The sequence below is a fragment of the Chelon labrosus genome (assembly GCF_963514085.1).
Source record: "Chelon labrosus genome assembly, chromosome: 12".
In the NCBI taxonomy this organism is placed as follows: Eukaryota; Metazoa; Chordata; class Actinopteri; order Mugiliformes; family Mugilidae; genus Chelon; species Chelon labrosus.
Window position 1 is genome coordinate 932,161 of NC_140345.1, and position 62,326 is coordinate 994,486.

Sequence of the window (62,326 nt, forward strand, 5' to 3'; positions counted from 1 at the left end):
ACTGTAAAGCTGTAAAGTTACTATTTTCTCTTAATAAAGATTTTGTGATTATTAGTGCGTGAATCTTTGAATGTTGACCAAAAATGTGTTCATTTTCAATGGAAGTAATGCCCAACCTTTGTCACGATGAGCGTGAGGTTCTACATATCAAAGTTTTCATATCAAAATTTTTTTCACCGAGCCAGTGACACAGTGACACTTCAACTAATTGTAAGCATTTCTTTCTCTGGTTAACGGGTGATAACCAATGACAACAAGCACTGGAGCAACACTTCCATGACAACTCAGACAATATAGCTGGCCACACTTGGGTGTTTTGTAACCTTTGTAATATATACATATACATACTAAATTTCATACACCCCAAAATCACCATTAGTTTTAAATTATCTTGCAAATTTATTTAATAGGGCGGTTGTTTGGTTTTGGTTTTATCATCTTGTTTTCATTTGTACCTGTGCCTTATGGGTTTAAAATGGGTTGTAGCATAGACTTAACTAATACAGAAGGTGTTAATGTGCATGGACTGAGTGCAAATATGCACATTGGAAATGTATGTACATGAAATGTATGTACATTTCCAATGTTCTGCCTGAAAAAATAAATAACCAAAAATGAAATAATAATTCATAAAATGAAAAAGAACATATAAAATAACACGAGTGTTATACTTTGTGTAGCTGTGTGAAGGTAACCTCCTGTTAGGGCCTAGTCTCTTTGACATGCAACAGCAGCAGAGCAACAGGTGTATCTGTTGACAGTGCAGCTAAATAAACTACGGGCTCAGAGGATTCAGTGTGTCACGTCAATGCTAATGCTGAAAACAGTCAGCAAACCCCACACTTCCATTTCCACATGTCTGCAACTGACTTTTCTTTTTTCATCATGTTTGGTATGTGTATGCATCATTTCCTATGAGTGCCTTATGCAAGGGAATAACATTTGAATCATCCATGACAAAAGTAAACTCTAACAGTAACAATAAAATCTACAAAACCAAGAGGCAATTACAGAACTCAAGTAAAACACAATAAAAAGTCAAGAAGCAGCATTAAGGCAAGGGGTGGACACGTCAAAGCTGAGCCCTTAATAAAAGTAAAATCTCTCAACCTAATTGATAAAAAAAGAAAAATCCTGAGAGCAGAATATGTTTGTGTCAAAACACATTTGTTTTCTGACTATTTTAAATTTTCAAATCCTTTCTGCTTCTAAAGTGTTTTTGTCCAAAATGTATTTTGTTACTTTAGTCTCTTCCAGGCTGCATTTCAAAACTGGGGCAAATTAGCTTGTTGTGTGCCACTTATAAAGTCATCCAGGATTTATTGGGTGTAGCGGTTTTCCCCCAAAACACTGAGGAATATACGAGTCCTTCTGTAAGAATTCCCTGAGTCGTCTGACCTGGTTTTGCCTTGGTTCCAAAACGATAAGTAATTAGGCCTGAGAGCTTCATAATGAAACTGCAAACTCTCTTTGGAAGGATATAAAAAACAAAATCATACATGCTCTCTCATTCACGGGGTTTCCCAAGATCCTGAACTACCAAACCAAACCACCCCACATCCCATCTCCTCCCCAACCCTATAGGTACATCAGCCTGCTGCTCTGCTTCTTCTTGCAAAGCTGAAACACGTTCAGCCCTGTCTTTCCTTCACCAACAGATATCAACCTACAGCCACCTACATAAAGCCTTTCAAGATATTTCATTTAAATTCCAGCTCTGTCCGCGTTTAGAATTGCCCCGCTGGGTTTAAAAGGCCAATTTAATTGGAAAGCAAAGGGCTTTTTTTTTTTGTTCTTTACAAGTGTGAAGAGTAAGGGAACTAAATATGTGACACCATCAGCATTATTTCAAAGCTAACCACTGGGACATTCTGCTGGAGCCTGTATTTCTTTCTGCATGTACACACACACACACACATTTACACTCCAGTTGCGTGCAGTTTTGATTCTGTAGACTGTTTAAAGACACTGAGACTGAACTTATTGTGCTGCCTCTACAAAGGGTTTGCAGCTTTTATTTGATGTGGTAGTTTCTTGTAAAACTAGTAGAATATATGAACCCTTCAATAAGGAATGCTCTGAGTCTTTTAGGCCTGTGTTTTGCATGTGTCAAAATGATGGGTAATGAAGCCTGAGGGCATGTTTTCTTCAGGAATGATGCAAACCTTGGGATTGTCGACGTGGTCACCCAGCCAAGCTTTACCGGGTTTCCAACTTGGACCCTTGACAAAAGTTGACAATTTGTTGCTGATAGTTTTGTAAGTGTTGGACCTTCTCCACAAATATAAATAGTAGTGTAACTAAAAGAGAAACAAAAACACAAGTCAGACATCAACATACAAATCATACACTACATTTACAGTAACTGATGAATGTTAACGAAGCAGTAGCTGCGATAATTAGTCCTGAGTAGGAATGTTTCTGCTTTGATTGGGCAGGACATTTCTCACGCTGAGCCCTGCCAACGGCGAGGGCAGCAAAAATAATCACAATATCCACCTGGCATTTCATTTTATTGGCCTCTTTCACCTCAGCTGGGCAGTTTGTTTAGAGTAGTGTAATAATGTTATGGTTACAAAATGGCCACTCAGACATTGAGGGAAACATGAGCTCACACCTCATCTGCTGAAGTGTTTACACTCAGATGGAGATCTGCTCCACCGATGGCCGACTTGTGGCAGCCACATCAAGGAGAAGATGAGACAAACCTGAATATAGAGGATTTCAAATGTGTTGATAGGGAACACCAGGCCATACACCACTTTATCTGTCTCTGGAGCAAAGGTACCTGAGGAGGACCAAACAAATTCATATGAATGGATACCTAGAACTAGAACTGTTTTTCCCGATCCTTGTCATTTGTGGCAGTGCAGCCTCACAGAGGAGGAGGAGAAAAGAATGCAAGACAACGGTAAGTGAATTTGATAAAGGTCATAATAATAATTCTATAACTAACTGAATGCTTCTAGTCAAGCCTATTCATTTTAGAAAAATAACCGTATACCCCTAGCACATGATTTAATTCTTTCTTTGACACATAAAATATGTTAACTTAGGTATCGAAGCAGTGTATTCAGCTCTGTTGTCCCTAACCAAGTAATAACCAGTAAATGTGGGTACCGTGGCCAAAATACACATGCCCATTTCCTGAGTTTTATGTGACGTTTAATACATCACTAGAGATGGAAAATAAGCTAATTTGGACAATTTGTATCTGTAATGTCCGTCAACCATGTATTTACAAATGTAGTACATTAGTATGGTGTTTCTGGCCACCTGATGAAGTCCATTATTCCTTTTCCTTTTAGATCGGTTTTGTTCTCTTAAGAAAAATATCTGGTTAATCAGCTTGCAATTGTGTTGTGTTTAGTGTTATTTCCAGTAGAAATTTTCATCAAAAACAGCTGCTTGTCTCACATTGTTTGTGTCTGGGCCATAAAGTTGCACTTTAACACACCTCAAAGATGACATCAAGGAGCCTACTATGTGTGTACATTCTGCACCACCGTGAGAAGAAAAACGTCTCCACACCAGCAGGTGTCAGTAGTCGGTAGTGGTCTTTCAAGAGGGGAAATTGGAAGAGCTGGGAAACGAGGAAGCGCTACAAACCCTCATACAGAGTGGACCTCTTGTGACTCATGCATTTAGATGAGAGGTATCCCCTGTTTGTACACTTTGGATTTCATTTTTGCTTACTGTTGCTTTCACATTTTAATTTAATTAGCAGTTAAGTTTATTAAAGATAATGCTCCATTAGGCAGAATTTAAAAGCAAAAATGGTCCAGGTTCAGGCACCAGGTGACCTTAATTCAATACATACATTTGCCAAATTATGTAGTGAAACAAATACTCCTAAGACAAATAATGGAAATATAGAATCGGCTGTCCAACAAGACAAGACGGTATAATTTGGGATCACCAGTATTTAAAACAAACTGCAGCTGCAGAGAATCAGGTACTTTGCACAGATGCTTTGAGAAAAAAAAAAAACTGCTCATCACCTTCGGTGTGTTTTAAAGTAATGGGTAAATCCATCACTTTTTCATTTAATATTAAGTAATGAAAAACCAGTCATCACAGACACCATTACAAATCTATCCTAGACACTTGTAAAGCTACACTTGTAAAGGTAAATCAACACATACATCTCTGTGTGTTGGCATATTCTTCCTAAAAGTTAAACATCTGGCAACAGTGAATACAGTTGGATGTTTGATCTCCAGACAGAAAAAAACACAAGACTGTATTTGTTAAAAACAAATTTGTATGTAGTCCAGATTTTGTATTCGTATATCCAAATTTGTACTGCATGAATATTCCCATTTTGGAATAGCTGCAGATGTCGATAACACTTGTGCATCACAAGAACCTAAAGCCAAGCAGAGAACACTATAACAAGCTAAAACTCACAAAGAACTACATGGGGGTGTTCAGTGACAGTTAGGAATAGAAGCATATAAATTACTTATGCTTACCGAATAGTCTGTCCCAAATGATCAGAATTCCTCCATAGTTTTTGTCAAGGCAGAAAATGTTTCGCCCTGTTGAGATAACAGCAAAAATAATGAACACCTGAGCACATATCTAATATTTTTATTTCATTAAGGCTGTGATATACTTTCCACTCTTGAGTTGGTACTGTACTGTCAGAATTACTTTATTAGACCAGACTAAAGATGACCACAATCTGGCATGAATAATCATCAGCGTCTCACCGTGATGAACTCTGTGATGCTTTGGGGTGTTGAAAACCCACTCCAAAGGTCCAAGGTCTCTAATCAGCTGAAAGACAATAAATACATTTAATAAATAAATAAAATAAAACTCAATTATTATGAGGGTATGTCAAGAGTCATTGAACAGAGTAAATAAGCCTCAGTAGCTCTATGTACGATAATATTACTCCACCTCACCACACATATTTGAGACAATCATATTTTCTTCTTGTTTTTCCAAAATCAAAACTAAAAGTCAAAACAGCAACCGGCAAAACTCGAAAGTACTGCTGAAATATGATGAACACATTCATGCCCCCAATACGACAAACATTATGTGTACAATATTTGCATTTTAGCACCATAGGTCAAGTCAAACATTTCGTCGTCTGCAGAAAGTGATTTTCATCTGAAGATTTTATGGCAATCTGGCTATTCTGATGAGATTTAAATGTCTTGTTTTGCATGTGGTAAATCTAGACTGACAGTGGCAGTAATGTAGTCACCCCACATGGAAAGAACCTATATAAACATATAGGTTTTAATATAGGTTTTGAATATATGTGACATACATAAAATTGGCTATGTATAATATGCTATATATATGCAGCATACACTCACCGGCCACTTTATTAGGTACACCTGTCCAACTGCTCGTTAACTTAAATTTCTAATCAGCCAATCACATGGCAGCAACTCAATGCATTTAGGCATGTAGACATGGTCAAGACGATCTGCTGCAGTTCAAACCGAGCATCAGAATGGGGAAGAAAGGTGATTTAAGTGACTTTGAACGTGGCATGGTTGTTGGTGCCAGACGGGCTGGTCTGAGTATTTCAGAAACTGCTGATCTACTGGGATTTTCACGCACAACCATCTCTAGGGTTTACAGAGAATGGTCCGAAAAAGAGAAAATATCCAGTGAGCGGCAGTTCTGTGGGCGCAAATTCCTTGTTGATGCCAGAGGTCAGAGGAGAATGGCCAGACTGGTTCGAGCTGATAGAAAGGCAACAGTAACTCAAATAACCACTCGTTACAACCGAGGTATGCAGAAGAGCATCTCTGAACGCACAACACGTCGAACCTTGAGGCGGATGGGCTACAGCAGCAGAAGACCACACCGGGTGCCACTCCTGTCAGCTAAGAACAGGAAACTGAGGCTACAATTCGCACAGGCTCACCAAAATTGGACAATAGAAGATTGGAAAAACGTTGCCTGGTCTGATGAGTCTCGATTTCTGCTGCGAGATTCGGATGGTGGGGTCAGAATTTGGCGTCAACAACATGAAAGCATGGATCCATCCTGCCTTGTATCAACGGTTCAGGCTGGTGGTGGTGGTGTAATGGTGTGGGGGATATTTTCTTGGCACACTTTGGGCCCATTAGTACCAATTGAGCATCGTGTCAACGCCACAGCCTACCTGAGTATTGTTGCTGACCATGTCCATCCCTTTATGACCACAGTGTACCCATCTTCTGATGGCTACTTCCAGCAGGATAACGCGCCATGTCATAAAGCGCGAATCATCTCAGACTGGTTTCTTGAACATGACAATGAGTTCACTGTACTCAAATGGCCTCCACAGTCACCAGATCTCAATCCAATAGAGCACCTTTGGGATGTGGTGGAACGGGAGAGTCGCATCATGGATGTGCAGCCGACAAATCTGCAGCAACTGCGTGATGCTATCATGTCAATATGGACCAAACTCTCTGAGGAATGTTTCCAGTACCTTGTTGAATCTATGCCACGAAGGATTAAAGCAGTTCTGAAGGCAAAAGGGGGTCCAACCCGGTACTAGCAAGGTGTACCTAATAAAGTGGCCGGTGAGTGTATATGTTATCATATATGCTGCATATATAACGTATATATGCAGCATATATGCACAGATAAACTGCATATAGGTTTCATATATGCGCATATATCCTCATATAGGTTCTTTCCATGTGGGACCAAACAAAAGGGAAGAGTATCACCAAAAACATTAGAGATCATCCAGTGGGTGCAGTTTAGGGTAAAATCTAACTTCATGGCAATTAAATCTTTCATTCATTCATTCATCTTCTGTACCCGCTTATTCCTGTTAAGGGTCGCGGGGGTCTGCTGGAGCCTACCCCAGCTGTCATCGGGCGAGAGGCGGGGGTACACCCTGGACAGGTCACCAGTCTATTGCAGGGCTAACACAGAGAGACAGACAACCATTCACACTCACACTCACACCTATGGCCAATTTAGAATCACCAATTAACCTAATGAGCATGTCTTTGGATGGTGGGAGGAAGCTGGAGTTCCCGGAGAGAACCCACGCAGACACAGGGAGAACATGCAAACTCCACACAGAAAGGCCCTGTCGGCCCATGGATTCGAACCTGGGACCTTCTCGCTGTGAGGCATCAGTGCTAACCACCTCGCCACTGTTCCGCCCGCAATTAAATAAAAATGTTATTTCAAATAAAAAAGAACAGTTTTCTGACAAATTTGGACCATCTTTAGATCTACAGGCAAAAAAGTTTTCTGTCAAGCCAGATCTATGGCTCTGTTCAGATCGACATGCACCTATGTAGAAATGTAACCATATGATTTTTACCTGGAAGACATCAAACAGATACATCAGTGAGCTGGTACAGATTACAGAGGTCAAACAGAGAATATTTCATATTTCGTAATATTTCAGAGAATAGTTCATGTTCTCTTTTGGTTCCAACTCAGATATTTTGATGGCTCACATCAGTATGACAGACCTCTGAGTCTACAGAAAAGTGCATGGCTGGACAGAATTTCTCAGTGATTCATTATTTCCATGTAATGGCTGTGTCTGGCAGCCGAGCATAAGAGTTTTATCTTGAATGAGAGAGGTCTACACCACTTCAGTCCAGCTCTGAAGCTGCAGTGAATAGCGTGCCAGTAAATTACATGACTTCAAAAAAAGCCTATAAAGGAGGCATAAATTACATCCCCTCAGAAAATTGTGACTATTACGACTGTTTTTACTAATAGTGCACTAAAAGATGGGAGGCGTTCCAAATCCATTCATTCCCTCTAATGATCGTGGGGACTGTAAAACTGATACTCTCAGTCACTTTAAAGGTAGACAGAGTGGTCATGCTTCTGTTTGGAATATTTTATAAAATCTCATTATTTTTTATTGAATACAGGTTCCATTGCAACACTGGGCCCACAAAAGCTTGACTTAACAGATGGATTAGTCTTGGCACTGAGAGAAAGATAACTTTACAGACTTTCTGTCAATTCATACAGAGCTTGTGGTGCTTGCTGGCTGGAGTTAATTTGATCACGGTATGACATAACAATACTGATGTTTCCTGTATACAATATATTGTATAGAGGAAGAATAAATATTGGACTCAGACAGATCTGAAAACTATTGATTTCTTCTGTTCAGAATACTTCTTTAAACCTCATTATTTTTTATTGACTACTGGTTCCACTGCAACACTGGGTCAAAAACTTGAAACTGCTTTATTATATGTCTTTCAAAAAAAACCTAGACATATTCTGATTGGAATGATAAGAAATGAATCCTAAATCAGTTGCTAATTAATCTCTTAGACATTTTAATAAAAAGTACATTATATGCATACAACGGTGAAATACAATTTGAGACCTTGCACTTTTGGATAATGATACTTGCTACAATTATAGGACAAAATGTGGATTGAATACTTACCTCTGTGTGAATCCAGAACTGATAGAGCAAATTTAGCTGTATATGAACAGCGAAGATGGATGGAGGTACAGCCAGAGCCATGGGCAAGTAGAAAATCTGAGGAAGAGAAATCAGTAGCAGTTTAATAAAAACTCCAACAAAACAAAACTTCACTGGGTGATGGTTTCACTGTAAACACACATAGTAAGATTCTGTTTCTGCTCTTTTATTGCCATATTGCAACACTGGTGCCTAAACTTTATCAAAAGTCACTGACTTACATTTTAATATTTTCCCATTAATCTTACTAAAGATTAGGAAGGAGAGGCTATCGATTTGGTTGCAGATGACACCACTGAAAAGTTGGATATTGTGAGGAAAGGCCACACAATCCTGGCGCTAGCAAGCCTGGCCCAACCGAGAAAACTTTCAGGACAGCAACTATGAGCGCAATCCTTGGTTGACAGGCTCCAAGGAATACGCCATTTTATCGTGTCGACATTGATGTTTCCGCTGGATTTGATGTATGTGGCGTTGGTGTGCAGCTTTAGCGCAGCGATGGCTCCAGAGAGTAAGAGGAGACTTTTTGTATTGTTCTAAGTGAGTTTCTTGCTTTAGTAATGACATTCATCTTGCTATATGAGATACGATGCAACGTCCTGTTTTATTGTGTATCTGTATGTTGTTTATATAGCAGTGGCATCACAACGATCGTATGTGTTTTGAATAAGGTTGGAGGGCATTCACCCTTGAGGTCAACTGAATGCTTGTTCCAAATTTAAAGCAATTTCCCCAAGGTGTATTCAAACGAATGGTGCAGACAAACTCAAAAATCAATTTATAGACACCAGGAGACTTCTGTAAATGTGATCACCCTCTAGTGAAAGTTAAAATTTACCTACAGTGGTTTAACTTTTCATCTTGCAGTTACAGGTGCAACAAAGTCTATTCTATTCACTGTTATTTTCAACAAATTTGAGTCATAAATCATTTCTACTGATGATGTAAGTGTTTAAAAATAAGTTACAACCATAGTATATATTATCATTCTTAAGACAAATCTAAAGTAAAACATCTGTCTGCTGCAGTTTTTAGCAAACATTACTCAAACAGAAGTTAACAGTGCATTTGCTGGAGACTTTTATTGCCAGCAGATTTGGTGCTCTAGTGAGTATTTACAGCAGTAGGGCTGTGTATAAAGGACTGCCTCGTGTGTGACAACGGTAATAACGGAACATGTCGCTCATTGCAACAGTGTGACTCACTGATGTGTTTTTAATTGTTTTTGGACAACAATAGAGCTCTATGGCACAGAGGAATAAGGATTTGGCTACAAAGACAAACCTTTCTGGTTTTGTTCATTAATCACTCTCATTAATTAATGGGATTTGTTGGCATACCCTTTAAAAGAATATATCTTACCCATGAGGTAAACTGTTGGGTGAGGGACTGTCTGAGGGCAGTGGTGAGGTTGTAGTACTCTGAACTGTGGTGGACCTGGTGAGCAGCCCAAAGGAAGGCCACCTCTGGAGAAAATTACACAAACATAGAACGAGACTATTACTTCATTCTGCTACCCAGGATTTTTCGTGAGCATGTAACTTTTGACACAAGAGTCTCAAACACTCAAATCACTTCTGGATACAAGTAACTAGACACTTTCATCCCCAGAAGGAGTCGTTTCGATCCTGTTCCCGGCCAGTCGCGATGAAAACTTTTGGGGGGGGCGGGGGGGTTTATGACTACGGTGGTATTCGGCTGCAGCTGGTTAGCGTCCAGCCTGATGTCCCAGTGCTCCAGTTTACATTCCTCTGCTGTGTTGTGATACTTGCTACATTAATATCTGTGTTACACTTCATTTTAACATCCAAAAGGAACATGCTTGTTAAGTTTCCCTGGATCTCCAGGCCTCCAGACCACCCCGCATGGTCTGTGCTTTTTGGCTTCTGCTGCCGTACGACAAAAAACAGTAACCCTTAAATATTGCAGAACCTCAAAGTCCTACATACAGGAGACTATGTATAGTAACGTATTCGAATAAAAACAGACCTTGTTGTTACATAAGGTTTTATATGGCAGCCTTGATGTGTTATTTGTGATTAAGGGATGGAGAATCATACCATTAAACTTGAACTTAAGTTTATTAGGGATGAGTGAATGTGGTCATGTTTGGTAAAAAAAGATTAACAAAAACTTCACCCAGCATTAGACAGCTCTGGTCCTAAATGCATGAATGGGGTTAGTGTCAAAGCAGTGTACAAACATGCATAGACGTCTTCCTATTATAAGATCATCATTCAAAAGCCACATGTCCTCCTTTTTTCCCGTGCAATGAACTTGTGAGTTGTAAAACCCAATGGGTTAAAGGTCCGCTGCACCTGAACAAACACACCGCACAGAACTGAAAGTGAGTGTTGTGAGAGCGGAGGAGGACCCCAATCTGCCCGTTTCTAATCAAAGAAACTGACTGAACAATGAAAGGTGGAATTCCTCAAGTGTTTGGGAAACCCTGAGTGAAAGCTACCACTCCTGAGCAATACTCCACACCTCACTTATTTAACTGGGTTATTGCCGGATTTCAGCAGGTGTGAGAAAATAATGTCCCAGAGAATGTTTTTGGAAGCGTCACATACAGTGTTAAATGGTGTATTTTGGATTGAGTCGAAATGGAAGCAACAGGGTTGGATTTTATTTCAAACTTTATTAGCCCTCTCATTGCAGCTGACAAGTCTGCAGACAAGGCGAGAGTGTGGAGGTGTGTGTGTGTGTGTGTGTGTGTGTGGGGGGGGGGGGGGGGTTAGAGTACAGCCAAGCACAAAAATGATGACGTTTCTTCCGCTCTGAACCATGGGGGATTCAAAGATGAACTACTTTGCTAAGAGACATATTTGGAGGATAATCCAGCCTTTGTTTAATTCCAGCAGCCTGAGGGTTTTACTTTTTTTTCCTTCTTCTCAATGGAGTCATGCTTGGCAGGGTCCAGCACTGAGGGCAGCTAAGATTGATGCTTGTTGTCACTGATAGGAAGTTAGAACTGCTCGGCTTCACTGCAAGCCCATGTCCTCATCTCTGGACTCGGCAGGACACTGCATAGTTTGGCAGGGCCTATTCAGGAGGGAAGCCCTGTTAACGGTGAGAACCAATGCCACAAAGCCCACATTCCCGGCAAGAGCAGAGAAATGCTGAGGACGGCACTTACATCTGGCTTCAACTCAGGATTTCTCAAGAATAACAAGGATGGGTGCACGCTAAACAGGTGATAGACATTTATGGTACTACAGAAAATACCAGTTTTGTTTTCGATACTCCACGAAACTCAGAACACCTCAACCGCATCCTCATTTAAGGTCAGTTGTTATATACAGTTGAAACCAGATGTTTACATACACTGTGTTAAAAGACACACAAACCTTTTTTCCTCACTGTCTGAAGTTAAATCGGACTAAACCTCTCCTGTTTTAGGTCAGTTAGGATTACTACAATTATTTCTATTTGCTAAATGCCACAATAATGAGAGAGAGAATTTCTTACTAGGTTTACATACACAAAGATTACTATGTCTTTAAACAATGAAGGAAAGCCCTGATGATGATGTCATGGCTTTGGAAGCTTCTGATAGGTTAACAGACAACATTTGAGTTAATTGGAGGCACACCTGTGGATGTATTTTAAGGCTACACCTCAAATACACTGCTTCCTTGTTTGACATCATGGGAAAATCAAAAGAAATCAGCCAAGATATCAGGAAGAGAATTGTGGAGCTCCACAAGTCTGGTTCATGTTTGGGTACAATTTCCAGATGCTTGAAGGTGCCACGTTCATCTGTTCAAACAGTTATACGCAAGTATAGACACCATTGGAATGTCCAGCCATCATGCCGCTCAGGAAGGAGATGGGTTCTATGTCCCAGAGATGAACGTGTTTTGGTCCGAAACGTGCGAATCAACCCCAGAACAAAAGCTAAAGACCTTGTCAAGATGATGGCTGAAGCTGGTAAGAGAGTGTCATTATTCACAGTGAAACGAGTCCTGTACCGACATGAGCTGAAAGGCCACTCAGCGAGGAAGAAGCCATTACTCCAAAAGCAACATAAAAAAGTCAGATTACAGTTTGCAAATACACACAGGGACAAAGACCTTAATTTTTGGAGACATGTCCTGTGGTCTGATGAAACTAAAGTGGAGCTGTTTGGCCATAATGACTATCGTTACATTCGGAGGAAAAAGGGGGAAGCTTGTAAGCCTGAGAACACTATCCCAACTGTGAAGTATGGGGGTGGTAGCATCATGTTGTGGGGCTGTTTTGCCGCAGGAGGAACTGGTGCACTTCATAAAATAGATGGCAACATGAGGAAAGAACATTATGTGGAAATATTGAAGCAACATCTCAAGACATCAGCCAGAAAGTTAAAGCTTGGGCGCAAATGGGTCTTCCAAATGGACAATGACCCTAAGCATACTGCCAAAGTAGTTACAAAGTGGCTTAAGGACAACAAAATCAATGTTTTGGAGTGGCCATCACAAAGCCCCGATCTCAAGCCCATAGAAAATTTGTGGGCAGATCTCAAAAGGCGTGTGTGAGCGAGGTGGCCTACAACCCTGACTCAGTTACACAAGTTCTGTCAGGAGGAATGGACGAGAATTTCAGCAGACTATTGTGAGAAGCTTGTGGAAGGATATCCAAAGCGTTTGACCCAAGTCATACAGTTTAAAGGCAATGCTACCAAATACTAAGGAAATGTATGTAAACTTCTGACTTTGAAGAAAGTAATAAAAAATTCTCTAAGAAATTCTCTCTCTCATTATTGTGGCATTTAGCAAATAGAAATAATTTTGGTAATCCTAACTGACCTAAAACAGGAGAGCTTTAGTCTTAACTTCAGACAGTGAGGAAAAAAGGTTTATGTGTCTTTTAACACAGTGTATGTAAACATCTGGTTTCAACTGTATATGTGCACATGACGTCTCCATTACTGCCTTTTGTCAAGGACACAAAATGCTTAACATTCAAGTGGTAAAATAGGACGTAGTTGATTCCTACATTCATATGAACGCTTTCTCATGAAAACGGTAAACATGAGCACATTATAAGGCAGCACAATTGCAGGTATCGGTAGCAACCATACTTGCAGAAAGTGCTACTTGCTAGCAGTGAGGCTACTGGTAGATCTCTAGCTAATGGAAAATGTAATTTAAGAAAGAAACTAAAGAGTAGGTAGCCATGCAAGTGGTTCTTTGAGGCTGCACTTTGGGGATGTGGTGTATTTAAGCTAAGTGAAGTAAATAATTTTTATCATGGTCATCATCTTAATGTGTCATGTTAGAACTAAGAAGAAAGTAATTCATTTTGCAGGTACAAGCTCACCAAAGTTATAAGGATCTGCGCACCATTGAACAAATTTTAAGCAAGTCATCCTCCACATTTGTTTTCACTTGGTATCAGCAATCTCAGAGATATTTCAAGGGGTAAGAGGTTTGTGAAAGTTTTGGTTGATTAGACAGTTTTTCATATATTTTTTTTATATTTTTTACCCCATTTTTCCCCCACAAATTTAAATGTCTTTAAATACACATTAATGTGAAACCAACATATTGTAATGAATGAATAAATGGAGGGTATCGGTTGACAAGGTATGTTCATAACTGGCAGTGGCATGGTCACCCTACTCACTGTACCTTGCACATGTTGAAAATAAAAACATGAATATCTGAACCTGTGTATTATTTGAATAGCTTAGTATTGAATGCGCATGCAACCAGATATGTTTATACATGGCAACAGGCCCAGTTTTATATAAAACACAATTTTATACTTATACCAATTTTATGCAATATATATATACAGTTGTGCTCACAAGTTTACATACCCTGGCAAAATGTATGAATTCTTGGTAATTTTTCAGAGAATATGAATGATAACACCAAAACATTTCTTTCACTTATGGTTAGTGATTGAGTGAAGCCATTTATTATCAAACAACTGTGTTTACTCTTTTTAAATCATCATTTAAATCAAACAATATACCTCAGTGTTGCCATATTTTGTGAACAACAGCACAGGTCTGGCAGCAGGATGACGTAACATTTTACTTCTTAATTAAAGCTGCATTGTTGAATTATATTGTGACAAATAATAAAGGCCTGTAAGTCATAATCAGTCATGTAACGTGGCTGAGTTTGACTTTGACATAGCCTGTTTACATCCTGCTGAACCCAGTCCAGAGCAGTGCTCACATAACCAGTTGTATAAACGCAAGACATAAAGTCCTATTGAGCACCATATATTTCGTTACAGCAGAGTCTGCACTATGTGCCAGTGACTGCCAATCTGTACCTTGAATAATGCTGCCATAAAAAGAAAGTATGACTAAACAAAGAAAAATAAACAGCATAGAAGGAGATTCACTCAAACCTTATAAACCGCTTTTACTGTAAAATAAATCAGCTGCCTAAATCGTCACCCTCAGCGACAAAGTCCTGGCACCAACACGAAATGTCGTTCAAGTGCAGCCCTGTGAGTGGTGGGCTGCTCTGTCTGTCACAGGACTAATGGGCTGTGAACAGCCCTCCAGTGTTTGGATTGGAAGGCTCTTGGATAGGTTGCCAACCCAAACAGCAAGCGCAGGACTCTATGGGACGGTCAGCCAACTCCCTTCTGACGCTGCCATACTTCATGCTGTCCACACAACTCAGTCACACACTCTAAACTAAACACGCTAACCCTGGTCAGGCCCACTTAAAGCTCCCACAAACCCGCCGTTAAAAACTACGTATAGAAAGTGACAGGTGAAGTAAAATGACTTTTCTGTTCTATTTTATTATATTAACATTCTCTCTAAATGTTCATATTTGTAGATTAATCCATTCTGTCTACTAAAATTCAAAACACTTATTACTTGCCCTCTTTTACCATTCTGTTGCAAACTCAGTGACTGTAAACCAGGGATTATAGAGTTATAGAAATGTCTAAATCACAAGTACAAACCAGACATATGTTACAAAAAGCCAAAGCAGAACACTTTTATATGCATTTCATTTTTCTGTATGCAACTCGTGTAAAATAATTGTTGTTGTTTTTTTAAGAATTATTTCATTGTGACATACATTTTCATGCCACTTCCACTGCCATCAAATCACAACACAAAGAGTAAGACAAGCTTAACATTTAGGTGTTGCCCAGTAAAGGGCTGCTTAAAGGACCAGTGTATTAGATAAAAAATCAATCAACGATCAATTAGATAAAAAAAGGAATACTAAATTCATATTTATTTTATTATTATATCTATTATATCATTATATCATCTGTTGTTAGTTTAGAATGTTCTAAATAGTAAGGTATCTTCAACAAAGCCCACCATGATGTGATTCCATTCTTTTACACTTGCTCAAAACAGACAAACCAAGCTTTTGCATTTTTACACCAAGTGGTGGCCTGCATTTGTTCTCCTGTAGGTATAGTTGCAATCTGCAACTCCACCACCAGATGCTCCTTCACACTGGCCCTTTAAACTTGTCGGTATTAAAAGCATTGGCTTTCATGAGGTACGAGTACGAGGTACGAGTTTAGTTTCATTTCTAACACCTGAAACATCTGCAATAATTCTGCATATCTACCCATACCTTATACCAGGATGCACAGTGTTTAAAAATTGACTTGATTTTTTGCATTTACCTCTCTCACCACAAAATCCAACAATTAACTATATAAATGATAATCACCCAGAAACTTCTAAAAATCTGCCCTTGTGTTCACATTTAACCCCTCAAATCACTGAAAAGGTGTCCTCAGCTGTGTCTGCAGTCATAATCACCTTTTCTGTCAACACTGCTGACAGAGGGAAGTCTGTCTGTGCAGCGGAGCACATGAGGGCAGCAGACAGCTGGACTGGAATGGCCTCTGCTGAGCTCAGCGACCCTCTCAATGATCATAACCAGCTCGTCTTTGTCTTTGCCTTGTCACTTTGTTCAAATACTGTGCATACACGCGCTGTGAATATCATATCTTTATGGTGTCTAGGTTTAATTAGACCAGTTTCTTTTTACATTCCCTCCTTTTCAACACACACAGCAGAAGGAGAGTATGAGCAAAGAGACCTATAGATCACTGTTGATGTTATCTTTACTTCCCATGAGGCCTTTCATGTCCTCTCTTCTGCTGTGGCGAGTCAGACCCCCACATCCTGACAAAACCATACCAGCAGAACCAGCAAACTAAGCAGGGGCCCAGATTCTTATGTCAGCCCTGCAACCTGCACCAGGCCAGGAACTTGCCATCAGAGTGAAGATTTATGGAGACCTCGACACCTGGGGGCATTTTAAGCCCCTCCACCCTGCCCCACAGCCAGGAGGAGCTTCTCTTTGAACAATAACATCCACACTGGCTGTGGCTCCTTAGGGACGAAGGACAGTGGAGGAGTGCTGAGCACATCTGTTTGTCTTAACAACTGCTGCTGTCTGGAGGGCTGAATGAAGGGGAGGGGGAGGGTGTTGATACACCAGTAAACAGATGCAGAGGATGCAGTAAGGTGCTAGCAAAGCAAAAATACTTAAAATAATGACTGATCATTCCAGGGAGCAGTGATTCATTAAATATGTTGAATACATATATGTCATAGTTACTTTAGGTCACCTTTAGCATGTCGTACAAAAATCCCATAGTATGTTAGAACATGTTGTGATATATTATTAACCATTTGTATATAACATTGTATGTGCACTCATACATTTTGAAAAGCTTGGAAAGGAGATTGCATTTAAACACATGAAACACATTTTTATTTATTTTTTTTTATTTGAGCTAAATATGTTTTTAGCTATATTTGTTGCACACATGGGTCATCCCTGCAGCAGCCACTCTGAGCAGGTGAATGCTGCTTGACACAAAAATTGTTCAAAAACCGCTCAAAAAGAAAATGAAAAATAGCCCAAAATGTGTTTCAGCCTCCAAATTGATCAAGTATCTGGGGGATGCACTGTGACAGAGGCCCCTCCCCTCAACTCACAGGACCCAAAGGATCCCACTACTAATGTCCTGGTGCCATACGCCACAGGACACCCTATGAAGGCCTATTCCCCAATGAGTCAGAACTGTTTTTTGGGGGCACAATGGGAGACTTACACAATATTGGGCAGGTGGTTTTAATGTTGTGGCTGATCAGCGTTCATCAGTAATGATACCATTTCACGAGACCTTCGACTGATTCTCTGATGTTTCTGAGCTATAAGTGTAACACAGCTCAGCAGCAGCAGTCAGTGTGGTGAGACAACTGCAGCGTAACTCCATTACCTCACATATAATCAGAGTACAGACAGCTGACTGGCTGATTAATGGCTTCACCCTTGCTGGCATGCCTGGATATAGATGCTGCCCGAGAGCAGAGCTACTATTAGTGGTGTTTGCGATATGAGGTTAGAATAAACAGAATCAACAGGCCTGTCAACAACATGGCCGCATCTGAACCGAGTCAGCCTACTGCTCACCCGAGACCATCTGGTTCCATGCTGGTTCAGAATAGAACGGTTTAGAACATATATAGTCTGTCTGCTGCTGAAAGAGAAATGTAAGGGGGGGAAAAGTGGGGGGTGAACTGGACTTTGTTTTATATTCTTGTCAGTCATCACATTATTAAACCAATGTGTTTAGAAAAAGGCATTTTGATGGCTGTTAATGCCTAAACTAGCAGTTAAAAGTTTATCAAAGGTTATTGTGGAGAGGAGTTAGCTTACTGGAAATCTGTCAGCATTTAACAACATCTTGGTTTCTTTGAAAGCAAAATGTAAACATGAAAACTGCAATGAGAATACTTAATTATGATAGTACTAAGCACTAAAGCTACAGCGCTGATCCTGAGCTATGCACCAGTGATAACAGTTAAAGCAAATATTGGTGTCCGAAGTCAGAATAAAGCACTTCATTTGAATCCATGTGTGGACAAAGGCTATTCAGATGTTTAAACTTTAACTCGGCTTTTAACCATGGTCGATGCTTGTCTACACAGATTCCAACAAAATTCCAAGCATTGAGCATGAATATGGTCTCATCACAAGGCTTTGCTATTACTTCTGTGAATAGAGAATCCTGAAATTCATCCAGGCCTGAATTAAAAAAAAAAGGCATGCAGATTAGGTGGTTTGCTTTTCAGTCTCTCTCGTTATCTCCAGAATTGCAGCGTCTAGTAAGAGCAAACCCAAGTCAGTTAAGATGGCATCAGCACAGACGACTGACGCCTTTCCACTACTTTCCACTTAATTATCTTTGAGCTGTCCTTTCATGTGGAAGTCACGAGTGGGGAAACTATGAAAATAGCTATAAAACTGCTCAAGCTGAAAATTATATTTTACACTGAGGCCAACAGGGGCACACATTTCCCAGCAGAGAATGACACTTTCGCTTCTTCCTGCACTTTTCTTTTGTTATCTTTCCCTTATTATTCAGTATTGAGATTTATAGCTCACATCACTTCCTAAAAGAAGAGGTTCTCAGCTTGGTCGAGGACAAACTTGATCCACTTCAATTTGCCTATCAGAGGAATAAAGGAGTGGATGACGCTAAGCTTTTTATCTTGGACAAAATTTATAAGCATCTGGAGAAACCCAAATCTCATGCCAGGCTTTTATTTGCTGACTTCTCATCAGCTTTTAACAAAATGCAGCCTTACATTTTGATTGAGAGGCTTGCTTCTCATTTTAATCTGCCCGACCAGCTTTTAGCCTTGTTCTTAAACTTTCTGACTGATAGGACACAGAGGGTTTTAGTAAATGGGGTTACATCAAAAACCCAAGTCTCCAACACAGGTTCCCCACAAGGCTGTGTACTTTCCCCGCTCCTGTTCATTTTATACACGGATAGCTGCAGGTCTCTTAAAGAGGACAGCTTTTTCGTTAAATTCTCTGATGATACTGCTCTGATGTCACTCCTCCATGGCGCAGAGTCAGACCACGGACGTGCGCTTCCTGATTTTGTAAAGTGGTGTGACGACAGCCTTCTCGACCTTAATCTTCTTAAAACTAAGGAACTCATCATCGATTTTAGAAAAAAAGGGACAAATACCTCAGTATGCAGGATCCATGGTGAGGATGTGGAGATCGTAAATTCTTATAAATATCTGGGTACGGTTTTTGATTCTCAGCTGAAGTTTGAAATTAACTCTGATTCAGTGGTCAAACGTGCCCAGCAGAGAGTCCATTTATTGCGCAGGATTAATTCCTTCGGGGTCTCCAGTTCTATACTGTGCACTGTGTATTTGTCATATATTGAGAGCCTTCTTACCTTTTCTTTCATTTGTTGGTTTGGTAACATTACAGTGAAGGACCGAAACTGTTTAAATAATATTGTGAAAGTCTGCTCCAAAATTATTGGAATTCAAATGTGCGACCTGAATTCTCTTTGGGAGAAACGTGTCCTCCAAAAAGCAAAAAGTCTGATGAACCAACATCATATTCTGGAAGATGAATTTGTTCTTATGCCATCAGGTCGGCGTTACTTGCAGCCCCCCAGAAAGACAAACCGTTACGCAAGATCATTTATTCCTTCAGCAATTACACTACTAAATACTGAGCTGAGGAAATAATTATTGACTGATCTGTTCTTGGCACAATGCACTTTAGGAGCTACGGATATGTGCAATTCATCTTCCATTTATTTATTTATTTATTACTGTGTTTTTATTAAGCACACATTATCTTTTATTCTGGGCTGCTATTTTTATTTTTATTTTTATCTTATTTTTATTTTTCTCTATCAGGACAAGCAGTTATTTGTATTCTTTTTATCATTATCTATTCTGCTTCTGATGTCTTTTTATTTATAAATTGTATTTGGACCCAGACCTCATCGCGTTACTCCTGCTATATACTATTGCTGTGTGAATGGTTGTATGTCTAGATGGTGGATTGTAGAAACTGAATTGCTCTTCGGGGATTAATAAAGCTTTCTGTATCTGTATCTGTATCTGTATCTCTTGACAAAATAGGATTATAGATGCAGCGTCCATTCTGTTTTTGAGGCAAAAACCAATGAGATTGTAAAAAGTTCAATAAAGCAAGACAGGGCTCCTAAAGCATTGTTACATGACAGTTTGATACTTGTTAAATGGCTGGTCTATTCCTTAGTGCTTCTTTGCAGTCATCAGGCATCCCTCACACTGGAGTATTTTCCTCTGGATGGAGCTGGAGGTCAGAATTTGGTTGACCAAGATGACCTTGGCTGACCAGAGTGAGGAGTGAGGATCATGTGGGCCCTGTCCTGCGGTCGGGGACAGCCACTTCCCTTTGGTAACAAGGGGAAAAGCTTATATATCCTGAGCAAGTACTAACGACTATCTGTAACCCCACAATGTTCCATAATAACAACCCCAACAGGCTAGAAGAAGAGGAAATGAACGTAAGTGGAAAGTTTTTTGAGACATAAAAATGATTCTGCCGTTCAAAAATAGAACAATTCCAACCGAATAAACCGAGCAGATATGTGATACTGGAGGCGGCATTCCTCTGCCTCGTCAGACAATGAGAGAGGAAAACAGCGCATGTTGCTTGACATGTTTTCCAGGTTTGTCCAAAAATCTGGACCTCTTTGCGTCCATGCTTTTCAGGCCTTGAATTTTTCCAAATCCAAAGAGTACACAAAACCTGCCCGTTTGATCCAGATGAGATATTTTGTTAGTTCTACTCCTACACACTTGTCCACATATTGACCATGATAACAAATAAAAGAGAAAGACCTGACCTGACGTATGCAGTGTTTGGTTACAAGTATGCCAATACTATTTGCTGCACCAGAATGCTATTTGATAACATAAGACGTTATTTAAACATCAGACATTCAAAACACATGATCTCTTTGTACGGGCTGACTGCCTTTCAAAATGTGCGTCCTTGTCATTGATTGGATAAGGGGTGTTGTGATCTGATCTCAAGCAGTTGACGGTAGCCTATCAAAATGAACAAGCCGCCGCAAGCCCTGTGGCTACAAATTAGGTGGGAAGAATAGGGCATTTGAAGGCGCATCATGCAGCCTCCATCCCTGTAAGTAAGCTAACTATGAAGTTAAATAAGTCTCATCTACTTTTTAAGTTGCTGTTTTGCACTACATGAACTACATTTCCCTCTGCTGATTTTTCACTGACACATATTTAACAGCAATGTGTTCCCCTAGTGCACCCTGCATTCCCAAAGGGACCCCGCTCTTGAAGCTCAAGTTAATTTCATTTCATTTTATTTTCTATATAGCGCCAGATCAGCCTTTTCAATAGAAAAGGTCTATATCTTGTTCTATTATGAAACAAACTAAATAGCCTTATCTTATTTACCTTATTTACATGACAGCATGTCATCTCTGTCTCTACATGGTTGAAATTCTTCTCTGCTCTCTGTATAGGCTGACAGTAGGGAACAAAGAGCGTGCGTTGGAATATATGTTACGTCCAGACAACAAACAACTTGGATTTACTGTTAACTCAGTAATTATCAGTGGCGGGCCATGCATTTTCCACCACCACTAGTGCCACATAAATCAAATCCAGCAGACGCATTAATATCGACCCAATAAAATGGCAAAAATATACAAGATGTAAATATAATAAATTTTACTCCCCAGAACTTAAGAAACAATTTAGAGTTCTCCTCAGAGCCTGTCAACGAAGTTTTCTCAGCTGGGCCAGGCGAGCTAGCTCGCCAGCTTGGCTTAAACGGAGCGACTCTCTAACCGTCCAATCAGAGGACACGAAAAAGGCTGGCGCTACCGTAGGCCACAGAGAAGGCCTAGGAATACGAACTTGAAATGTGATTGGTTAAAGGAACAGCGCCATTAAAATGTATTCCAAGCTTTAGCCGCCTGCAGTTTTAATTGTGAACGCCCAGACAGATTTCCTTGACTCTGGCAACACAAGATGGCTGAAATATTATTGGATAAAAGCGCTAATGCAAAGTTACACTGCCAAAAGCTGAGAGACGGACAAGCCATAAAATAAAAAAAAATAGGCTATTGGGAATAATTTATTTAACTTACTCTGTAAATTGGATTAAAACAATTAACAAATTGTTGTAAGAAATCCATATTACTGCGAGAGACTGCTTTGAACATGCTAAAAAAACAGAAAAACTGGTCTATCTCACTGTCATCTGACTGATGTAAATGGGAGGTTAAACAATCCACTACCATATGTGGGAGTAAAGTGGAGACTGAGCAGAGCAGATGGCCAAATGGCCCTTTGACAAAAAAAAAAAAAAAAACATTAGTTGGATAACAGCAGTTACAAAGACATTTTCTGGTTGCAATTTCTCCAGTGTGATGCTTAGGTTCTTCCATCCATTTTAAACGATTATTAAGTTGTACATTTTTGGGTTTTTGACTCCCGGTTAGCCAAAATAGGTCTAACAAAAACGTCAGCTTGGATCCTGAGAAATTGGGGTGGAATTGAATAGATTTTTCTGACACTTTAAAGACAAACTGTTTTTCAGTTATGGAAGAAAACAATAAGCAGATTAACGGAAGAGGAAAATGGTGGTTCGTGACAGCTCTAGAAGCATGTTTTGTAAGACACTGTCATTATTTAAAAAAGTTAATCCACTTGTAATTATTTAGTCTATCTCTGACATGAATTTCCCAAATGTTATGTCAAGAGACGAATAAGCCCCATACAAATCCACTATCTCTTAACTGTTTCATGATTCTTGATTATATTTATGTTGACTGATGCTCCAAAGTACTCCCCATTCAAATCACCTTGGCTTCTGAATAAAGTGTTTTTTTTTGTTTGTTTTTTTAACACTGCTTAAATAGATTAAAGAAACACTATGAAGACACGAGATCTCAATTGGAAAAAAAAAATCATGCTGGATATACACATGGATATACTGATATGAACTCTGTAATGTGTTAAGAACAAAAGTCTGCCACATCGTTTGATGGAGATGAAAATTGTTAACCTAAAGAGGGCTGAAGACGCACCAAAAATCAAAGTGAAATAAATTAGCTGATTTTTTTTAACCAAAATTATTAAATTTTGCCCAAATTTCATTGCAGTAACTCAAAATGGTACTCAGTAGTTTGTATGGTCCCCACGTCCCCATGCCCCTAATGAGACGACAGATGGCGTCCCAGATCTTGACCAGGGTATCACTGAGCTCCTGGACAGTATGAGGTGCAACCAGGCACTGTCGGACAGACCAAAAATTATGTCCCGGGGGTGTTCTATTGGATTAAGTCCAGGCAAGCATGGGGGCCAGTCAATGGTATCAATTCCTTCATCCTCCAGGAACTGCCTGCATACTCTCGCCATATGAGGCTGGGCATTGTCACGCACTAGGAGGAACCCACTGCACCAGCGTAGGGTCTGACAATCCAAGGATCCAAAGTCCAAGGATTTCATCATGATACCGAACCACCGAAACTGGTCATCTGAACCAAACCCTTTCACATCTGTCACATGTGCTCAGGGTGCACCTGCTTTCATCTGTGAAAAGCACAGGGCACCAGTGGTGGACCTGCCAATTCTGGTGTTCTATGGCAAATATTAAGATCCAAGATGGCAGCGTGCACACATGCTACGGCTTCTGCCTGTCCCGACAAAACTGTGTTTTTGTGTTTTTTGTCTTTTGAGTCTCGCGTCAACCTGCCTTTAGCCGACGACACAGACATGGGTTTCTGTGAGAGAGTGCTGTGTCTTCGTATTTGTGGAAACATGGGTGAACAACATGGCTCAACACATCCCGGACTGTCCCATTCAGCTCGACTGGCTACCATGCTGGCACCATAATCCCTGTGCACAAATCACCTTCCACACCACTCTCAGAGATATTGAAAGACCCCAAACGTACATCAGGATGTTTGTTGACTTGAGCTCGGTATTTAACTCCATCAGCCCCAGCCGATTGATCAACAAACTGCACCGCAACATGGAACCTCCCTCTGTCTGTGGATCAAGGACTTCCTGACTAACAGACCCCAGCATGTCAGGATGGGCACCTCTGCATCCTCCACCATCGTCCTTAAAGGGGAACTACCGTTTTTTTACAACCAGGACCTTATTTGTGGCATATAATACGATCGTTTACTCACCCATATAACTTTGGTGTCATTTTTAGTCCTTCGGAAAATATTTAACACCAGCGGAGCGCCACGTATATCCATATAGTGGGAGTGACTGGGGCACCGCAACGCAGCCTCTAAATAACGCATTATCTGCCACAAAACTCGGTCATTTCACCAATATTTTGTTATGATATGCTAGTGCTATTCCCCGTTGAGTCCGGAGTTACCCGTTATCTATTCGCGGACATTGTTAACAGCAGGTTTGTTGTTCTTTGGCCAGCTGTTCCTCTCTCTGCCTCCGCATCCTCCTTTCAACGAGCTCCTCATCCGTATACTCTGGCTCAAAGCGGTAAGGATGTCGATCATGAACAAAGCCGTCGTCCACAACCTCAGAATCGGAAAAATATTCAGCCATGTTGCAAAAAACTAGCAGTAGCAAATTACAGGTAAACAAGGTGTGCACAGTGCTCAGTGATGACATCATCCAGGTCAGAGGTTAGTAGGTCAATCTACAGACCCCGGATGATGATAACAGGTAACTCCGGACTCAACGGGGAATAGCACTAGCGTATCATAACAAAATATTGGTGAAATGAACGAGTTTTGTGGCAGATAATGCGTTATTTAGAGGCTGCGTTGCGGTGCCCCAGTCACTCCCACTAAGTGGATACACGCGGCGCTCCGCTGGAGCTAAATATCTTCCGAAGGACTAAAAATGACACCCTCATGCAGTCTGTTTCTGATTATTTGGTCAGAGATCTTCACACCAGTGGCCTGCTGAGGGTCATTTTGTAGGGTTCTGATATCCTGTTCCTTCTTGCACAAAGAAGCAGATACCAGTCCTGCTAATGGATTGAGGACCTTGTACAGTCCTGTCCAGCTCTCCTAGAGTAACTGTCTGTCTCTTGAGACTGTGCTGGGAGACACTGCAAACCTTCTGGCAATAACACATACTAATGTACCATCTTGGAAGAGTTAGGCTGCCCGTGCAACCTCTGTAGGATTCAGGTAACAACTCATGCTACTAGCAATGACACTGGCCAAAACTAGTGTCAGAAAAAATGAGGAGGGAAAAAAAAGTCAGAGGCCTCTACCTGTCAAACCATTCCTGTTTTGGGGGTTGTTCCATTGTTGCCCCTCTAGTGCACCTGCTTTTAATTTCATTAACAACAAAGCAGCTAAAACAATAAAAACCCACTTTGCTACTTAACTGACCAGATCAATATCCTAGACTTTAACTGACTTGATATCATACTCTGATTAAATAGTGAGCAGTGTATATTATGTTGCCGAAACTGAGATGTACATACACAGAGAGACATCACCATGACAGTAATAATGCCCATCATGCTCTCTGCCATGGTTGGATGCTAAAACCACCTTCCCTGCATGTTCAAAGTCAAAAAACAACCTCCAGCATACCGAGGCGCTCAGTCACCTCAAAGGATGGCGGCCAGTTTTTGGCCAGCTGCGGCAAACCGTTTAAAAACAGCTTCTGTTGAGCCCGATTCTAACATCAACACAGGAGCAGCGGAGGAATTCCATCCAACACTCTGTGGACTAGACGGCAAACAGCCTGATGTGCCACTGACACAAATAAACATCAGCGCAGGCCACAAATAAATACCTCTCTTCCGGTGTGCTGAGTGGTAGTCGAGCATCTGGCATGTGCATCAGCGAGCCAACACACATGGAAGGTTTTCCAGGAAGCCACTACTGAAGGAATACTTTATCCGGTATATATTTTATATCTGTATGTTTTTATAGCGATGCTGCCGGACATCGCTGTTTCGGCTGTACAGCCCGTTGCTGTGACAGCTCCAGGTTAAGACCACAGTCTTCTGGGAACCAAGGCCTCTCACATCTGCACAGCTCTAAAGCAGCTGGACGTAACTCAAAACTAATTGCTTCCTCCACAACATCCAGGAAAGCATGATGTGTGTGCTATCTTCAAGACTTCTCCCTGCAACTAAATCAACATTTTACAGTCATTTATCATCAACTCACTTTGTAGTCTTTGTTAGTACTATCTGAGGAGCAATATGAAAGATGAAGATAGTTAGTGTGATGCTGATATGTAGGGGAGACATATTCGCAAAGAGCACTGAGTGCACAAATACAAAACTGGAAACTCCACCGTCCCCTTTGAAGCACGAGATATTCAGCCATATTTTGATGGAAATGATGGAAAAGTTTCAAAACACTTTTTCCAGTAGGAGAAGCAGTCACTGTTCAAATCCATAGTAAACAACATGAATCCAAGCCAACAACAGCCACCACGCTCTGCAAATGACCAAAGCTGATTTAACTTATATAGTCTATACAGAGGTGAGTGTTTCTTATTCAAATGATTGATATATAGACATTATGTAAGTGACAAAGCTGAAACAACAATTAATCCTAATCCTCTAAATTTGACAGCTTCCCCATCAGTTGTGGACATTAGTACGAGTGCGTTGGTACCATGAGCAAAACGATGAACCCAGTAGTAGCAGAAGTCCACTCCCAGGAAGGTGAGCCACCAGGTCCATGCAGAGTCCCAGGGTAGCTCCACCAGGCGGTAGTGGTCCCACATATACATGTAAGCAGTCAGCTCACAGCCTCTCGTCAGCAACCTGAGGGAAGAACTTTCAAAGCTCCATTATTATGTAAGTACAGTATGAAGGACATGTTACAGTTGGACTCTACAATGCAGGGTGTTCATCTGTGGAGTGCTGAGTGTGGAGACAAGACAACAGATTATATTTTCCATCTCTTTCTTAACAAATATTGTAAAGGAATATTACATGGCATACCATCTGACTTAATCTGATCTTAATCAATGGTAATGTTGATGTCATATTGTTGATGTCATATTCTAAAGCACAGATATGATGCCTTTTCTTAACCAGCTTTTAGGACACAACCTTTGTATTTATACCATTTTATACGCAATAAAAATCAATCTTGTCTGCAGGTTCTCAGCCATCCAGGTAATGTTGCATCCAAAAAAATAAGTTGAAACAAGGGCAACTAAACCACAAAGGTTTTTGTGAATGTGATTTTTGCCTGACTATGCTAGACTATGTAGAGGGTGGTGGACATTGTTCATAATGGTCTGGATTTTAAGGCTAAGCCTTAGAGGTACATTGGGGAGCTTGGATATCCAGAGGGAGCCGCTGGTTTGTTGTGGCATCTGGTGAGGATCCCTCTTGGGCCTCTCCCTTTGGAGGTTTACTGGGTAAGACCGAATGAGAAGAGTGTGTAGACCCAGAATTCACTGAGATAATGCTGTATATCTCAACTGGTCTGGGAACGCCTTGTCCATCAAGAGGAACTGGAATTGTGGGTAGAGAGATATCTGGAATTCTTTGCGTCTCAAGGCTGGATTACTGTTGCCACTGCAATCCAGCCTTGGCTAAGTGGATAAAGATGGATGCATGAATGGATGGATGGGCGGGTGGGTGGATGAATAATGTATATATGGGCATATTTATGCTGGAGGAAGCTTTGTTTAATCCTCAGTAGTGTCTGAAGGTATCTATTTCAGTCCCAACAACCTTCCTTAATGCACTTCCAGTGTGCAGCCTAAGAGGCAAAACCCAGGGCAAATGAAACATTCAATACAAAACTTGAGCTGCTCATTAGAGATATTACTTTGACCCAAACGTAATAAAGGCAACACAAACCACCATATCAACATCTTATTAACTTCACCTTTCATTTGTCTGTGTTATAGTGGCCGGACAATGTTCAGAGAGATGTCAGCAAGAAAATCAATTAAGTAATTAAAATGATGGAGACAAAGTTCCAAGTTTCATGTTGAAAATATGGACTTGGACTCAAAGAAAACAGTGGGACTCATCTTTTGACTTCGGCTGTGTCTTCATAACCTGGAAATACTAAATTGCTACCTTGTGTACCTGCTTCCTGGAACTTGCATCAGTTTCCTCAAGTTAAGTGCAATTTAAACAGCAATACTTAAAGTTATAGCAAAAAATGAAATAAAACAATTTGATCTACAAAATCAAAATCTGCAAAATGCCACATTTGTCATTCCAAATAAGAAGCAGCTAGGATGATGATTCCAAATGTCAAATAAAATAAATAAAAGTAATTTTAAGCAGCATTTTATTTATTTATTTATCTTTGGTACTGCAATATTGGTGTGCTGTTTCACCATACAGTCTGACCTGACAACGGCTTTCCTAAACACTCACAGTGGTAGTCTGGAGATCATTCCAGCAGATATGGAGGTAAGTCCATCACTGATGGTGACCACTGGGCCTCCTGTCTTCAAAACGCCCACCAACACCTCCAACACCATCAGTCCAACAAAGAAAGGAGTGGCCTGTACATACACACACGCACACACACACACACACACAAACAATCATGATTCAGCACTGTTACAAACTGTTAAAACAAGACAGTTTCAAGTCCACTGTTGCTTTTACCAGTTGTGTGGAGCATGAGTATTTGTTTTGGCAGATGAGCTAAAAGCTCGCAGGACTTTCATGTCTTGTGATCCGTGATGTTTGTTTCACTGTACGAGCTCAGAGCAACGGGTCTAAAGCCACAATGACTTGGCAGATTGGAGAAGACAAACATTTGTTTGAGCAGAGCAGCAGTGGAGGTAGAAATGATCTCAGTGGATGAATTAAACATCAGTGCTAACAAACCGCACGGTTTCATTTTAGTAATGTCAGGTGGAGGCCAAATTAAATAAAAGGAGTATGAGACACTATTTTAGCAAACTGAATAATCTTGATGCTCAATGATAAAATACAACCATACAAAATCAAAGTTAGTAAGCCTATTAGTTAGCCTGTTAGCATCAGTAACTTGTAGATGGCATGAAAAAAGCTACCAGTCTTGTCTTTAAGGGATAATCACGTCTAAGAGTCTAATGAGTAATAAATACTTTTAATCCAAAGTTTTCTTTTGCTGTGTGTGATTGCTGGTAACCGAACTTTCTCTTCCAGAAGGCTGACTTTGAAATTCCTGAACATTAACAGAACATGAAAATGAATGAACTTCGGTCTGTTTGGCAGTTGAAAAGATATGCTTGGATGTCCTCGAGCTCTCACTCATTTAAGAAGAGCATGAAGCCGAAAGTGGCAGATTAAGAGTCTTTAGGGCTCCATTCTAATGTGAGTACAACAATAGCAGAAATCAAAACTGCTTGGTTAAAAACAACATTGGGTTCCCAACACAGCAAGCAGCAGGGAACCCAAGCAAGAACCTGAAGCTTCAATCTAAATACAGTTCTATTCCCTCATTTAATGCACTTATATTCTCACATAGCTGTTTGTTTGTGAGTAAGTGGCTGTACAACATGTGCCATAACTACCTACTCGTACAATTATTTTCACAAGACCCATCATTGTGATATTACACTACAACAATTGCTGAACCCTATATATTATGCATGTGTAATATTAACTCTTACATACTATTATGGTAATAACCATATTAATGCATTCAGATCACATTCCATAAAATAACTATCTTTTGTCTTTTCTTTCTTCTACTCTCTCATTCATTCATTAATTCCTAATTTTCTTACATATGCTATAGACCCAGTAAACAGCACACTCTTATACACACCACCTACAACCTTCTGTCTTTAGTATGTAGAGGTTCTGGATGTCCTTGATGCTCTGTGTCAGTGATCTATTCCCTATCCCTGTCTTGTTTCTGTTTTTTCCCTGTTCCTCTATTTAGTTTGTAATGTAAAAATAATTTTGTCTCAATCAAAAATAAAGAAAAGTCGTAAACATGTAATAACCTCTTAATAGCTCTGTCAAACATGGAAGAAATTAGCGAGGGATGGGGTCATAACTGCAGCTTTAGAAGCATGTCAGCCCCTGCTGGTTAGCTTCAGCTTGACGGCCCACTGACCAAGTGACTAAAGTTGTAAGCGGGGACACATGGCCCCCGCAAGAGCGAAGAATGAGGGGCGTGCCAAGACCACAGGGGAACACATCTGCAGGTGGGGAGGGAGGAAGTATGCGTACATTCATGTGTGGATGGAAGTGAGAGTGAGTGTGCATGAATGTGTGCGCATATCCCCATGTGAATGATTCCACTTTAGCACGCAGGTGTGTGATGTGAGCTTGTGTGCACGAGCAGGAGCAAGGGTTCCACCAGGGACCCGCGATCACACGCAACGCTCCAACATCTGGCAACAGAATGGAGCACAGCAGCTAACAAATGTGCTTGCAAGCGCAGGCAGACCTACTCCAAACCCGCTGAGAGAGAGATTATCATTCTGGACAGCAGCCTAAAACCTTCCCTCCTTTTTTCTCTCCTGTCTAGCAGATAATTTTACCTCTGCTGCCCTGAGCTCTTGACAGCTCCGGACAAAATTATTCTGCAGGGTGAGCTGATATTCACGTTGTGCGTGGAAAAAAAGTAGAAAAAGTTTGTCTTTGTTATTTTCTTTTGGACATTCATATCTGCCCTTTTCCACCACTGTCTCTTTTATTTCCCGTAGGTGTTGTCTTCCTGTTTTCAATGTTTCCAATCTTGCATGCACTCAAAACCTCTTTTCCCGTCTTTCTTGCAAATAAACTAAAAATCACACTAAAAAGTCTATTTTATACTTCAGCATATTTGAAGCTTGTGTGGAGTGTTTGTTGTGGCGTCTAATAATTGTATTTTATTTTCTTCTGAATTCAACCTTACATGGAAAACGACATTTGTAGACCAGATGTCTGCATTCGCCCAAACAGGCCTTTTATAAAGTCACGGATGACTGATGCTGGCTGAAAACATGCAGGCTGAGAATCCACTTTTATCGTTGCTGTCTGAGAAATGTTGTGTTTGCGTTCGAATCACTGAATAGCTGAGAGACCTGGCAACAACCCGCAAACCCATAATTCCAAACAACTCCAAAATTAGAAGACGTGTGTTTTGTTTTGCATCTAATTAATCTGGCTTGCTGGGATCACAGAGCAACAGTTGTGAGGAATAATTAATGACACATCACACACTGTAAACAGTGCTGAGTCACTGAAGTGCTCAGGCACACCCAAGCAAACTTTTATCACCACCAGGCCCTGCAGCAACAACAAATATGCTTAATCACATTTGGTAGTGGATAATAAGGGGTCCTGCTGTGGGGGTAATTGTTCTCCTCCCCTGATGTGCCCATAAAATCTCATGGCAAACATGTGTTGTTAAACCTGCACCAGACATTTGCCTCAATAAAAGGTAATTGAGACGCTTTAAAGTGACAGCAAGACGGAGAAACGGGAAAAAGCCTTTTTATGAGTAAAGCAGAAGTTATTAAGTTTGGTTTCTGCAGGTATGAATGACATAACTTGAGGTTAGTGACAAAGAGAGAATAAAGTTTGCCCATCTAATTTAAGGTCATTTTAACTGACCTACTTGTCTTGCTGGGTATTTGATTTGTTCCCTCGCTTGCAAATCTTGATCTCCATAAGAGTGAATAAATAATGCCTAAATATTGCAAATTAAGATTTTTGTATTTAACATATGTGCCTTTTTTGGCTTGATTACATAACAACACTGAAGTGCTATTTATCAATTGTAGTTGCATAATTTTCAGAGACGCTTGTAAACACTGAAAATTAATTTGAGGCAACAGCTCAAATCTCAAAAATAGTTGTTATGACAAATGAAAACAAAAACATTTCACTCTGAGAGGCTATAATCCTACTTGTTGAATGTTTGGCATTTTTGCCTCATAAAAGACTAAAAACTTGTCATAATGTAAATCTGTATTGTTTTGTTGATTAATCGACCAGTTGACTAGTTGCTGCAGTTTTAGTTGTTCCTCGAATACTTATTTTTGTGCGAAAACTTACTGTTGTTATTATAGTAGAGGAAGTAGATCTTTTTACACCAGATTTATTAGCCGCGGGTGAGAGAGGGAGGCTACACGCACCTGCTGCACATACTGCGGGACATCCTCCACCTTCTCAAAAGTTGACTCATTCGGTGTGACCATGAAAAACAAAGCCCGGATTCCTCTGGACACAGCACCGGGTTCCACAGCTCCAGCCATAGTCAGCAATCCACCTCCAGGTGAGTCAGTGTTACCTGTACAGGTGCCTTCACTCCGCCTAGCGCCAGTGCTCTGGTCACCGTCTGCTCGCCCTGTTTTTGTCTGCTGCAAATTAACTAGGTCAGTTGCGAAACGGAGCGCGTGGCAGCAGATGAGCAAACTACTCCCATGCAGGAAACGGTTTTAAAGCAGCCGCGTGATACCGTGAGGATATAATCGTTTACCCGTTAATACCCGTATCAAAGACGCTTGTTTACATATGGTCAGGAGGACACTTTCCTCGCATTCCGTGTCACTTTATCTCGCGAGAGTTTGAGAGTTCGTGCAGACTGCTGTCAGGCTCATAGGTCAGGCTGTCTTACAGCATGGAGAGTTTCTTGGCCTGCCAAAGTCCAAGTATTCATCTGTCCATGCTCACACACTGTCACTCACTTTTTGTTGATTCTGTATTTAAATTGGTTCCTGAGAGTACATCTGAGTATTTAACACTGACATTTTTGAATACAGTTTGTTTTTATGTAATTTTTCAAACAAAACTTTCAAACACAAACCAGTTCCAGGTGCACCAGTGAGAGTATTTGCAGCTTTTCCCCCCTTTTCATAGTTGTAAGATCAATATATTTGGGCATGGTAAGACAAAAGCACCATGCATGTCCAATTTCATTGTTGATGTGACTTACATTTTAATAGATTCTCATTTTCCTTCTTCCCTTGACACTGAAGCTCCTCCCAGTTAACAAGTTACTGTTGATACTAGTGTTGTGAGATACCACTAGATTTTGTATCGATCCAGTACCAAGTAAATACAGGGCCTGTATCGCCGATATCCATACTTTTTAATTATAAAGGTGGATGCATCATCAATTTAAATCTGAATTCATTTTCATGAACTTAAAGTATTTTTGAGATTTGCCTTTTTATTATTAATTAGTCAAAATCCAGTGGAGAATTTGGGCAAAGTTTATAAGTAAATAGAAAATACTTAAATAATACTTAATACAATAAAAACACAAAATCGTCACTTGAAAACAAATGAAAACAAATTATTTTTCAGGCAGAGTGTTCAGAAACTACAATACAATTATACAACTAAATCCCTCCCCTCATTGCACTTCTTTCTGGATTTTTTTCTTAAATAAAAGTGTACAGGATTGTTTGTGTTTTCAAGTAGCATGTATGTTTAGGAGGTACAATGCAATACAAAAATAAGACAACATTTCTCTCCCTCCTGTGACAGCAGCAGCATTTAGATAAACACAGTCAGGTCACCTCTTTAATGAAACCACTGCAGTCATACAAGAGAGAAACTGAAACTTAAGTATTGATCTCATTACACTGGTATCGATCAGTATCAATACCATCCATCCAAGCATCGATATTATCGATATTTGGATCGATCCGCCGACCACTATTTGCTACTTGGGCTGCACTTAATGAAACAATAAGTTTCATTATCAATAAACCCTGAATAACAATTCAGTACTTTGTTATTTTTGATAAATACAAGCAACACTGGGATTATTGACTTGTTAAATGCCGTAAATATACTGAGAAAACCACTGCTGGGCAACTGTTGGTGATTAGAAGTCACTGAGGCTAAGAGTTAGCAAGCTAATACATCAAGAGTAGGCTATTCATATGGAGTATTAACATTTGAAGGCAGCATTGCATTTAGTTGTAACCAGTGACATCCTGAAGTTTTCCCTGCATGGCCACAATCAGAGAAAATTATCACATTTGCACAAATGGGAAATGTTGTGTAAGTGAACAACAAACACTTCATACAAGCTTCAAATATGCTGTAAACCCATGTATGGATTATAAGACTTCTGGGCACAGACCCAAAAGATCGACCTTTACATATAAGAGCAAAACGGCCCAATTCTCATAGACTTTGTGTGATTCTTGATCATTGACTGGATTTAATTGACTGGCAGAAGTTACTTCAAACAGAGGCTCCTGACCCCTTTGGCTCCTGGAACTGTGCCTTCCATGTACAGAGGTAGCACAGTAAGTGGACGTTGTAACCACAGGACACAGACTGGCTAGCTAGTTTTCAGTCTTTATGTTAAACCAAGTTTCCTGTCTGCAGACCAAAATTTAACAGACAGATATGGACGTAGTACCATTTTTTTTAATTTTGTTCTTTCGTATTATTAATACTATATTATGTCCACCAGATACCATTTCCATATTTGCCAAAAATGTCAAGCATTTAGTTTCAATGAGTCATTTTCACTTTATTCAAGTGTCCCTGTAACTCAAGACTGTGAACTGGCTACTGATCCATTTCACTGAAGAAAAACAAGGTCCCACCTAATTCGATTAGTCTGAGGACAATTGATTCATTCTGGTTTTGTTAGGGTCAGTGACAATTTAGATCGGGTCATTGGGTTCAGGTAGATTTTCCACAGGTCTATTTTCATATTACCTCGAGTATTGTTGTCATTTAGGGTGCTTTTCACACCAAAGTTGTTGTTCTGAAACTGGGAGCATTTTTCCCACAGGTTGGTTCATTCTGGCTGGAACAACCGCATTCCACACAAGAACAGAAAGGGTGGTCTCAGCCTGATTGCATTGTGGACACACATCTACCCATGGGCCGATACAACTACCATATAATTATGCGTCTTTGGAAGAGTGACCACCGGGCAGAGCTGTCTGGTAGTGCACTGCTGCTCCTTCAGAATTGTGAGGTAGCAGCATACAGAAACATTTTCTAATTAGATGCTTGGTCAAACTGGACATATTGTTTGTATACAGAACTCACATAATAGCAATAAATGCCAGTGACCAACTTTGGATTTGATTATTTCTGGACAAAACTGAATGTAACATTGTAACAATACTGTATCAATTAGTTCATTATTAAAACATTGTTATTGTAATAATTCATTCATTCATTCATCTTCTATACCCGCGTAGTCCTGTTAAGGGTCGCGGGGTATTGTAATAATGTATATGTAAATTTCTCTAATGCATTTCATCGATGCAGTTGTACACACTCGGAGCAGGGGGAGCTCAGAAAACTCGTTCAAGTCAAGGCACTTCAGCCAGGGAAGCTGTATACAGTATTAATAAAATAGACTGTCTGACAGTGGCCAAGTGGTAAAGAAATCGAGAGGCAATTTAAAGTAGAACAGTTAGTTTCCAAGAAAATCTACTTAATTTTATTTGTTTTAAATGCAGCATCCAGATGTTGGCCTCTGCAGCTGAAGTTGTGAGAACATATTTAGAAGTGAGTGTGCTGTGACATAAACTTGAATATAATTACATTTATGTTCATTTCTAATCGGGCACTGTCCATATGTTAGAACTTAAGGCCCATGAAAGAGTTGTTCTCCATATTTGAGACTTTGCATTTAGTAAGAGCTAAAAAAAAAAAAAAAAAAGAATCATATTCATTCTGTGGGTTTCTTTTGAGTGGAAAGAAGAAAAAAATATCTCAAATGCCTCATGAGGTGTCTTTCCAAGAAATTAGAATGCACCATCACAATGTGGTGAAAGATGAGATCAAGTCGTGAAATTCATTTCAACTGGATTTTGCAACAGAATCTCATCTTTTCAGGGTTTTCTCAGGCCTTGGGAGGAATCTGCTCGCCACCCTCAGGAAAAGGTGAATTTAGCATGCACCCATATCACCCGCTTTCTACACTCTTTACAGTGTTTAATTTATTTGAGCTTCACTTTGTGGAACACACATTTATCACCCTGGATGCATATATGGATGGATGGCTGCACAGATGGAAAAAAGAAACACTTTATCACTGGTTAAATTTTATTCAGTTTGCAACTGTCCCTGAAAGGTTAATAAAACACTTATTTCAGGTTTCAGATTTGTTTGGAAAATGTCATCTCCAGGCAGAAAAGTGTCAGCTAAACAACTGTCAGTGTTGATTACTGAGTGAGCTGATGAGTCTGGGTATAGGTTTATTGTTAAGGTAAGACAATACTGAGAATTATTTACAGATCATTTATATTAGCTAAGCAAATTAGATTTCCGGGCACTCAATTTGATCAATTACATCGCAATTTACATTTTGTACAGTAGAAACCGATTGAGGTGCAGACTGTAAGTTCAACAGTGCAAATCAAATCCTTAGCTTGCTTCTTTCAATGCACATAACATGGAATGTTAACAGTTTATCAAAATATGATTTCCAAAATGTGCTTTAATCTTCAGAAACTTTTACCATTAAGACATCACATTTCATCTTTTTCTTTTGCATATTTCAGGACATTTTTAACCAATGGCACAATAATTCACCATCCTTCTTGTGCTTGAAATTTACATTTTGCCTGCATGACAACTCTATTTTCTAATATACATCATGGTGGGGCCCATACTCTGAGGGGGCGGGGATGGGTGTGTGTGCATCATAACTGAGCGTGCTCGGAGCTCTGGTCGCTGTCGTGACTGTCTTCATTGGCTAAGGAGTCCGTCGAATGGTGGAGCGCTGCAATGCCAGAGAACTCGGACGGCAGCAGTGTCCCCTTTTTCACATTGACCAGTTCTTTCTCCCGTGCTGCCGCCCCCTGCTGGCCGCCTTTCACTCTTTTCCACTTCATCCTCCTGTTCTGGAACCAAACCTTCACCTATAGGGTTAAATAGACATAACATGTCACATTCAGTCACAAACAGTCACAAAAATAATCAATTACAAGCAACTTTCTCTTAAAGATGGCCCAGTTATATGTGGATATACTACTCCATCTGTCACTTGGCGTCTTCCTGTTTTTCCCTGACTCAACAACCTCAACCGTATTTACGTCTCTCAGACTGATGATTAAGCTGTTGCTTAAAACGGTTTACACGTCAAGTAGCAGCAGAGGCTCCCTGAGTGTCGACACATGCGCCTGAAAGGAGGGGGAGAAGGTAGGAGGCCTAGCTCGTCCCTTGCCACGCAGGGTGGGGTGGATTTATTTTTGGGGAGTGTCATGCCGAGGGGACCGAGCAGTCACTTGGTCAGTAAGTTAGTTGACAGCATAAACGTTTGTCTTAAACGACGGGGGCGTGTGCCGTGCTGAGTATCACCTCAGATTCTTTACAAGCCTCGAGGCCTTTTCTTAAAGCAGGAGAGAGGCGAGAACTGCAGCAGAGGATAATTTATTTATGGCCCTAACCCAGACATGTTGTTATTCTCAGGTCCTACCAGCTCACACAGACTGATTCACTGAGACACTACACGTATAGTGGCACTCGGTTAACACACTGCAGCAAAGACTCCTGACCTAAGCGTTAGATAAGTTAGCATTAGTGCTGATCAAAATGTTTGAAACATTTTTTAAGCCTTCATGCAGCACTACTGGGTCACTCAACACATTTCAACACCATGAAACTTAAAAAAAAAAAAAAAAAACTCCCTTCTGACAGTGACTAATAATTAGTGTGATTTGGCTTGTACGTCAAACAATCCTGACAACTAGATTCATTTGTTTTTTTACAGTATTTTTATTACATTTCAGTTCGTCTCTACTTTCTACACTCAAATATATCTTGTATTTGCATGATCATCAGATGCTACATGTATGTTTTAGTCAGATGTATATATCTATGACAGATGTATGTTTATCTCATTTTTCTGGCTGTTCTTTGCTCTCTTTTCAGTCTCTATCCGGCTGGCCTTAGGCAGATGGGTCCCTGCATATGAGCTGGGTTCTGCTCAAGGTTTCTTCCTGTTAAAAGGGAGTTTTTCCTTGCCACCGTTGCCTTCAGGCTTGCTCTGAGGGTTTCAGGCCAGGTTTCAGATTTTGTAAAGCGTCTTGAGACAATTTGTATTGTTATTGACGCTATTTAAATAAAATTGAATTGAAAAAATCTTTAAATTCAGGAATATGTCTAAAAGCACGTTAACTTTTCAGCCAAACATGTTGAGTTTTGAGCATGAAGCTCCACTGCTGCCAACTCTTACAGTATTCCAGTTTTCGCAGCCTACCAAGACATAAAACATCAATCAGATTTCTCCAAACAGCTCACGTAGCATAAATCAAGTCCATTGCCAATATTTACTTCACTATCTCCCGCTGTATATTTTCCCAGACAAAACTGAGGTCACACACAATGTATGCTGCACGAGCTGAAGAAGAAATTTCACGCACATTTTATGCCGTTTAAAGCCACAGAAAGATTAATGGTGGTGGTCTGGGAGAAAGCTGAAGTGGAATTATGGTGGCAAGAACACAGTGTGCTTGGTGGCCCGTTGAAGAGAAAAGAAGATTCTGCAGTTTGACGAGAAACAGTAATAGAACTAACACACACACACACACACACACATATATATATATATATATATATATATATATATATATATATATATATATATATATATATATATATATATATATATAAACACACCTGCAGGCATTTTTATTATCTGGGAAATGCATTTTTTTTTCTTCATAGACACTTCTGTGTAACGCTCCTTAGTACAATGGACATTGTAAATTTTAGCGTTCATGTCTTCCTTGAGAATTGAAACCCAGCTGATATTTGTAGATCAGTGACAGTTTGATTTCACAATTTAGGCAATGTTTTTAGAGAAAAATAGCTGTTACTGGACAGTTTAAGACTTTTCTTCACAGCCAGCAAACTTCAAATTTGCCACAGCACCCTTTGTTTGTAATGTTTAAAATCAGCATTTATTAAATTAAAATCTGGTTTGTTTATTTATATATCATCGCAACCACACTGTCATTTCACTTCATTTGACTTTTCTTTCATGGCGGACATGTTTATATGTAATAACAGGCTGGCTCTGTCCCTGTAAGCCTTGCCACTGAACCAGCGTGTACAATAAAAAGCAGGGACCTAAATGAAATGGAGTTAACGCCGACGTGACTGGCTACACCTTTCTTTTGAAGGTCTGCGGCGTTATTATTGTGCTTCAGAGGATTAATGCTCAGTCCATCTGTGCAGTTGTTATTATTTTCTAATTTAGCATGGCATATAAAGCTGTACAAACATACATATCTTTGGGATCTTATTATTCTGACTTACATTCGGGGCATCACCTGAAACTCTACACTTCACTTTACATTCCATCTACACTGTATCACTGTACAAAATATCACTGGCAAGGTGTCAACTACGTGTGAGTTACTGCTTCCAAACGGGTGTCATACAACAACAGGCTGTACGCCGTTTCCTTCCCCCAACCATTTGTCTCCTGTTATTTATTTCATGTGCCTGCATTTTTTACAGCAAGCGGCCCACGCTCTGAGACCAATTTGTGCTTGCAGGGGTAAGTGGGAGAGAGGAAGCGACTTGCTAGACAGCACTTCCTTCGGCCCCGTCTCCCCGCTTCAACCGTGGCCCGCCTGAAAGAATAGACAGGAACATCTGGAATATTGTAGACACACAGCCACATCTGGAGCACAATAGCCCTCATACGAAGTTACAAAAACACAGTAGCAGGCCGAAAAGCCTTGTCGTCGTCCCGAGGCCGCCTCTGTTTTCACAACATGGCATTAATGTGCTAATGAGGGACTTCAGTAATGGTTTAAACCCAGGGGGAAGCACAACAGCGATGGGTAGGTACATACTTGTCTTTCAGTGAGGTCAAGGTTGACGGCGATCTCGTAGCGCCTTAGCCTGGTTAGGTAGTTGTGGTGGGCGAACTCGGCCTCCAGCTCTCGGATTTGCTCCTTGGTGAACGCCGTCCTCTCCTTCCTGGGCTTGCTGCTCACGTCTGACTTGTAATTTCCGTCCTGGGACTCTGAAACCAAACACCACACAGGTTTCTGTTGCTGCTCAGGACAGATTTATACGCAACAAAAATAAAAATAAGGCACTGGCGTTATGTGGCAGGTGCGAGGCAGCAGGGGAGGAAAGGAGGCAAAGTAAGAGAAACAATGAGAGCTGTCAGTCACATTTTATTGTTCACTCATTGTTTATGAATACTTTAAGTGGCTGGAAGGACTCATGTGCAGCAACACATGTGTGTCTGACTGCGGCAGCTGTGCTATTACAATCGGCTGGCTCTTACACTGCCAACATGGATTTAATTTGTCTTCACGAAATCTACTGCTACAACTTTATCTTTTTTAATATGGACCAAAACAATCAGTTTGGTCCATATAATGTAAGATTGATGTTTCTAAAAGATGTGAAGCTGCAGGCAAATGTATCAAGAAACATTCTGCATGCGGTAATTCAAGTATTTGCATCACTTCCTGGAGAAAAGTAAAAATCCCCCAGTTCGTGTTGTCTCCACTTTAGTTCATCAACCAGGAAAAATACATTTTGTTTTGGTCTTTCCACAAACTTTCCAAAGAAAACACATACGGTTCATTTGCCCTCCCAAACGTTCCTATTGTGAGCAGCTTTTTTGTGGTTTCTCCGTTGGACATGCTTCAGTTGTACATTGCACTTGAAGGCAGCAGCGATTGCACGCTAATTCATCTGCGGTCCTGTTCCGTAGCGTGTGTTAATCCAGCAGGCCTGCGTCAAGCCAAACTGTAAATAGTAAGCGAGCCCAGAGCCAGGCTCACAAAGTGGAGCCACGTACAAGAAGAAACTATCTCCTCAACTAAGATTTCTCCCCACAGGGACCCCTGCTGTTTTTCTGTCATAAAGAGAATCCTCCTTCTAATTACGTGGATATTTTTCAGTGCAAAATAACTCCCTTGGGGCTGCAGAGAAGATGCGGGGTAAACTGAAACTGCTCTACAAAAGTTATATTTGTAGGCACTCTAAGAGCCAAGGACGAACCAAACTGATTTAAAACAGCAACAATTCCCACAAGGATTTTATGAAATGAAACAGATCATTGCTTGACCTGCAACTTGACCCCCCCCCCCCCCCGGCTTTTCCCACCTAGTAATTTCAAAAGCCGGCGCTCCAAACTGTGTGTGGCTGATTGAAACGGGCCATCATCTGCTCTCTCTCTCTCTCGTGAACTCAGACATTGTGTAAAGACAAATAAAAGTATTACACAGCCAGCTGCATCAGACCAGCAGGCCTAGAGTTAAAACGCGCGGCAGGCTTTTATGACACAGCCACTACACCACAGCAATTAGGTCCCCGCCGTAACTTTCATCTCTCCACAAAAAAGGAGGAATAATATGAAAAAATTACACGCGCCCAGACAGAGCATGCCGTTTAGGGTTCCCATATGAACTCAGCGCGGGAGGGGCCCTTTCAAATATAACGTAAGAAATGACAGTTAAAAAGAAACTACTGATTTTAATTTATTTATTTTTTTTCATGCTGGAAACGTTTTCACCTCAATGAAAGTTGTGAAAGTCAAATGCACGAACACATCCGCAGTGTTTTTCTAGAGCTTTTTCAAGGAAAAGTCTGTTGCCAGTGACAAGCAGTCGTCGTCTCACTCCTTTTTACAACACTGCCTCAACAAAATAAGATTTGAAGCACCTTTTATTGTTCCGGACAGAAAATCTAGTAACTTTTTAAAGAACAACCGCTCCCATGACAGTGCTATGCACATATGACCCAGAAACTAAGCAGTGAGCAGGTTACCCAGAAACCAGACACCCTGACTCATCTCATTAGCCCTCCCTGCGGCCTTCCTCGAGGAAACAAACACAACTGGGTATTAGACACAGAAAGCCGAGATGCTTCATACTCGAGTAGAGGCATGGAAATGAGCCTTCTGGTTTTGTTATTTTATTATTATTTTTTTTTCCTAAATTCTAAATTCGGGTTTCACTCAAGTTTCTGGTCCAGATGGCGAAACCTAATCAGAGCTCTATCTCATGCAACAGGCAGCGGGTCTGCTATTTAGACAGCTGATTGAGTCAGCAACCTAGTTAGCCCTGATAATCAGCGTGATTGGTGTTAGCGTGGGGAGAATGCACGGCACATGTAATAAGTAGGCAGGTAATGTTGTGGCAGGGGATTTGGAGGCAGAAGGCTCGGATTCTCAGTGATTTGACAAAAGAGGGAAGGAAATAGGAGGTAGTGTGTTGAATTAGTGGCTATAATATACTGTTGCGACATTTTACAGGTGGATAATTGGACAATTAGCACAAAGCAAACAATATAACTGAACGTTAGGCTTTGAAAAACATTGTCATGTAATCTTATTATATTTAATGTTGCAGGAATCTTTCATTTATCTGCACATGTAACTGTCACATCTGTGATAAATCAATGAGTAAAATGGATTATTAACTAAATGTTTCCAGTTGTGTTTCATTGTGTATTCATCAAAGCCAAACAAGAGTTAATCGTCTTATATTTTCAAACGTGAACACTATAAACCAGCTGTAAATTGCAGGCTCCGCTAGCCTGTCAAACCTAATAGACAATCTCAGAGGTGATGACCAGCATCCTAATTCTAACTAATCACGTGTGGAGAATATCATCGGTCAAGTGCAAATGATGCTCTGCAGTTACAAATACGGGCTTTAAAAGGGTGCAAGAAAGCCCGCAATCCTCAAATGGACTGAGAGAACAGGGAGCGCACTTTCCCTGGAAACTCGCACTAATATCACGTTCCCAACTCAACCCAACCCCCAGCGGTTCGTCAAGCTGTGATTGATTATTGTGGTGATGGCAGGTTGGAAATGTTCTGCGGGTCATTGGGGAGGTGTTATCTATTTGAGTGCAGTCTCAGAAGAAGGATTTCTTAAGAGAATGTGCAAAGAAATATGTTTTTTATAGTTGTCCATGCTTCCCAATATTTATAATTGATCAATCGCATGAGCATGTCCATATTTAGGGACAATAAAAAGTGTACGTACACATGCATAATTTAAGGATGTTTTTTAAGAGATTAAGGTCAGAACAATTGCAGCCGTTTAACTGCAGTCACAAATTTACTATTGGAAAAAAAGAGCCTTAAAGCTCATAGCGCTTGGGAACTTTACACAGTTGACTACATACTGTATATATAAATATTTAAATCTTTCAAATTGGTCTCACTGGTTTTTTAAGTACTTTTAGGCCAACACATGCATGTTTCTACAGGATATTAAAATTTATAATCAGTGTCAAAAATTATTATTGCTAAGAAGGAATATTGCTAGGTTAACACTAATTTTGTTAAATGCAACATGCTGAAATCTATTTCCCGGTCTTTCATTTTAGTTCAGCAAACCTGTGATTTACTTCAGCTACAACAAACAGACGTGGGTAAAGCCTGAAACTCCTGCGTCTGTCATATGTTTAGTGCAGCGTGAGGTGCCAATGTAGTCTTTTACAATCCATGACATTAATTCTTTACCGTGCGCCTCATTCTCTGCCCTCTGAAGATTGTCGCAAAAAACAGATGTGGTTTTTAAACAAAACATGCCAGTAGTCAGATGTGCCCAAACAGTTATGATGTGGCCTTTTGCTCCACGCTTCAGCCTGCCTGCTGCCTGCAGCCTTTCTGTCAGCCGACACCTACAAACTGCTTCTCAGACAGTTTTCTGTTTTTCTATTGGAGCTGGAGTATTCTCAACAGACGTGCTGTTGAGTGATTTAGAGCGACGTGTGCAGATGTTTGTGTTATTCTTGAGCTCGACTTGGAATTTTTTAAAATGCAGATATTTATGTGATAATGTTTATCTTACCAAAAGAATTTTACATTAAGTCTTTTGTCTGTGCAATGTGACAAAAACAGCATGTTTCATAATATTTATGAAAAAACAGATAAAACTGTGTGAGGAATAAAATCTACATCTTTAGAATTGTTCCCCTCTCTTAAAAAACTCTTTCAACTCCTCTTACCTGAACTGTCACTTTTTCTTTTTCCGTTTCTCTTCTCGGCCTCAGCAGGTGACACAGTCTGTCTGCCAAAGTCTGCAGGAACACAGGAGGCCCCTGTAGGGGTGCTGCCGTTGCCCAGACTTGGGGTGCTGGCACACATACTGGGCCCTCCAGGGTGGCCCAGGTCTGGAGGTGTGGGCCCATTGTCATGGGACGAGTGAGAGTGCGGGTGGCAAAGACTGTGGCGCGTACTACTGCCAGGTGAGGGCATCTGTGGAATATGCCAAGATGCATGGTGCTGAGGTGGGTGGTGATGCTGCTGGGAGGGCAGGTGGCCACGGTGGGGGTGAGGGTGGTGGTGGTGGTGCTGCCCTGGGAATAAGCTGTCATCACCCTGGTAGCTGGAGATGATGCAAGGAGATGGCGAAGAGGTGGAAGAGGAGGACGAGGAAGAGGCCAGGTCAGGGTAGGAGATGTGGTCCGAGCGTCCGTGGAGAGTGAGGGGAGACTGGGTGAAGGCGGGATGCAGGGCCTGTGCCGGGGCGTGGGGGCTCCGCAGGCAGCCGAACAAAGTGTGATCCATCGTGTGCAAACACACACGGCCCTCCAGGAAAGGTGAGAAGGGCGAGCGAAAGGGGTAAAGTTACTAAATGATCACAAGCACATATCCAAGATGCTTCCCTTCTCCCCTCGACCACCTCAAAACTTTTCTCTTCAGTTAGAAAGATCAAATAGTTAGAAAGTAAAATTAGTTTTGAAGTGGCTGTCCTGTGGTAATCCGGAGTATGCGGCCAGTTGCCAGGCTGTACAGGATAAACAGTTAGCCCAGGATAAGCTGCAGCAGAGCCTCTCAGATGTCAGGAGGAACAGGGGACTGGAGCTCGAGGCTGGGAGCAGAAGGAGGTTCCTAGGAACTGCAGAACGAGGGGAGCCGGTGGAGGGGATGTTATAAATAGGGTGTAACGTGAGAGGGAGGCTGGGTCACAGACTGCATACGCGCTACTGACCACATACATATGATCGCCCTCCAAAAAGCACAGCACAATAAATCTGTACTATTAAAATGGCTGAGCCTCAGGAAAGAAGGCAATTTATTTTGGACTTGGACCTGACCTCTGGTGGCCATCTTTTTTACCTTTGAGAAAACAGCCTTAACGGCGGATGGGTGGGGCTGTGGAGCTGGGGGGAGAGGGAGGTCGTGTGAGGGGAAGTGGGAGAAGTGTGGAGGGATAGAGGGCGAGAGGTGTCAGGGGTTAACTCAGCATGACACCCTGTCTTTGTCAGCTTTGACCCCTTAAAATACTGTCACTCTTGTGGAAGCAGGCAAGGATGCATGTTGCTCACATTAAAGGTTTCCACGAAGTCATCGTGAGTCTGACTCACCACTCACTAAATTGAAATATGAAAAGTTTTCGGTAATATTGATTCCTGCGCATTTTTACAGGAATTATTTTTCCAATCATGTTACCTGCAACCCATAAAAAACAAGTTCACTTTAATTTAGTGTAACCAGACTTTGTTTTATTTTATTTTTAATTTTCTTTTCATGAGAAATGCCATTTATCCGTGGCTCAAATGTAAGACATCAACAAACTGATCGAGCCACAAATGGAGATACAATTTTGACTTTTGAAACAAGGTCATGAAGGTCAAAGAACCGCTTTTATTTCTAAATGTACTTACAATTACTTTAAAATTACTTTCAGTTTAATTTATTTGAAATAATTACAAATTGAAATATAACACAGTGTTGTTGTTTTGTTATCTGTTTTCTTCAGTCAAGCATGCAACAATTTATATCAACAATTTAACATTTTTATGAGACTTTCAAAAGGGTGTAGAGAAGATAAGTCACTGAAATCCCTGGAGTTTATTTAAGGTGAAATATATTTCCACCACCTACAACCTAAAAATAAAACTCTCATATCACACCTTGTCGACCCTCACGTCAGTGTCACAGTAAATCAGTCTGGACATAAAAAAAAGGAGTCATGAGGATTAAAAGCCAGTGAACAGTCAGGAGTTTGTCACTTGCTTCTCTAATGCTTAATTTTATTTTCTGGGGCTCTAAGAGGCCTCAAACAGCCATTTGGGGCATTTAGGTATTTGCTCTCAAACACATTTACATAATTTTATTATATAAAAAGAGTATGGGAATTAAAAGATGAGATATAATCCTGCTCTGTAGTTATATGGAAATGAATAAAGGCATATAGCCAGAAACCTGTCTTTATGCAATGAAAATATCTCATAAATGACTCAGCTAACAATGATCAAGATATATTTATATTTTAATATAAATATTCTTTTGCATTTTATAGAAAAAAGACCCATTCTTCTAAATATCTTAAACTCAACATTAACAGCAGTGTTTACAATAAATATTATACTGCCTACATTGTAAATTTAAAGAACACAGAGCACAAATTATGGTGAGATTGCATAAAGTAAATTAAAGCTTGAGCTGTTTCATGGGGAGTTTTCGTGGCTCACACGGGGTTTCAAAGAGAGACACTCACAGTAACTCCACACTCTGGGGATCCACAGGCTCTGCAGGCCGCCTGAGAAAGGAAATTAATTCCTCTTTGAGAGAAAATTACTTTAACAGATAGCACAGCGGAGGCAGGCTGTAACTTTGCCGCTGTCACTCACCCCAGTCCCTCCAAAGCCTCCGAAGGCAGCAGAGGCAGCGCAGCAGAGGAAAGGCACATTAGGTGAGTGAGTGTCAAACTCTTCTACTGTTTATCTTACAAATTAAGGCTATTAGCAGGTTAGCCGGGGCTATATATTTGCTCCGGGCCTTGAGCAGGTATTAATTCACACCTGTTTCCAATCCTGTCGCTGGTCTCACAGCTCTAGTGACCTGTGGCGTGGGCGTTTTCAGGCAGTCTTTGCCCCTTGTGGGCAATATGAGGCTAAATCTGTGTGTGAATAGGTGTGAGTGTGTCTGTGTATCAAACAGGGAAATACTCTTAGATACTGGGCCAAGACTTTGATTGTGAAGGTGTTCCATGTTGTCCACTTCATCATGAATTAAAGTTTATTTTCTTTATTCGTTTAATTTGAGAATTTTTATTTTTTCATTTTATTGTATCATTAAATGTTACCTCCACTGCTGAGTACACCTTTAAGGGCTTCCAACCCCCAAATAAATGTTATTACTTCAGACACAGTAAATAGTTTTAATGTCCTTTGATGGTGTACATCCAGTCAGAACTGAACAAACCCAACTGGTAACTTATTTTTTTTTAAAAAAAACAAAAGCACCCATTATTGTGTATATTGGTCCAAACAATCAGAGACGGTGACAGCATGTGAAATGAAACGGGGAATAAAAAAAGGTGAACAGGTTTTGAAGGTGAGCAGGTATAGCGTTTAAAATGTTGTAAATGGGGGTTGCTGAGAGGTTGTGTTTGTGACGATCGTGGCGCTGGCCTGGCACATTTTCTCCAGAGCAGAGAGAAACCTAAGGTAGACCTGCTTCTCAAGCTGTGGCTGTCAGTCATTCAGGCAGGAAGGATTACAGCGACTCAGTAACACTGTCACCAAAACAAACATGCAACTTTAATCCGTTTCTCACATGAAGTGATAATTTCCTTTCTACTCCAGGATATAGTTTGTCTTACAACAATATAGTAACACATGCCAGACTTTATCAAAAGATAATAAAATAAAAATAACTATGTGACCTCTTTATTAAGGTGTCTTTAACAGTTTCTGAAATAGAAACAAATGCAATAATTTGTTTTAAATCTCCTTATTTATGAGCATACACTTATACACTTAATAAATGGTTTATAAGATATTGTAGTGTTTGTAAGAAGATTTATTAATATATTTCTTGTAAAATATAACTCTGTGAGTGTCTACACTAACAATTAAGTGTAAAATACAGTTCTAATAATATAAATATGTCTTCATAGGAGATGGCCTCTCAAATACTTCCACATTTATTTATTAATTTATCTTCATATACACTGTCGCTGACAGTTGGTAGCATATTTTTTAAAGCGAGCAGTACCATTTCCAGTACCCAAACAGAAAAGTTGAATCCTTTTAGCTGTTTTTCTCCCTTTCCTAAATCTAACAGCTCCGGATGTGTAATACGCTTCAGTGCAGAAGCTTTGATGTAACTCTCTCTTCAGAGTCTAATATGAGCATTTAAAAAGGCCCAGTGTGTGTGTAATCACTATTAGACGTTTTCCTCTCCGGCTAATATGGAAACATCTCAGAGCGTATAACACTCAGTGAGCCTCTTTCCATATATATACAGCCTGTCTCCAAGTACACTAGAGCTGTTTTGTAGCAGCAGTAAACTTTGTCAAGAAGACACATTGACCAAATTCATCCTTGTAATTATAAAGTAATTATAATTATAAACCTGCAGAAGTGAAATGCTAAAAGTTAGATGTGTTTGAGGACAACTTATTTTCAGGTTTCACTGACAAAAACAACAGCCTCAGGGGTAAATCACATATTTCTCTGATTTGATCCTGCGACTGATCAGGGACTGTGGCGGTGTCTGTAGTGCCGAGATGTACATCTGCGGGTGGCGTGGAAACTGTCGTCGCCGCTTGTTTCCTTTCAAACACCGGCCGCAGATTTACAGCAGTTGTCAGGAACATTGTCCGTACAGAGGACGTCAGTGATCTATGACGAAGAGAGACAGTAAATGTTGTCTCCGTTTACAGCTCAATTACATGTGGAGAACAGCAGCCTTCTCAGGGAGTGACAGCTTTGAAAGTGTTTGTCATTTTTAATCTGACTTCCTTTGGTTTGAGATGGACTCAGTGTTTCCTCTTGAGCAGTCTGCATGAGATTAAAAAACAATTCTGAACATGAGGAAAAAAATGTAATTAGTAGTGGACATTTTAATCACATCACATTCACTTCAATACTTTAATTTCACTTAAGTAAGTTGCAATTTTAACCTGAAATAACGGGGGTACTTATCCAAAACGGTGATTTGCTGTGTTTTACCCTAAATGAAAGGATTATCTGACTAGAGAAAAGTAGCTGACTTTTTCCATGACTAGATTTGTTTTCAGAGGTATGACAGCTCTGATGTGACCCCTGGTGATATATATATATATATATATATATCTTTAGAGTCTGTTTTGCTGCTTAATGGCGTCATCCAACACACTTGGTGCTCTTAGATAGCCATTTTCTGTGCTTGTAATGTGCCACGGACAGCCGTGGTGAGATCATCATCTATAATGGGGGGTGTTGGAGCTGCCTAGTTCGATGGTTCCCCTCTGCCTCCAGCTTGAAGGCACTGGAGCCTGAGTAGACGTGTGTGATGCTGTGCAGGGCCCCAGCACCGAGTCAGACCGCACCTCAAACAGCCTGGGGTCGCCGCACTAAAACCTCCATTTAGATCTGGACCCGGTACAACCGCCAAAAAACCAAAAGCGGCACCGACTCCAGCCAGCCGCATCGCTAAGCTCGTTTCCTCCCAGACTAAATTTGTAAACGCCCTCTTTCACACTCCTCGCCATCTTCAAGCGAGTGGGAGAAGGGTGCCAGGCAGGGAAAAGCTCCAGACTCCAAGTTAGTGATTTTTATTTGTTCTATTGGATTGGCCACCCACCCACCACCCTACCAAAACCACCCCACACTCTAAAACTTCCTGCTCCACAGTGTAGCACATAACGTTTAGTCCAATGGCTGCGGAAGAGCTCTGGCCTTATTGCATCACTCCGGCGTCCTTCTGATGGTCCGACTTCAACATGCTGTTCCAATAAGGCGAATCATTCAGAAGAGTGAAGTCAACCTTTTATGATTTAACGGCTTCCTTCTCTCTTTTGGTTCCTGGGGGTTTCTGGATGATTCCCAGAGAGTTTGTTCCAGAGGGTTTCTATACCATGGACTGGCCTGTTTTCTGACTAATCTTAAATCACCATGTTGGGGCTGGTGAATTGCATTAACACTTAATTCAGACTAAGTGCTATCATGCAGTTATGTGTTCAGTCAATAGTTGATCTTAGTTATAGAAATTACATTTATATAGAGCTAAACTGCAAATCTTAGAAGGAAATGTACATGATGGGTAAATGTTAATTATGTTGCAAAAATGTTGAACAGATACAAAAGTGTTTGCCACTATCATAGTGGATAGTGAATTTTATTCAGTTTATTCAGTGGGCATGGGCACTGGCAGCACTTTGTTAAGAAAAACATGTGATTGTCTCTCCATGTGAGACACAGAGGCAGTAATTACATGGACACCTGTAAATGCCTCCAGTCAGAATACAATGACAAGATCAGAAGGGATTTTCAGTCACACTGAGAGGGGTGGTGCAAACCTTTGATAATCTGTTAAATATAAAAATATTACCTCCAAATAACACTTGCTGGTTTCTCTCTGGTGGGAATAAATCCATTCCTTCTGAGCAGGTTTGCTCCACGTGGGAGTTGAACCAGTTGTTCAAACAAGTGTTTTAAAAGATGAACAAAGCCGAAATCCATGTGGACAGCAACGTTGGAAATTCTACTGAATTAATTCAGCATTGTCAATATAGTTGGGAAAACTTTCTTCATCTGTTGTTATTTTTGCGGCAGATTTGATGCACCGGAGCCTGCAAAACCATTATGTTTATGTTAAAAAGTTGGAAGTCAATGCCATTGACACTATGATCTTCACTTGCTTCAAATGAATGGTGATTTTATTGACGAACGTAACACGTACGGATACTCTATGAACAATCAGTCTGAATGTGAACACTGCTACCTCTATAACCTAGTGATTCTTAAATATAGCAAATAATTTGCTCAAAATAAAACATTGTTTTTAATCCATTATTTTCACCATGGTGTCACAGTGTAAAAAAAGTAACAGCATATAGATGTCATTTCTAGCGGACAGGGATGTGATTTGTTACGTCTGTACTGTACTTCAGCCATAAATCACATTTTACACCTGCTGATAATTTCCTTAAAGTACAGCCAGAGATGTAGACATGTGGACAAGATTCTGTGACCTTCTGACCTTTTCCTTGCCACAGCTGTTGCACACTACTTGAAGTTCAAAATATAACAGTGCATTAGCATTTGAAAAAAAGTCATTTTTAAAAAAGTCTGGTTGCTGCTTGGGTTGTATTAAATTTTTGTCACTTCCAAAATCAACAAAACAAGTGGATTAATTTAGTCTACCTTTCACCTGCCAGGGGTTTTCACTCATCCTACCTGATTAAATCTCTTGGATTCCGTGGAGTGCGTGGGGCGTAGCTGTGATTGACTGATTAGTTAACTTCTCCTTCTCTGTGAAGGCTGAACAAATTACAGCCTTATCATAACTTCACACGTTTTCGTCTGACCAGATGTGTAATCGGTCAAAATAACTGAAAACACCTGTGTGGGTTTTTTTTTAGTCAGCCTGACGGAGTTACCCAGTTTTGATTTGCCAGATATTTTGTTGGTAAAAGACTGAGGTTACTATACTGCCATTAGAAGTAGTTAGTAGTATTAGTTCTTTAAGATGAATTATACACAATAATTTATAGTACACAATTTTATACTCACAAGCACTATCCTACTGTTACTATTTAGAAACAAAGTTCCCCAGCTGACTACAATAAAAAAAAAAAAAATGAAATTAAAAGTCAAAATAATTGATTAATACCTGTGATTGGATTTAAGTGGAACTGAGAACATTTTCCATAGAGGAAAAAACATACTGTAAAAGACAAACACAACGAAAATGACACATGGTTGATTGAAGAAACTGTAGCCGATTAAAACAACTGGGGATAAATAAAACCTTCTATTACAACATTAAGGTTAATGTAACTTGCTTGCATGCCTTGGCCTTTGTCATCTTTCTTCGTGTTTCTTTCAGTCTTAACAATGTGATTTTGCTAAGTTTGTTTGTTGTGAAGGTGCTTTGTGATGAATGTATCCAGAATAAAATGCTGCTGGTCTAAATGCTGTTCCAAAGTCTTTTTACTGTGAGAACAAACTTGAAAACCCACGCTGTTCTGTTTTTAGAATACTGGCAAAAAAGTGACTTCAGTCTAAAAATACTGAACTGGCTGGCAAAAATCTATGTCAATCTACAATATTAGAATCAGCCTTCTCGTCATTTACTTGCTCGGGTCTTGTAGTCGTGTTCCCAAGGTGTTAACCAGCTGTGTAGTCTTGTGGAGTTTTCTGAAGTTGCAGCAGCTGCAGCGACTCTGCTCAGTCCTCACAGTCATCCCCTGACCTGAGAACCTAAAGGTGCTGCAACCTTACAGCCTCTGAGGTCACAGGAGGTGCAGCAGGAGAACAGTGACCTCCGCTGGTAGGTTGTGAAAGCTGCCTGTGATTGTATGCATGTGCGTGTACATACAAACCAATCAAGTGCACGGCCTGTGGAGTAATTTTACGTTTAATGATGAGTGATCATTAAAGGAGAAGAGTGTCATATCAAAAATAAAAGATTCTTATTATTTCTGCTGTAGTTAATGATACAAGGTGTTCATGAACCAAACTAATAAATTGTCTCAGTTTGACAGGAAGATTACCAACAGGCCAGTGTTCCCAAAAGAAGCAGATATACTGAACGTCAACCAATTAAACTTAATTAAATTGTAATTATTTTGTGTTAAGAACAATCCATATTGTCTCAAGATGGTTCAGACAACCCAGACCTCGAAACTCCCTGAGCACCACTAATATAAATAAATTCATCATACTGCTTAGAATAAGCCTTAAAAAATAAAAGCAAAAGAACTTGTAATATAGATGTGCAAATAAATTTGCATCTATAATGCTTTTCATATTTGTGTGTACATTGCACGTTCTAACCTTAGTTTGGTTCTGATTTAAATTTATTTGGGTCGGCCTATAGTAACAGTACGCATATGGAAACATTCTGTCGAATACATTTAGGTATAAACCCTCAGAAACAGAAGTGGTTATCAAGGCTTGCATACTATGTTCTAGATATAAGAATGACGCCATTACTATTATCTTTTCATTTTCCTGACATATATTTCTAAAAATTGTGTGCATACAATCAAAAGACACATGGAAAACACAGCGTGAGGTAGTGGGCAGCAACTTCAGCGACTGAAGGGTCCACATTCTTTAATTTTTAATGGAGTAACAAAAATGTGAGTTGAATTAATGAAAATGTACTTTAAGGATCAGCAGTATGATACATCCATAATGTCTCTTGTCAGTGTTATTATTATTAATATATTAATAAGTAGTTGATCTGTGGAGACAGGTTAAACTGCTTCATAAGTTTTTTGGTAGTTTCATCAAAACTGCGTCATAGATAATACAGTCATGTTTTATACACAGTACATATAATATTTATTTGGCAACATGGATGTTATAAAAAGAGTAATAGAAGCTATTATTTAGTTTTGGTGTTTGGTGATGGAGCCGAGCTCCAAAGAGTTCCTCTTTTCTTTGTTCTGGTGAAGTTGGAATTCTTTCCTCCAGTTTACATCACAGATTCTACCGAAGGCCTGCTTAAAAATTCAGAATAGTTTGCTTGACATTTATCTGCCTGCAAATAAATAGCGTGTCTCCCCAGCAGCTCTGGAGTCAGGGGTTATTGCTGCTCGGTGTCAGTCAGATTTAGCTCTTGCCCAATAGAAACCCGGTGACCTCTGCATATTTTGCACTCAGAGAGGTCACTGGCTGATCCTCTGGGGAGTCGTTCTGCTCTCCCGTCTACTCTCACGCTGGGAAGTGGAGTTCCCAAGCATTTCCCTCGACTGTGATCCAGAACAATCCCCATGCCGTCGCCCAATCAGGAGACTGTAGCGCCTGGCTTCAGCCGTGTGGACATGACGCATGGCCATGACAATAGGAGGATACAGAGGCATGCTGTAGGGCGCAAATATAGGCAGAGGCTGATAGGCTGTTAGATGGTGCAGTGTCAATTTCCTGAATTTTATGTTGTGACACCTTAAGCCAGTGAAGGTCCTCTTAGTGTTTTGCCTTATTAAATACAATGACCCCTGCTGCACAAAAGATAATCTATAAAATGTGTTGCCTGTGTAGCATTTCCATGGAGAGTCACACTATAAACTGACCAGAGTCGAGTTTTTTCTGCTGCCCGTGTGTCGTGACATCTGTTGAAACCATAGCCCTGTTTTCAGCAGGACCCCGTCCCGTTCCTGTTTTTGGTCGCCAGGGCAACAGGGCAGTGTGCTGGAGGCAGAGCAGGGTTTGGTCCAAGCTCACTGGGACTGAAGAGGAGGCGGCGGTTTGGACGGGATGGACGGCATTCAGTTCCAGGGCTTTCCAGAACCTCCCAGGGGTTTCATTAAAACAAAAGGAGGAGGTGGATGAGGAGGCGGAGGAGGGACTTCCTGTTGGAATGTAGCAGACCAACCATGACTGCATAACAACTTAATGTGGACTGAAGGTCTATATGCTGCAGTAACATTATGTGTACCACTACAGACATTATGCAATACTTCAAACCGTCTGTTCTGAGCAACACAAACCTGCAATAATTATTACATGCAGTAAGATTTGACCACTAGCGATGAACACTAGGAACTACAACAACAACAATTATGTTACATTTATCTATACTTTGAGTCACATTATACTTCTGTCCTACACGTATTTGCTTCATCTTCATTTCATTTCCATCAGGGACCAGATAAGGGACAAATTCAAGCCCTGTTTCAATGTAATACCTGCCAGCTCACTCAGTAGATTCACTGCTGCATTTCAATTGCAGTCTGTTATAGCTCTGACCAGTATTCATTGATTTGGTGGCAAGAAAAAATCCCTTTAATAGGAAGAAACCTTAAGCAAAACCTAACTCACCTGATAGGGACCCATCTCTTTGAGGCCAGCCAGGTAGAGACAGAAAAGAGATAGAAAGTGGAGAGGAGAGGAGAAGAGACTTCCTCATTAAACCTCATAAGGAATATTAGAGCTGAGACATATTGACTTGGCACCAGATTGTTCACAATTATTTGATCCAAATAAAGTAACATGCTTGTCTCAGAATTTCTGTGAGCGACCCACAGAAAAAATGTTTCAGTGCTGTTACTATGAATTATTAATATTATTAATATAGATTATGCTAATTACCTTCTCTGTCACTGGACTTTTTAACTAGCAGCAAGCAGAAATAGAAGTAAAAGGTGTGATTCCTTAACATCTGAGCTAATAGAACTTGCAAGTTGGGAACCAGATCCAAAACGGAACCAGGTATGGGAACACAACACGATTTTAGACCAGTCTGGGACAGTTTTGCTAAATGAAAGTCAAATTTGACTGAATGCAAACGTTATTTACCTTCTGCCTTTAGTTTTATTTCTCTGAATTGGTCTGGCTACATCGTGCTAGTCATGAGTTTGAGCTCAGTGCAAATCTAACAGTTCTGTACTTTATTCATGGGGTGTATGTACATGTTTGTTGGTTAGGCTCCTCAGAAATTGTTTTTGAAGCCATAGACATTCTTGGGATTCCACGGTTCAGTCTGCTTCACTACTGAGCAAGACAACTTCATTATGAGTTTGTGGCGACACCGGAAATAATCTTGTACCTGCCTTGTTCCAAAATAAAGAATGAGCTCTAAAGTAAGCGCCAGAAACATCAACAAAGTAATCTATGAGGCACTGGTGATGATAAACAACTCTATCAACTGCCTTCAGACATTCTGTAGTAATTTAGTGGCAGAAAATGTGGAAATTTGTAGTGACAAAATTACTCCATGTTAAGATAAACAAGGAGAGAAACCAACACCTACAGGTTTGACACTTGGATTACTGCAGTTCATGATCCAGCAGGAAACAATAGGGATGCTGTTGGTCTGAAGCAACAGAGTCACTCAGGAACTAGTGCGGGATGACTGCCACTTGGATCGCAGATAGTTTTCCATAAAATTCATTTAACATATTGAGGAATATTTTCTAGTGCAAACTTTGAGAAAATGCAACAGAAAAAAAAGACAAAAAAGAAAAAGGTACAGAGCCAAATTAAAATGAATTGAAAATGTACTAACATTAGTGCACGTTTGGACAAGTGTATTGCGTTCATAAACAACAATTTGTGTTAGCTTGAGCTTGGCTTCATCGTCAGTGTTTTGCAAGATGAAACACTAAACTCTTTAGTTTGAATTGCATTTCGTGTTTTTCGTCATATGTTTTACAGCTATTTGCCGAATATACAAACAACAACATCTGCAGTCCCCTTTGAGGTTTATTGTCCTGGGCAATATGTCCAAAACTTTACAAACAATATAAACTATATACATAATTGCAATGGCAATACAGAGATGAGCTGCAGACTATATAATAGTGAAGCAGTGGTATATATACATTTTACATTTTACACTGTAAAAAGAAAAGAAGGTGCAATGTAAAGTATGTATCTCTATCTATAACCCCACCCTTTTGGATGATAATCGTGATCCATGCTGTACTTTTTCCGTCTGATCTTGATTTAGTCATATCTATTTGATCTCTCTTTGGCTTTTTTACAGAGCTTCTACTGAAACAGATAAACTAATCCGGCTCCAGTTAAATTTCACGCAGCAGATGTTATGATTTGAATGTGAGTGTCTTTCTCTGTCCTTTATTGGCAGAAAATGTGCCCAGTATTGACCTCTCCTTTCACCCAATATCAACTGATGCAAACTTCAGCCCTCTCGTAACTGTTATAAATGATATAGATAAAGCTAGTGGATGGGCATTGTCATAGAAGGAAAAATAATCTTTATAACACTTGTATATCGTTCATTTGTCCCAGGCAGTCACGGCAGTGTGATATACAAAAACAAGATTCTAGACCTGGTCAAAAGAAGCTATCCGTCACTGATTTTAGTATTTGTCTGATTTAATTATTATTACTATTATTATTATTTTGAGCAAATGCACATATATTACATTCCAGTATTCACTGATGATGATGAACTACAGTACATCAGTGAGCGAATGGCAGGCAGACCAGGACAGAAAGATACTGTGTTCAAACTTGTCACTATGGACACGTTTTGAACTAGTAGGTTTTCCTTGCTTGTCCCTGGTGCTTCTAGTGTCTAAATACAGTCTATTTAAAAGGTTTCATGATTTTGTAGTCACTGCAAATGGATGCTGTACTGTATCATAATGCAAACATAGCTAAAAGTCATGGTAAGACAATTGTCCAAGTTAGTCAAATATATTAAAAAGAAATAGCAGTGGTGAATATTTACTGTTAAACTACAGGGCAGAAGTTTAGTCACTCCCTTATTCAATTCTCTACATCCAGCGCTTTTGCTAATCCATAGTTCGTGGCAATCGACCATTTATTTTCTTGAATGAGTCCTTCCTCTAAACTTTCTGCTTCTGCTTCATGTATTATAATAAGAATTACTAAGTGTGGTTGCTCATGTTTTACATTGAAACATGGTTAAAAGGGAGTTTCTAGTTAGACTGGTGGCTTGTTTACCATCTACCTGATTGTGATTCTTCCTACCAGACTCCGTTTGCCAAAACTATGGAAATAATAACCAATTCATGATGAACCAAAAAACTTTTTTAAGACAGTCCGTTAGGGACATTGCTTAAAATGTGCATCGCCTAACTACACAAAAGCATAATGACCTCAGGTCCCAAACGAAGCACAGTAGAAGTGCAGAAGTGGAAACAGTGTAAAGCTTTCCTGTGATCACACAGCTCCATTTTCCCTCTTAATGAAGTGTGTTACACAACCAGGCTATGTTTATCTTCCACCTGATTGATCCTTTATAAGGCGCTGATTACAACCGACTAATTGCACAATGCTGAGTGGGAAGCAAAGGAAACACACAAATTTGCACGAACACATACACAAGGCGGCATGCAAGGTGCTGACATGCAAATGTGTAAGTCAGTAAAACATGAAAAGTAGATGAAGAAACTGACATTTACATACTGTACACACACAGTTAGCTACTACTACACACACACACACACATTCAGGCTTGGGTGTAAATGCACAGATTCCCTGCCTCTTTCTCACACCCATACAAACACTAACACACACATTCCTGGATTCCAGCTCTTGTCGGATGTGTTTACATGCCGCCATCACTTCGTGGTCTGGCGTGAGGCATCGAAAGTGATCAGAAATGGGACCAACAGAAAGCTGGGCCAAGCCAGAGAGTAAATAAGTAATAAATCTATCCCACATCAGCGGAACGTTCCACTGTAAACACGCTATTAAAAACGAGCGTGTTGTGGCGTCTCGTGCTGATGGGAAGATGGCTGACATTCCTGCTGCTCTCCACAAGAAAGAGCAGCGATAGAAAAAGAGTTGTGAGTTTACGGGTTTTTTTGGCCAGTTTCTCCCGAGCATCTGGTGGCTTTAATCACAACAAAGTACATTTAGTCAACGTCAGAAAAGCGGAGCGGAGGCGCGGTGGGGAGTTTTTGTCCAGGACTTTCAAAGTGTGAGAAAGACAGAGAGGAGGAAGAGCGGGTGTTGTCTCAGAAACTGTTTTTTCCCCGGGAGCTGTACAGTGGATCATAATGAGAGTAATGTCTTCTGCACGTGACAAGTACACTAATAAATATGTGTCATTTGTCACATATTGTTTTGAGGAATATATTCTTTAATCATTTACAATTTTTGTGAAATGTTTTTTACAGTTTCAAAAGGGGCTTATTATGTTTCCGCGATGGCTGAATACAATTTCAGAGGGGAAGTTTTGTCACAATTATTTTCCCTGTTTAAAAAAACATTTTACATGATTGTATTCTGTTTGGCATTTTTTGTTAGAACTACATCATGATTATTTTTTTGCCACTTGGGTGCAAGAAAACAAGCAGAACAAAATAATTAATATCCACACTTGAAGTACATTTCATTTTTTAGTGTTTAGCACATTAGCAAACAGTTTTGCATCCAGCAGACACAGCAGCCAAAGACTTAATCTGGAGTAACATGTCTGGCTACTTGTTGACTGTAGAGCCAATCTTCTTTTATTTTAACCCAATTTTGGTCTCCGCTAATTTAGAACAAATATATCACACTGCATAGCTGCATGTATGGCTGCTGCCATCAAGGAGTGTCATTGCTATGGGGTGGGGGTGCCTGGTCTGGTGGTAGTACATGTCCACATCCACATGAATGCCAAGTACAAAAGTTTCGCAGAAGAACATTGTATTGTCACAAGATAGTCAATGTCATTAACTTCACCTGTCACTGGTTTTAATGTTTAAAGGATGCTTCATTAAATAACTGATGCAGTGACAAAAAAGACATAAAAATAGTAATTAAGAGGTTATATGAGGAGTTAAAAACAAAAGAAAATAAGCCACTCAATGTATCTTTAATTTATTTACTGATTGGTGGTAAATGGTTAAAACATAGATTGAAGAACAAAGAAAAAAATATATTATTTTTATTTATTTTTCTGCATCTTGTCAGTTTTGTATCTCAGAAAATGGAAAGAAGAGGAGGTATCATTATTTTGGATTCATGCAGCTTTTAACAGACAAAGCTTTCACAATAAAGTGTCCACAGAAATAGTTCAGTTTTTCTTGATATTAAACAAGATCATTTACTGAAACACTGGATTTCTAAATATAACATTTAAAATATAAGTTTTCACTGGCACGTTCTTAAATCTTTCAAGCATAGGATTTGAACTATTGAGTCAAAATTTACTGAGCATCTGTGTGTACAAACCTATTAATAATTGTCATACTGATGACTTTATTTGCTGCTCAGTTTGTTGAAACCAGTCTCCCTCATTCATTCTGGGAGCCTTTTTCCTCCGTCCCTGGCATACCGAAAGGATCACACAACAGTGTAGTGATCATTTTACTGGTCAACATCAGGTCCATTTAATAGATGTGGAAAGAAGCTGGGATTTCTGGGGGAGTTTGAAACCGATCCCTCTCTCCCTTGTAAAAGTTGCACACTTTACTGGACCAATGCAGTGGGGTGAAATTGATTGTAGCAGAGTGGGTGTGAAATATATGCACAGCTCTCAGCCACCTGGAGCTGCACGTGTGAGTGTGTGCATGCAAGAAAGATGTGAATGACATCTAAGACACCATGCAGACTCCATGCACCACTGAGAGCTGGAGGTGAAGCGAGGAGCCATAACCCCAATAACTCCAAATTAGAGGTGCGTTTTTAAAGAGGCCTCCCACACAGCTTTCACCATGTTCACCCACTGAGGACCCTAATTATCAGCTCTGCGAGCCCTGAGTTCACTCCAGAGAACCTCATGTGTCATCAACAGACAGGCGACCACGCCCCCTCTTAAGGACGGGAACACTATAGTAAAAGTCCTTGATGACATAAAACAAAGCAATTGACTTTGACATGGGAGGAGATTTTATCTCATTTGGGGTTTTTCAAAAAGGGGAACCAGTTCTGAATTAATCCTATGCTTTATGGCCTGCTTCCCCATCTGCACTAGGTCGCTGGATTTATTTCTACTTCTGCACAGCACGACATAAATCAACCTCTGACTCTCTTTCTTCTGCTCCCTCTTTCTTCTCTGCCCCCCTCTTTCCTCTCTTTCTCTCTGAAGCGAGGGATGTGGCTGTCTGCAGCCAGAGTCCGGCTCTCTCCCCTCCGGAAGAATTAGGCCCGCAGACATTACCACATTGTATTTTGCGGTGCATGGTTTTTCAAAAAGGGGAACCAGTCCTGGCTCCACCACAGTCCCAGTCCTGCGGGCCCCTTGGGCCTCTTTCCCTCACTCTTTAATTAGATTAGCCGGGTCCCTAATCTGGCAACCCAGGGCTCCAATCTGGCAATCCGGCTACCTTTGCGGCAGAGCATATCTGGTCTTAAGAGGAGGAAATGACCTAAATGTTGGTCAGTATGGTATTCTGTTACACCCAATGGTGTGCTGACAAAACAAGTTGGGTAATAAAGACGTTAGAGGGCAAAGGAGAGAGAAGGGAAAAAGAAAAAGGATTTACAGTTGAGCTCTATGAAAAGTGCTGGGCCAGCTAAAGGCTTGTGGTCAGGACAGCCATTTTGGGAGGAGAGCTGGCAGCTGAGAGAGCCATCACGGGTCGGGTCAGTTCCAAAACAGCCAATTAGGCGCTCAGAGGCTGTTGCATATCAATAAATATCACCAGAGCATGTCGCTACTTGGAGGCTTACAGTTAATTTGCAATGAAAAGCAAATCTTTCAGTCAGGTTGAAGGCTGAAGTGGCTGAAATTTTACAGACCACTTTCTGTCTCTCTCCTCTCCTCTCCTCTCTACTCCCGTGCAAGTGTTTCAGCATCTTCAGGAGTCTGAGCAGAAGGCTGTAAAATATCACATCGGAAAGGATGCTGTCAAGCCAGCCAATGAAGCCAAAGTTAAAGCCAAGAGTTTGAACAATTTAGGAGCCTGAGAGTCTTACAGGACATTGTATTTCTGTCAGTACAAATGTTTAACTCGCTGCCAAAGGGATGATTAAGAAACATAAAGAAAACACAAAGTGAATCTGTGCATAAAAAGGAGAAAAAAGCTGTTAAAAGTGAATGAGGACAGTCAAACGGTACGGAGCTTCCCGCAGTGAAACACATGTGCAGACAAAGCTAATCCAGCCGTGCACTAAATTTCACAGGCAGCCATCTAGATGGGACGTGACAGTATAAAACAGAAGAGGACGTCTGGAGATTTCACTGACAGGAAGTGAGCACTGTGAATGATTCAGTCTCATAAATCATTTTTTGGGGGAGTGATGTAGGGAGCTTCCAAAACCCGTAGTCTTTTTCATGCACAACTGATGAGTTGATCCCTCAAAGGTTGCTGCTGAGAATGGTGGTGGTGGTGTGTGTGTGTGTGTGTGTGTGTGTCGCAGCTCCCACGCTATAACACAAATCAAGATGTTATGGCAGCTCGCGATGACTAACTTGCTGTTGTTGTGTTTGAGGTTTTCGTTGCGGAGAAAATAGTTACAATCCTTCACCGTGGCCCGGAGGGAGCCGAGGCTCAGAGCCCAGGCCTGATGAAGGAAGGGGGAGTCCTGCGACATGTTCATGGGAAAGATCAAGAGGGAATTTGTCTCTACGGTGTAGTTAGTCTGTGAATGTGTGTGCGAAACAGGGAATGCAGCTGAGTTTGAGAATGAAAATAATTCAGATTTGAGAAGAAATCATTTGTTCTTTGTCTGGCCATGCATTTGCATCAAGCTTCTGTTTCCAGCCCCTGAAAACTAAACTGATCTTTTTTTGATTTCTGGTCTTGTTTCTTGGTTTGGTGTTTTGTTTTGTGTTTAAAACAAATAGACAGTTAATGTACTCTGCAATATATCACTGTGAACAGACGTATAGGGGCTCAGAAAAATGGAGGCAAATGCT

The 62,326-nt window shown here is 40.4% G+C and overlaps 2 protein-coding genes across 2 annotated transcripts; both read right to left on the minus strand.

Annotated features, from left to right (window-relative positions):
• Positions 1-7,299: 7,299 nt before the first annotated feature.
• agmo (alkylglycerol monooxygenase) lies at positions 7,300-32,313 on the minus strand (the record flags this gene model as incomplete). The annotated part of the gene is made up of 5 exons (XM_084557800.1): positions 32,307-32,313; positions 26,876-27,027; positions 9,806-9,909; positions 8,319-8,500; positions 7,300-7,303 (listed from the first exon to the last, which is right to left on the minus strand). Exons 2-5 carry the CDS (start codon positions 26,991-26,993, stop codon positions 7,300-7,302), a joined length of 408 nt encoding a protein of 135 aa, XP_084413926.1. The 5' UTR covers positions 26,994-27,027; positions 32,307-32,313.
• A 3,773-nt stretch (positions 32,314-36,086) lies between these two features.
• Positions 36,087-44,755, minus strand: meox2a (mesenchyme homeobox 2a). Its single transcript, XM_084556679.1, has 3 exons — positions 44,101-44,755; positions 39,969-40,141; positions 36,087-37,022 (listed from the first exon to the last, which is right to left on the minus strand). Exons 1-3 carry the CDS (start codon positions 44,660-44,662, stop codon positions 36,804-36,806), a joined length of 954 nt encoding a protein of 317 aa, XP_084412805.1. The 5' UTR covers positions 44,663-44,755; the 3' UTR covers positions 36,087-36,803.
• Positions 44,756-62,326: the final 17,571 nt, after the last annotated feature.

Coding starts and splice junctions, on each gene's coding strand:
- meox2a (XM_084556679.1), bottom strand. CDS start 44,662: ATGGATCACACTTTGTTCGGCTGCCTGCGGAGCCCCCACGCCCCGGCA. Junction 40,142..44,100: donor AAGAAAAAGTGACAGTTCAG/GTAAGAGGAGTT, acceptor GTTTGGTTTCAG/AGTCCCAGGACGGAAATTAC. Junction 37,023..39,968: donor TTGACCTCACTGAAAGACAA/GTATGTACCTAC, acceptor TTAACCCTATAG/GTGAAGGTTTGGTTCCAGAA.